The sequence below is a fragment of the Monodelphis domestica genome, chromosome 5, assembly GCF_027887165.1.
Source record: "Monodelphis domestica isolate mMonDom1 chromosome 5, mMonDom1.pri, whole genome shotgun sequence".
In the NCBI taxonomy this organism is placed as follows: Eukaryota; Metazoa; Chordata; class Mammalia; order Didelphimorphia; family Didelphidae; genus Monodelphis; species Monodelphis domestica.
This window is the reverse complement of record NC_077231.1, coordinates 91,999,115-92,071,203: the sequence shown is the minus strand read 5'-3', so window position 1 is coordinate 92,071,203 and position 72,089 is coordinate 91,999,115. Positions and strand designations below refer to the sequence as shown.

The following is a 72,089-nucleotide window of genomic DNA, read 5'->3' as shown; positions in this document are numbered from 1 at the left end:
GAGACTCTTCCCTGGTTTCCTTCAAGATTCAATTCAAGCACTATTTTCTGGAGGAGGTCTGTCCCAGCCTCCCCAGTTTCTCGTGCCTTCCTTTAGAAGGGTTCCCTTTCTTCTCCTCGGCATAGATTCTGCATGTGTTTCTCTATTCACGTGAATGCACGTTCCTTGAGGGCCGGTGCCAGTGTGTCCCCTTTTCTTCTCTTTTCTTTGTTGGCATCTTCCAGTGCTTAGCGCAGTGCCTGCCTGGCACAGAGCAGTCCATGCTTAATCAATGCTTCCTGGTTGATTGGAGTTTGATTATCACGAAGACATCAGTCAAAAAACCCATTCATTTTCCAACACTCTCTTCCCCATCCACCCTTCACCTCTAACTACTTTTCTCCATCATTCTCATAACAGGAGAAATGCGTGAGTCCTGGGGAAACGAAGTGGTGTTACGCCATTTCAAAGGGGTCCATGGGCAACAGAACTCAAATCTGGCCTGGAGGAACTGCCTAGTACTATACAGCAGAAAAAATACGGCACAATGTAAATATTTGCAAGGCAAGGAAAATGCTGCAAGATGGAATGGCCAAGCTGTAGATGTGGACAGTTTAATGCCAAGGAAACTTTCTTCAAGCATGAAAAGCAAATAGAGTGATTGAAGACAGTGTCAGAGCTGCACAGAAGGAAGGGTGTCTGCTCACTGAAGGATAAAATGTGGGGGAGCTTGGTAGCACAGTCGATAGAGTGCCAGGCTTGGAGACAGGGGGGCCTGGGTTCTGATCTGGCCTCAGACATTTCCTAACTGTGTGACCCTGGCTAAGTCACTGAACCCTAATTGCCTAGTTCTTACCACTCTTCTGCCTTAGAATCAGAATTTAGTAAATGACAATAATATAATAAAATAAAATGTGATTTGGCTTATTATTCAAGTGAATCTCTGCTTCACAATGTAACCCATCCATCCTGCTTCATCCTGTGTGACTTTCCTCTATGTTCTTCCAAAGTTTGTCATCCAACTTGCTAGAGGACTTCCTTGCTTTCTCCTGACCCCTAGAGCACTCCGATTGTCCACCTTTCACCTTCCACTCTTTTTTGTTTTTTTTTAAACCCTTACCTTCCATCTTGGAATCAATCTGTGTATTGGTTCCAAGGCAGAAGAGCAGTAAGGGCTAGGCAATGGGGGTCAAGTGACTTGCCCAGGGTCACACAGCTAGGAATTGTCTGAGGCTAGATTGAAACTCAGGACCTCTCTTCTCTAAGTCTGGTTCTCAATCCACTGAGCTACCCAGCTGCCCCCTCACCTTCCACTCTTGCCACATCACCAGTCCAACTTCTTTTCCTTCCATATAATTCCTCAATGGCATTTCTTCCTTCTCTTCCCCTTCTGAGATGATAAATTTCAGCATTCTTAAACCCACCTTTTTTCCACCTCTCATTGCCCTTCTGTGCAGCAATCATCTTTTTTTTTAAACCAATTACACGTGACAACAAGCTTCCACTCCAGTTTTCCTAAGTTATATGATGGAATTTATCTCCATCCCTCCCTTCCTCCTCTTCCCCTTCCCGGTGCTAGAAGGCGGTTTGCTCTGGGCGCTCCATGTATTACCATTTCCATGTTGTTTATTTTTAAGTGAGTGATCTTATACACAGATTAACAGTTGGAAGATTGTCTGCTTTCATCGTGCAGTGATCATCTTCAGTCCTTTGGAGGCAGCCATGTCTGATCATCCATAGCATCCAAGTAAAATGTTAGCCCGAAGAAGGGGATGCTTTGGGAGAGAATGGGAAGAGATTTCCTGAAAGAAATCCAGCCTCTTCTCCTCTGGGCCCAACGTGGCCATTGGTCCTGTTTATTTAGAGATCTGGGTTCATTGTGAGCAAGCTTTATATCATCTTTTTTCTTTTCAAGGAAATAATGAGCCCCTTCCAGGGACTTGAGCTGCCAAACTAGGATTTAGGAGGACTAAATCAGGCTGTGTCCCTTCCTCTACTGTCCTAGGCTGTGGGAGCAGCAGGAGTCACTTTGCTTCTCTCTCTCCCCTTCTCAGCTCAGTTTCTTCTCAGGGTCCCAGTCTACGATGAGAGTCAAGTCTTGAGACTGACAATGGCAGAGGCGACGAATGGATGAACAAACAAGCACTTAAGTGTCTGGTCTTTAAGTGCTAGGTATATTCCCAGTCCTAAAGGAGTCTATATTTTGATAGGGGGACAAGAGGAGTGGCCAGGGAAGGGGATTTTCATTAGAAAATGGAGAGAGAATGGTGAGATGCTGCTTGAGTCCAGCAATAGGGCAGGTGAGTGTCTGGGTTCAGTCTCCCTGGGCCCCCCAAAAAGGAGTTGTGTCTATGTTGTCTTCCCCAAGAGAATGTGCCCTCCTTGAGGGCAGGACAATATTTTTGTCTTTCCTTATATCCCCAGCACTCAGCACAGTGCCTGGCACATGGTAACCCCTTAATACATGCCTGTTGACTGACCCAGGGGAAAACATATTTGGGGGCACAGACCAGGCTTGTTTTGCTTATTTCTTACAAAGGTCTTATTTTCCCTTTTTGCTTTAATGGAAAGGAGGAAAGGTGAGAAAGAGAAAGAGTTTGGGGTTTGGTTTTTTTGATAATTAATATTAGGGGCCCAGGAAGCCTCCGTCTCTAATCTTGGGGCACAGATCCCCATTGCCAAAGCTCTCCAGTGTATTCTGTGCTTTGGGCAGTTTATAACCCGGCTGGCACACACGACTTTCTTAGGGACACGTTCAGCACAGAGGCATACTGGGGGATGCCAACAACTAGGAGCCCCTAGATACCCCCAAGAGCTATGTTGCCCAGCCCACACACAATCAGTTCTGCCATATCCCCCTGGGCCAGCCTTTGGGGCTTTGATCCCTCCCTCTCTCCCAGCAGCCTCAGCATGAGAGCTTGTGGGTCCTCAGGGATATTGACAACAGCTGTGCTGATGATATCACTCTTGCCCCATAATGCCTAAATCTATAAACAAACAGGGCTAACCCACAACCTGAGCTCAGAGTTGAACAGAAGAAGGGAAACAGGCTTGATTCCTTTGGGGAAATTTCTGAGCTCCTTTACTGTCCCCAAGTTTCTCATGGAAGCAAAAGCCCACTTTAAATTTTTATTTATTTATTCATTCATTCATTCATGTAATTTTTATTTAATTTTATTTGTTTAAACCCTTACCTTCTGTCTTAGAATCAATACTGTGTGTTGGTTCTAAAGCAGAAGAGCAGTGAGGGCTAGGCAGTGGAGGTTAGGTGACTTTCCCAGGGTCACACAGCTAGGAAATGTCTGAGGTCAGATTTGAACCCAGTACTTCCCATCTCTGGACCTGGATTTCAATCCACTGAGCTACCCAGATGCCCCCTCATTTGTTTATTTTAAACCCTTACCTTCCATCTTGGAATCAATACTGTGTATTGGTTCCAAGGCAGAAGAGTGGTAAGGGCTGGGCAATGGGGGTCAAGTGACTTGCCCAGGGTTGAATCTAGGATCTCTCATCTCCAGGCTTCACTCTTAATTCATTGAGCCATTTAACTGACCCCATCTTATACCCTTATTACTCTTTCTTCTAAATCACCGTTCAGAAGGCACAGTGAATAGAGTGCTGGACTTTGAGTAAGGAAGACCTGAAGATTGAGTTCCAATCTGCCTCACACATTACTAGCTGGGTGTCCCTGGGCAACTCACTTAACCTCTATCTCAGTTTCCCCATCTGTAAAATGGGGATGATAATAGCACCTACCTCCAGGATTTGTTATGAAGATCCAATGAGATAATATTGGTAAAAGGTCTTTGTAGGCCTTCAAGTGCCATAGAAATGCTCATGGTTATTATTATATCAATCAACAAATATTTGTTGACCTTGGTCAAGTCATTTAATAATGCCCTTCATTTACAAAATGAAGGGGTTGGACTAGTTGGCCCCAAAGGTCTCTTCCATCTCTAAATCCTTGATCCTTTGGTCCTATGAACCTCTCCATGCCTTCATTTCCTTGTCTGTAAAAGGGAAAGGTTGGACTCCAAGATCCCTTCTAGCTCTAATTTTGTGCTTGTATGAACTTCAGCCTCTTCTGGTCCTTCTCATCTGGCCCTTCCCCTTTGACAGAGGGAGAAATGGGCCCCTTAGAGGACTCACCACAGGGTAGAAATGGACCAGCATCCCTCAGAGCCTCTTCCTCTGAAATTCCCAAATCTGATGAGGGCTGTGGGGAAAGAGCAGGGCTCCTCTGCTCTGGGCAATGGGCAGCCAAATCCACCAACCAGGCAACTAAGCCAGAACTTAATTCAGATTAGCTGCAAAAGATCGAATCCCCCCTCAATTTCCTAGATGGCCCCCAATAGAACAACACCATGACCACACACACATACAAGTGCCACTGGAAGAGAGAAAAAAGTCCATAACAAGTCAATCATTGGATCGCATACACCACATCAGCGGTAAGGCAATTGCATTTCTAATCATTTTGCTGTCTCCTAATTTTACCATGAGAAATGCATTTCAATGACTTTAATGCGCAAAATTGTTGCAGCGTGAAGGGAGCCAGGGAGCCAGGGTGCATTCATAATGGAACTGATCACCACCAATAAATCATTATACTGAAACACATTAGTGATCCGAGAAGCGCCACTTTCTGAGAGCCTGTTTCTTTGCCAAGAGATTGTGTTATTGCACGGCTTATTAACCAGTGACATCACTTACCAAAGAAGCTGCAAACTGAGGGAGGAACCCCTACAGATGATTAAGAATCTGTTATTTCCTCCAGCACTGAGATCAAGGGCAGCTTCACTTCGTGCTAGATAGAGGTGGGCCCCAGGGTTAAGATGACTTGGTTTCCCCCTTCTGTTTTGCTTATATTTTGCCTTTCCAGTCTTGGGCTGTCTCCCTCTCCCTCTCTCTTCTCCCTCTATCTCCCTCCCTCTCCCCTTCTCTTCCCCTATCTCTGCTTCTCTCTCCCTCCGTTTCTCCTTCCTCTCCCTCCCCTCTTCCCATCTCTGTTCTTCTCTCCATCTCTTTTTTCCCTCCTTCTCTGTCCTTCCCCATTTCTTTCCCATTGCCTTTCCTCTCTCCCTTCTCCCCTATCCCTTCCCCTCTTTCCTTCCCTCCCCCATCTTTGTATCTCTTACCCATCTCTGTAAATCTCCCCTTCCCTCTCTCCCTTCTCTTCCTCTTCTTCCTCCCCTTTCCTTCTCTTTTTCTCTTTCCCTTCCATTCTTTCTCCTTCCCTCTCTTTCATTTCTCTTCCTCCTTTCCCCTCCCCAATCTGTTTCTCTATTTCTGTCTTTGCTTCCTCCCTTCCATCTCTCTTTCTCTGTCTCTATGCCTCTGTCTCTCTCTGTCTCTCTGTCTCTGTCTGTCTCTCTCTGTGTGTGTCTCTGTCTGTCTGTCTCTGTCTGTCTGTCTCTCTCTCTCACACACACACACACATACACACACCTACTCACTACTGCTATTCTGGAATTCCTTGGACTAATGCCTCAGGGCCAACAGAACTAAAACTGAAAATAGTAACTGATTACAGACTCATAAATCCAAAGCTAAAAGGGACCATTGAGGCCAACCAGGCCAAACTCTCATTTACAGATGAGGAAGCTGAGGCCCAAACTTGAATGATCTTCCTGACTGTTAAGCTGTATATTGCTTCATTTCCCTCCTAGATGCCCAAGCTGTCTACTCAAAGCCAAGTGCTCCTGTCAAAGGCTTGTTCTGGTTGAAGTCAGACCAGATCCAGAGACTGGAAGAGGAACTTTTCAGAGGAGTAGATAAAGGGGGATTATCACACTAACCAAGCCAGAGACCTAGAGTGCCCCAGGTCTGCTGAGGCTGGCCCCAGTGTCCTTCTCCATGTATCTAGGGGAAGGAGAAGATCAAAGGGTGTTTGTTTGTTTGTTTGTTTGTTTTTGTTTTTGTTTTTTTTATCAGAGATGGGGATAGGGAGCTAAACTCCCAAAGTATGGCCTACGGGAGGAGAAAACACTGAACTTAGGCCCATGGGAGCTCAGTTCAAATCCTGCCTCAGCCACTCATATGAAATTGGGCATGTCATTTAACCATAGGACTTCAGTTTCCCCACCTATTAAATGAAAGAAAGAGGAGTAAATGATACCTTCCAGTTCTTTCAGCCCTAGACCTATGATTTTGAATCTGAGGAAAATCCCAACAGTTTGGCAATTCATGTCTCTGCTCCATTGGCAATGTGGTACAAATGGCTCTTGAGTCTGAATCCTGGGTTCAAATCTAGCCTTTGCCATTTAGCACTTGTGTGACCTGGGCAAGTCACTTAACCATCATGGGCCTCAGTTTTCTCATATGTTAAGTGAAGAAATAGATTTATAGTCTTAAGGAGCTTCCTAGATCACTGCCTGGTTAAATGACTTACCCATGGTCACATAGCTTAAAATTATTAGAGACAGAATTTGAATCCATGTCATTCTGATTCTAACGCCAGCTATATACTACATCACAGTTTAAAATGTATGTATATAAATATATATATATATATATATATATATATATATATTTATTAACCCTTACTTTCTGCCTTAAAATCAATACTGGGCATTGGTTCTAAGACAGAAGAGTGGTAAGGGCTAAGCAGTGGGGGATAAGTGACTTGTCCACAGTCACACAGCTGGGAAGTGTCTGAGGCCAGATTTGACTCTCAATCCACTGACCTACCCAGCTGCTCCTACCTGTTATTAATATTAACTGAAGTCTGCTTCTATGTGACTTCCATAGATTGCTTCTGTTCTGTCCTTGGAGACCAAGGAGAAAACAAACGTAATCCCTTTTCATAAAAGTTTTAGAACTGCAGATGTCAATACATCAAAGAGTGTGGAAGGTCCCCCCACCAACATCATCTGCCTAGAACATATGGATGCATAATGTTGTCTAAAGATCAGAGAGGTGAATTAACTTGCTCAGGGTCACACAGCTAGTAAAACTTAGAGGTAGGATTTGAACCCAAGGTTTTTTACTCTAAATCCATCATTCTATCTTTTATGCCTCACTTCTACATTTGGAGTTAGAGATGAGCATTCAAATTACCCAAAATTTATTCTACCCATGATAATGCTACATATCCTGAGAGGCACCGGAAAAACTGACATGTTAAAATATTTAAGGAATTGAAATGAGTTGATTTTAGCATAAATAGTTACACAACAAATTTTTTGGTATTTTAAAAATATTTTGTTTTTTCCTCAATTACATGAAAAAAAGTTTTAATTTATTTTAAAGTTTGAGCCAAATTCTTCTTCTCCCTCCATATCCTCCCTTCTCTGAGATGGCAAGCAATCTGATATAGATTTAATATGAACAATAATGTAAAACATTTTTCCATATTTGTCATTTATATTCAACACATTTCATTGCTTGCATCGATGTTCAATTTTAAGTCTTTAATGAAATATTCACTAAAAACAACAACAAAAGATAGGACACACTCTCTGACCTCCAGGAACTTAGTCTGGGAAGACAGACAAAAAGCAAAACAAAACATTTGGGTAATAAATTAAGGAGAGGCTGCAGCCAGTGCCAGCACTTAAAAATGCAAATTATAGTCGCTGTTGGTTCATCATCTGGAAAGGGCTGTGGCTATGACTCAGGACAAAATGACAAGGCCTGAATTTGAGTCAGGAGAATTCTTTAAGTGTCTTCTCAGACACTTAAAAACTACACGAACTTGAAAAAGTCACTTCCTTGAGCCCTAGTTTTCTCGTCTGCAAAAGGTGAGGGTTGCACTAGATGATTTCCAATGCCTCTGCTAGCTTTCATCATCTATGAACTTATGCTTTACACTCTTACCTTTTAAGTGGAAGAAAAATAAATGTTAGTACACCGGTGAGGAAAGGGGAAATGATCCTTTTTGTTTTATAAAAAATTGAAGTGACTTTTCTGAGGTTAACAAGAATTAAAAATCCAAAGCTAATGTGAGGTGGCTTATCTAGTAAGTACTCAATTTAACAGATCTGTATTAAGTGACTACTTAAATGCAAGGTATTTGGGCAGCTATGTGATGCATTAGATAGAGTGCTGGGTCTGGAGTTAGGAGGTCTCACTTTCAGAATTCAATATAGCTTCAGACACTTACTGGTTAGGCAACCCTGGGCAAGTCACTTCACCCTGTTTGCCTCAGTTTCCTCATCTGTAAAATGAGCTGGAAAAGGAAATGGCAAACCACTTCAATATCTTTGCCAAGAAAACCCCAAATGGGGACAGGAAGAAGTATACACAACTAAAACAATTGAACAGCAACAATACAGGTGCTGTTTCCTTGCTCTGGGACAACTCCCAACCCAGTGTTCTAGACCACTCCTGCTGATCTCTGAAGTTGTCTTAGAATGGAAAAATGTTTTTCTCTAACCTTTTATTGGCTTTATTGCTCCAAAATTTGATTTGAGAAGTATTTGGAGGGGCATATTGGGAGGGTTTAATTGGGTAGTTGCTTCTAATCCACTATCTTGGCTCCTCATCTCATTACATTCACAGACCATTATTTGTTCAGCCATTACTCAATTGATGAGTACCAATTCTTCACCATCACAAAAAGAGATGCTATAAATATTTTCATACCCACAAGTCTTTTTTCTCTCTTTTTTTCATCAGAGCCAGGATTCAAACCCAGGTCTCCTTGGATCCAAGTTTACCATGCTTTCCTGTACACAGCTCTACTTTCTTGGTGGCTAGTTAGCAAGTTGAAGATTTTAGATCAGTGGGGATCTACCACTTTCCAAGGCAATCCATTCCATTTGATGAAAGCTCTCATTTTTAGGAAGTTTGTCCTTACATGGAATCCAAACCAGTCTACCTCCAACATGCTCTTAATTCTGCCCTCTAAGGCTAGGCAGAACAAGGTCAAATTTTGCCTATCCAATAGTCCTTGAAACACTTGAAGACCCCAATCATGCCCCCTTCCCTCAACCACCATCACCAAGTCTTCTCCTGGATGAACATTCCAATTCCTCTTCAAGCAGAGCTCAGTCCCCAAATTTCCCATCATTACCCTTCTGGCCCTGGTTTAGCTCATCAATGTCCTCTTAAAACATGGTACCATTGTACATGGCAACAGACCAAGTGTGATCAATACAAAGATTCAAGACAATTCTGAAGGATTCATGGTGAAGAATGCTCTCCACCTCCAGAGAAAGAACTGAGGGAGTCTGAATGCAGATTGAAGCAGACTGGTTTTCCCTATCTTTTTTTTCCATAGTTTTCATTTTGCTTTTTTTATTTATTTGGAGGAGGGTTTTTTCTTTTCTTTTTTGTCTTTTCTTTCACTTTATATCTAATATGGACATATGTTTGGCATGATTGCACATATATAACCTATATCCAATTGCTTGTCTTCTCAAAGAGGGGGAAGGGGAAGAATTTGGAACTCAAAGTTTTCAAAATTAAATGTTAAAAATTGTTTTTACCTGTAAGTGAAAAAATAAAATAAACGAGTAATGATGAATAAAATGAGGGATCCAAATTGGAGCACAGGGCTACAGAAAAAGGGACAATCAGGCAGAAATGGCCATCATCTTCTGAACACTGGGCTCCTCGTGCCAACACCAGCTTTTTGGGCCACTACTTCCCTGTTAATGAGCCCCCAGAGGCAAAGATATGACTTTAGAGCCAGGATCCTTCATAAAGTTTGTAAATAAGGATGGAATTGTGTGTGTGTGTGTGTTCAAGGAACCCACCTTGGGTTTCCGTGTCCCTGAAACACAGATGACCCCTTGGACAGGGAATGTTTTCATGCTGCACCTTATCCCATGCCAGAGAAGAAGGCTTTGATTTTCATAATCATAGCTTTCCTCTGAGGATCTGAGAAATATTGTCTGATAGCAAGAAAGAAAAGTTGATGGATAGATACTCTTGCTAAGGTAGGAAAAGTAGAAAGGGAGAGCCATTTTGCAGTCTCTTGACTTAGTTTCAGGAAGGTCACACAGAGTTTCAGGTAGAGTTTTTTTCTCTAATTCTTGGGCATAGGGGAATGGAAAGTACACTAGACACGAAGCTAGAAATAACTGGATTCCGATTCCATCTCTGATACTCTGCTACCTATAATACCTTGGACAAATCATTCACCTCCCTAGGACTCAATTTCCCCACTTGTAAAATGAGAGGATTAGACTACATGGTCTCTGAGGTCTCAGAGAAGAAGTGTCGAACTCATAGTTGCAATTTACAAAACTCCCTAGTGCACCCTGAACCAGATTAAAATGTAACTGGGAAATGTTTAACAAAATAAATAAAAATAACAATGCAACATAATATTAATTCAAGGTTTTCTAAGTCAATATGCAGCCAAAGAGGTGGTCCAGAGGCTAGGATGCTGGTAGGAAGTCAAGAAGACTCATCTTCCTGAGTTCAAATCCAGCCTCACTAGCTACATGACCCTGTTTGCCTCAGTTTCCCCATCTGTCAAATGAGCTGGAAAAGAAAATGGCAAACCACTCCAGTATCTCTGCCAAGAAAATCCCAAACAGTTATGAAGAATTAATGCATTTAACCTCTCCCTGCCTCGGATTCCTCCTCTGCAAAATGAGGGGGTGCAATCAGATATTCTTGGAGGTCTTTCCTACCTCTCAAACTTATGATCCTATGTATCTTGAGTCAGATTAAATAACTGTAGGTAGTATTTCATGTCCCTGTGCCTCAGTTTTCTTTTATAAAATGAAGGCACTGAACTAGATGGCCCCTGAGGTCCCTTCTAGTAATAGCTATGATACCATCCCTTTCTGGGCCTCAGTTTCTCCTCATATACAAAAGGAGGAGGTAGAACTAGATGACCTCTGAGGCCTCTGCTGGTTCTAAATCTTTGTCTCTTTGGCCTCAGTCTCCTATAACCTGTCAGGAGCCTCTTCCAGCTCTGACGTCCCATGATTTATAGCTGTTTGTGGAAAATGTTATCTTGAATTGACATTAATGGACTTCTGCCTGGAATATCCTGGGTAACCCAAATACCTCCTGGATTAGAAGGAGACTCAAAGGATATGTCTTGATTTTTCCAGTCCGTTGGCCTTTTTAACATGGTAAACTTGTTAAGAGGCACAGCTGGTTTAGGCTGCAATGGAAAGATGTGTAATGGCTTTGGAGGACTGCTGGCTATGCCCAATTACAACCTGCATGTGAGAGGGGGTGTCGACGATATCATCCAGGCATTTATGACTACAGAAGGGGATGGGCTGCCCGATCACGGAAAAATCATCCCAGCCCACATTCTGAGCTGGGCTCCGGTCTGCAAAACTCTTTCCTCCCAGGAACTTGAACCCTGGGAGTAGACAAAGGACCATTCCAGGTGCCTGGTTCATTAGTATTCCACAAAAGAGCTCCTTCATGGAGCCAAGACCTACAGGAATAGGAGGATTAGAAAGGGATTTCTCCTCTGAAGAGGGCATTTCTCATTGTACTTCTCTTGCCATTCATTCATTTATTCAATAAGCATTTATTAAGCCCTTAGGATGTGTGGGGGCAGCTAGGCGGTCCAGGGGATAGAACACCTGGACTGAGGAAAACAGTCACCCAGTCACACAGCCAATAAGTATCTGTGGCTGGACTTGAACGTAGGAAGAAGAGTCTTCCTGACTCCAGGTCCAACACTCAGCCCACTGCGCCACCTGTTTCATGGACTGGGAGCTCAAGGGTGTCTTTAACAGAAATAGAGATGTTAGAAAGGGGGCCTGGGATAGCCAGGTTTGAGTAAGTCATTTTACCTCTCTCTGCCTCAGTTTTCATAGAGAGAGCTGGACTTCATGGCCTCAGACGGAGATCGCTCCCAGCTCTGAATCGATGAGGAGTAAGTAGCCAAGAGACTATGAGCACTAAAACTCATTTATGTTGCGGTGACTAGTGATATTGTGGATAGAATGTTGGACCTGGAATTGGGAAGATCTGAGTTACAATCCAGCCAGCAAATACTTACTACCTGTGTGCCCTTGGGCAGGTCCCTTAACCTCCATCTGCCTCAATGTCCCCAGTTCAACATTCTCAAAATGAGAATAAAAATAATAGTTCTTTGTGGAGTGTTAAAGGGATCAACTGTGAGAATATGCATAAAGCAATTTATAAATCGGAAGACACTACATAAATGCCACCAAGGATTAAAATGATCTCGTTCAAATAAACAACAGGATTAAAAATGAGAAAGGAACCAGGTAAGTCACTCCAGAGCCTCTATTCTTTCTTTTCAAACCCGTGCCCCTTTGGGAGCTGCTCATCCCCCTTTAGTGTCCACTTGCCACCCAACTCTCCCCTAGGACTAGTGGACAGCGGTCCCGTCCTGCCAGACTGTCCCACCTAATCACTGTCCGAGGGAGCCTGAGGACAGACCTCAAACACTTAGCTGCCTCTTCTCCTTGGTATGCCTTCCCTGAGCACAGACATTTCTAGCCTTGAAAGGAACCACGGGAGCTGGAGCAGTCAGGTGCTCCTGGGTTTTCTGGACTGAGCCGGCTGACCTTTGGTTGCCACTCTCTGAAGCTACTAAAAGGACAACAATATTTCCACTGACCAGAGAATGCGTCCAAGTCAAGTCCTAGCTTTGCTGGGAGATATGGCTCTTGTTGTTGTTGTTGTTTGCTTTTTAATTTGATTTAGTCAATTTAGAACATTATTCCTTGGTTACAAGAATCATATACTTTCCCTCCCTCCCCGCACCCCTTCCTTCAGCCGACGCACAATTCCACTGGGTTTTACCTGTGTACTTGACCAGAGCCATTTTCCATGTTGTTGATGTTTGCACTAGGATGATGGTTTAGAGTCTCCATCCCCAACCACGGGAGATACGGCTCTTAAAAGAGAATGGTCTAGACAGAATGGAAGCGAGATAAAGATGAAAGGCCTGCTCACTGGGTCTCCTGTTGGATACTAGGAGCATCTCCATCGGGGGAGAGCATAATAGCAAGCATGAGTTACAGTTGCGTAAGTTGGTCTTTGTTAAAGGCATGTTTATTTGTCTTTGTTTTAAACATTTCTTTTGTAGTGGAGGAAATAGCTGTCCTATAGCTGATTGACTTTGTACATCAAGGAAATTTCCAGAAGAACAGTAATGATCATTTTTGGGAAGACCCTAGATGGGAGCCATGCCTAATCATTCAGCTACTTTTTCCAGGAGGCCTGGGGTCAAAGTATAAAAAATAGGTACAGTGGGTAGGGGAGAAAGAGACAGACAGAGAGACAGAGAGAGAGACAGAGAGAGAGACAGAGAGAGACAGAGTATCAGAGACAGACAGACAGAGACAGAGACAGAGACAGAGACAGACAGATAGATAGAGACAGAGAGACAGAGAGAGGCAGAGACAGAGACAGACAGAGAGAAAGAGAGAGGCAGAGATAGAGACAGAGGGAGAGAAACAGACAGAGACAGAGTATCAGAGACAGACAGACAGAGACAGAGAGAGGCAGAGAGAGAGACAGAGAGAGACAGAGTATCAGAGACAGACAGACAGAGATAGAGACAGAGACAGACAGATAGATAGAGACAGAGAGACAGAGAGAGGCAGAGACAGAGACAGACAGAGAGAAAGAGAGAGGCAGAGATAGAGACAGAGGGAGAGAAACAGACAGAGACAGAGTATCAGAGACAGACAGACAGAGACAGAGAGAGGCAGAGAGAGAGACAGAGAGAGACAGAGTATCAGAGACAGACAGACAGAGATAGAGACAGAGACAGACAGATAGATAGAGACAGAGAGACAGAGAGAGGCAGAGACAGAGACAGACAGAGAGAAAGAGAGAGGCAGAGATAGAGACAGAGGGAGAGAAACAGACAGAGACAGAGTATCAGAGACAGACAGACAGAGACAGAGACAGACAGACAGAGAGACAGAGAGAGGCAGAGACAGAGGCAGACAGAGAGAGAGAGAGGCAGAGACAGAGAGTCAGAGAGAGACAGACAGACAGAGAGACAGAGAGAGGCAGAGATAGAGACAGAGAGAGAAAAACAGAGACAGAGAGAGACAGAGACAGAGACAGACAGAGAGACAGAGAGACAGAGAGAGGTAGAGACAGAGGCAGACAGAGAGAGACAGACAGAGAGAGTCAGAGACAGATAGACAGACAGACAGAAAGAAAGAAAGACAGAGAAAGAGAGAGACAGTATCAGAGAGACAGACAGACAGAGACAGAGTCATAGACAGAGACAGAGACAGACAGACAGATAGATAGAGACAGAGACAGAGATAGAGAGGGAACAACTTAATATATCTCTTTCAAGGCCAGACTCTCTTGGTCAGAACCTGCTCCTTGTGAGCCCAGAGTTTGGGTGAAAGCGTTCTCCAATCCCGCCTCTAGGCCAATGGATCCTAGTCATACTTTCTTCTCTCCACCGGTTCCCCTGCTTCTCTAAATTCCTTTAAGGTTGTCAGTAGAGTCACATCCCACAATGGATTCAGCAGTTTCCTGACTGGCAGCCATGCATCTTGTGGTCAGTGTGTTGCTGCCACTCCTGCAGCCATTCTTTCCGTCATGCTCTGACCGAGATCTCTCGCCTCTCCCTCGGAATCCCTGGTTTCTTTCAAGATTCAGCTCGTGATACTTTCTACGTAAAGATTTTCTTAACCCTCCTGATGTCTAGTGCTTCCCCCTCCTCAATTACCTTGTATCTATTTTGTATAATTCAATTTGTTGGCATTTATGAATGTGCCAGGCATTGTGCTAAACACTGGGAGTACAGAGAAAGGCAAAAGCATGGGCTCTTCTCTCAAGAAGTTCACGATCTAATTAATGGGGGAGACGATATGCAATGAACCATGTTCAAATTCCTCCTCCAAATTGACTAGGTGGGTGACTCTGGAAAAATCACTTAACCTCAGTTTCTTCAACTGTAAAATGGGGAGAGTAACAGCACTGACCTTCAGGATGAGGATCAACTATACCCTTGTTGAGTGCCTGGCACACTGTTGGCACAATAAAGTTATTCCTTTCCCCCTCCCCAGGTACACACAAGAGGTACATATAGATACAGAGAGATAGATAGGAAACCAGAGGGAATCTCAGAGGGCCTGGGAAAGGCTTCCTACAGACGAATCGGAGCTGAGCTGGAGACGCCAAGAGGTAGAGTTGAGGAGAATGAGCATTCTAGGCATGGGGCCAGCCAGAGAAGAGACATGAGTCCATACGTCTATATCTATGGACATGTTGTTTCCCCCCAAACAATGGGAGCCCCTTGAGGACAAATCTGATTTCATTCTTCGTCTTTGTGGTTCAGCAAACACCAGCTACTTAATAAATGACCATCAACTAGCTGGTTAGATATTACGAAGCATTTTATATACAATTATATATAACATACGGTTATATACCCACTATATATATGTATATATATATTATATACCCACTATAAATATTCTAGAACCCCAATATAATGAGTATTCCACACATCCAGAATTCTACTTCATGAACAGTGCTGCAGGGAAGAGGCAAAATCCTGCTCGAACCCACGTCTTCTGCCTTCTCACGCTTGACTTGTGCCGATTATTGGTGAAACGCTTGCTAATATTTCTTCCCGTGGGTTCGGGTGCTGAATCGACTATGGATCCTTCTCCTTCAGTGGAAGACGCGGAGACCCCCATTTCTAATTGCTCAGGCGTCCACTTCCAGGATGAGTTCTCTGTAAAAGAAATCAAGCGAAGGAGCCGGAGAGGAAAGTGATGGTGAGGGGGCGAGGGAGTGAGGGAAAAGACACTGCTACAAACTGAAGCAGCTAAGGGGATGGGAGTCCCAGTGGCCAGGGCAGAGGAGGCTGGGGCGACAGGCTGACAGCGTGGGTGGTGAGGGAGCTCCAGGCATAGGGGACTCTACGAGAGAATGCACAAAGGTAGGAGATGGAATACCAAGCAGAGGGAGCAGTTGGCAGACCAGTTTAGATAGGACAGAGAAATGCTTCATTTTCCTGGGCCCTGGTGGCTATGTAGACACATTTTTTAAACCTTCATGTTTATCTTAGAACCAATATTGTGTATTGGCTCCATGGTAGATGAGCGGTAAGGGCTAGGTAATGGAGATTAAGTGACTTGTCCAGGGTCACCCAGCTGGGAAGTATCTGAGGCCAGACTTGAACTCAGGAGCTCCCATCTCTAGGCCTGGCTCTCAATCCACTAAGCCACCCAGCTGCCCCCAAAAGACACTTTTTAAAAAAAAAATATTTAATTAATTTGGAATATTTTTCCACGGTTACAAGATTCACATTCTTTCCCTCCCCTCCCCCATCCCTTCCTGTAATCAACACACAATTCCACTGGGTTTTACATGTGTCATTGATCCAGACTTATTTCCAAATTATTAATATTTGCACTAGGGTGATTGTTTAGATTCTACATCCCCAGTCACATCCCCATCAACCCATGTGATCAGGCAGTTGTTTTTCTTCTGTGTTTCTGCTCCCACAGTTCTTCCTCTGGATGTGGAGAGCATCTTTCTTATAAGTCCCTCCGAATTGTCCTGGATCATTGCATTGCTACTACTAGAGAAGTCCATTACATTTGATTGTACCACAATGTGTCAGTCTCTGTACAATGTTCTCCTGGTTCTGCTCCTCTCGCTCTGCATCACTTCCTGGAGGTCGTTCCAGTTCACATGGAATCCCTCCAGTTCATTATTCCTTTTTGCACAATAGTATTCCATCACCAACATATACCACAATTTGTTCAGCCATTCCCTAATTGAAGGGCATCCCCTCGTTTTCCAATTTTTTGCCACCACAAAGAGTTCACCTATGAATATTTTGGTACAAGTAAAAGACACATTTTAAAGTGATCGATGCATGCAATTAGTCAACTTGTCTAATGGATGATACAGTGAAAGCGAGTACAACTGGCCAATAAATTGGGCAATGATAATGTAGACACTTGATAGAAGCAATCAGATAGTCAGGCTCTGGGGAGAGGAAGCTTCATTGTGATCTTGGGCCTAAACAGGTTCTTGTAGGACAAAAACTCCCATGTCAGAATTGATAGACAGGAGGCTAAGATTCATAGATTTAGAGCTGGAGAAGACCTCAGAGGTCATATATCTAGTCCAGTATTGTCGAACCTTTTCCATTTGGAGAGCCCAGAGGGCAAATTCCAGCTGTCTGTGAGCCCCACTATCACCACCACCCAGATGGGAGAGAGCAAAGGGAGGAAATGCTTGCTTTGGGCAGCTGGACAGAGGAACAGAGCATGCAAAGAATGTCCTCGGGTGCTAGGAAGAGGGGGAATAGAACAGCTCCCTGAGTACTGGCTGGGCACGTGTGCCAATACTTTGCCAATACTGATTTAGTCTAATCCCTTCATTTTAAAGATGAGGAAACTGAGACCCAGAGAGATTTATAGTGTCCCAGAGATAGTCAATCAATAAATATTTATTAAGTGCCTACTATGTGCCAGGAGCATTACTAAGTGCTAGAGAAACAAAGGCAAAAAATAGCCCTTGCTCTCAAGGAGTTCATATTCTAATGGAGAAGACAACATGGAAGCAGAATAAATTAGAAACAGTCCACCAAAGAATGGCACTAGCATTGAAGGGGATTAAGAAAGACTTCTTAGAGAAGGTGGAATTTTAACTGGAACTTGAAGGAGCCAGGAGGCAAAGATGAAGAGGGAGAGCACCAAAGGCATGGGGGAACAGCCAGAGCAGAGAGAGGTCTTGTTGGAAGAGCAGCCAGGAGACTATTGCGATTCAATGCATTGAAGAATATATGGGGAGTGACAACATTTGTACAACCCAGTGGAATTGCTTGTTAGTTCTGGGAGGAGGGAGGGAAGAAGAGAGGGAAGAGAAAGAAAATGAATCATGGAAACATGGACAAATATCTTTTTTTAATTTAAATTTAATTTATTTTTTAATTGAAAAATTCTATTTAATTAATCAATTTAGACCATCTGCCATGGCTACATGAGGACAAATATCTTTAAATAAATTAATTAAATTTAAAAAGTAATATATGGGGGAAAGAAGAGGAGGGGTAAAATGTAAGAAGACTGGAAAGGTGAGAGGGGAAGAACACACTGGAGGACACAATCCTGGAGGATCACGAGGCTTGGAAAGAGCCCCCATCTCTCTTCCAGTCCAACCTGTACCTGAAAAGGGAGCCCTACCATCATCTCCCCAAGAAATGGTTGCCCAGGGTTGGCATGAAGAGATAGGTCAAGGAGAATCCTTGAACAATCTGTTTTGCTTTTACTCAGCATTAATTATTGTGAAGTTTCTCCTGACCTCAAGTCAAAATTGGCATTTTTTCAGTGTTCACCCAGCACTCCTATTTCTGTTCTCTGGGGTCAAGTAGAACAAAGCTAAACCACCCTTCAGGTTCTCAAAGACATCACTTCCCCAGACCCAGCCTCCCCAGTTCGTTCAGCTTATCTTCCCATGGTACAACCTTGAGGCTTTTCACCATCTTCCTTGTACTCCAGCATGACTAAGGCAATTAGGTTGCTCAGTGGTTAGAGCACACCACCTGGAGTCAGGAAGAACTGAGTGTAAATTTGGCCTCAGACACGTATTAGCTGAGTGACTGGGCAAATCACTTAACCTTTGTCTGCCTCAGTTTCCTCCATTCAAAAGTGGAGATCATAATAGTATCAAGTTAGCAAGTTGCTAATATGTATAAATTTTATTAACATTGTTGTAAGTATATATAATGATTATATTATGGTTTATTATAATTAGATTAGAATAGTTATATAAATATATTTTAAATAATTGTGTATATATTAACTATAGAAATATATTTTAAACTCTATAAGTAGATTATATCATTAATATAGTAGTAATAATTCTGTATTGTATTATATATTCATTGTTATTGAATTGTTTCAGTCATGTCTGACTTTTCAAGAGCCCATTGGGGGCTTTCTTAGCAAAGCTAATGGAACAGTTTGTCATTGCCTTCTCGAGCTTATTTGACAGATGAGGAAACTGAGGCCAACAGAGCTCAGTAACTTGCCCAGGGTCACACAGCAAAAAGCATCTGAAGCCAGATATGAACTCGGGAAAATGAGCCTTCCTGACTCCAGGTCTGGCACTCTATCCACTGTCCTGCCTGTATCACATATCAGTGTAATATTAATTATATTATTACTAATGTAATATCCTGCCGTTCCGCAGGGCTAGCACTCAGGAACTCAGTTTCTCCAAAAGCTGGTGGGGTTTGAGGCAAATAGACTCAGCCCTTGGTTTGCAGGTGAAAATCAGGCTGACGGTTTACGACGAACATCCTCTCTGGAGGCAGGGAGGATTCTGAACAGAAGGGTTCTCTGAGAGTCTCCGGAGGCAGCCCAACAAAGGTGTTTATAGGAGCCGGTGGCCCAGCCAGCTGCTTCTCTGGGCAGCCTCTCTTCCTGCTGGCTGCTGCTGGAGACCTGCCATTCCTGTTATTCCCCACTTAGCCCTCTAAAGCACCCTGCCTGTGCCTAGGAGGACGGTGAGGTCCTCGTCAAGCTAATCACTTAATGGTCAATGACGTTGGAAGGGTTCGAACAAGAGGTGGTTGACTGGATCTTAACTCGCCTCTGGGACCTCAGGGAAGTCTCTTCCTCTCTGGATCTCGATTTCCTAAGCTACGAACTGAAGATGGAATCGATGGCCTTTGAGGCCCTTTATTAGATCTATGATTGTGGGATTCTTTGCCCAAAGAGAAGGCACAAAGAAAGAACAGAAAGGGCACTTGCTCTGGAGTCAGAGGTCCTTGATTCAAGTCTTCCTTTTGACTCTCCTTCTCTGAGGGGTCTTCCTAGTACTCAATTGCCTCATGTGTAAAATGAACGCATTTGCTCCACTTCAATTTTTTTTTCATTCAAAGATGTTTCATTTTCTCAATTATACATAATAACAATTTTCATCATCTCTTCCGAAATGATAAGATCCAAACTGTCTCCCTTTCCTCCCTCCTCTTAGAAATGGTAAGCAATTTGATCTGAGTTATACATATATCATCATATTTGCTGCACTTTTTTAAGGAAGGGGATAAAATTAGTGCTTAAATTTTTTTTAATGGGGGGGGACTAGACCCATATTTTCAGCCTTTGCACAGCCTGTGCCCCATGCCTCTGCAATGCTCCCTTTCCTAACTTGTGCCTTTCATTTTTTAATTATTTCTTTTGGCTTGAAAAACTTTAATTAATTTAGAATATTTTTCCATGGTTACATGACTAATTTGTGCCTTTTAGCATCACGTACAAGGCCTATTCTGATTATCCCACTCTTTAAAAAAAAAAAAGGAAAGCCAATGTCTTCCCTCCCTGCAAATTGCTTTGCATCTACTTATTTGCAGGTGTGCTGTTTCTCCCCAATAGAAGGGCGGCTCCTTGTGGGCAGAGACTGTTGGAAATTTATCCATATCCTCAGCACCTGGGACAGCGCTTGGCACCTAACAATGAATAAGTAAAAACTTAGTGAACAAAGGAAAGAGCAGACTTTTCTTCTTGTGTTAGGGGGAAAGGCCCCACTAATCATCCTAGGACCTCCTTTGCTTGGTCAGTTTTCTCTTTACCCAGGATCCCTTGTGGATATCCTTGTGGGCCCATGGTTTCTCCTCAAGGGGCATCTTTGAATCCAGTGGTCCAAATCCATTGTCTACCCACTTTTTTAAAATCTCTTTAGCCAGTTTATTTCCTCTTTAGGCTATCAGGACACAAAAATTCGGAATTAATCTCGTTTAACCCCTTTATTTTATGTTTGAGGAAAACAACCCAAAGAGGTAGCCTGACTTGGACTTCGGGTCCAAGGTCACAACTGGTTCAGTGGCAGAGATGGGGCTGGAAAAAACCCTAGCGTTTCCCACCCTTCCCCTATTCAGGGGCTCTTTGCATCAAGGAACTCTGCTGACACTTGCCAAAGATCAGAATCAGAGGTGAGTTGGAAAGAGGGCTCCGAGACCAGCAGATCCAATCTCTAGAGATAGGTTGAATCAGTGAAGTATCGATCAAGTGCCTACTATGTGCCAGGCACTGTACTATGTTCTGGGTCCGAGCCTGAGAGGAGGGAGAGATCTCAGGGCTATCTAGTCTGCCACAGTCCCGAATGAGAATCCCCTCTATAATATACGCAACAGGTAGTCATCCAGTCTTTGCCTGAAAATATCTATGGAGATTCCTTAAAAAAAAAAAATCTCTTTCTAGGATGGCTTTCTGGGAAGAGGAGAGGAAAGGATTCATTGGAAATGTAGGTGTTTTCTTCTTTTTGATATAATCTAATTTAAAAAAATATTTTCCCATGTGTACATGATTCATGTTTTCCTCCTCTCTTCCCTCTCTCCTCCTGGAGTGGACAAGCAATTCCACATGGATCATTTCCCCGGCATTTTAAAGATAAGGAAACTTGGTGAATTCATAGCAAGGTCTAGAGATGGGAGGGCCTGGGTTCAAATCTGGCCTTAGACATGTCCTAGCTGTGTGACCCCTTGGGCAAGTCATTGAACTGCCATTGTCCAGCCTTTACCACTCTTCTGTCTTGGAACTAATACTTAGTACAGATTCTAAGACAGAAGATAGAGGTTTAAAAATAAAAATGAGGAAACTGAGGCCCCCAAAAGATTAAGTGACTTGCCCATAGGTGCCAGAATAAACGACAGAATTTGGGTTAACTCCTCCAATGAGGACACTAAAGGACACAAACACACATAACAGATGAATATAAATATCATTTAATAGTTCACATTGTCCATTTTTTTTCTCGAAATGCTTATCAACAAAAAAACCCCAAAACAAAAATTAGTTTGACAAGGGGCCCAAATGGGGAGAGACCTGGGGAGACCAACTCTGCCGATTCAATGCCTTCTTTTCCCAGGGGTCTAGACACACAAAACATTCTTTTTTTCAACTAGGAACAGAAAATGGGAGCATGATTAAGTTCAAAGCCCAATGACCTCCATGTTGTCCATCTCTCCTTTCAAATTCCAGAGACAGGAAGATTTAGAGAAAACACAGCAGAAATGCTGCTTTCAGATTCTGTCTTGGGAACCTTTCTGTTTTTCTACCCAGGGACCCTAGGGTGAGAGACCCTAGACTGAGTGCAGAGAGGCAGATGAACGGAGACTCTATTGTGTAAAGACCACACAAAGGAGGGAGTTTCCTGAGGTTCCCTGGATGGGGATTTTGAAACAAATACTCAATATACCAGCTGAGATGAATTCCAAGTTACAGGGGAGGAAATGGGCATAGAGCTATATAGAGATGTTGGCACATACATGAAGACCCATTTCACAGTCCAGTGTCCACTTCCCATTAAACTTCTCCGATGAGACAGGCACCCCCAACACAATCCTGTCTCCCAAAAACAATTATACTACACTGGAGATCCAAGAGAAAACAATTCTAAACAAGATTCTACCTGGTACTGTCCACGTCCCCCTTTTCTCACCCCAAAACAAGGGAGCTAACACCAGTTGGTGTTTATGAAATACAAAAATCCTTCAGATCCGTCTATGGGTTAAAAAATAATTAAATAATTTACGCTACGAACAATACCTTTTAAAAAAAGTGGGAGAGAGGAAATCAAAAGAGTGGGGAGAAAGGGGTCTGCTCCCCCCAGAAAAATGAGTTGGGAGGGTTTTAGGTTTTCATTCCCAATCCAAAATGACTCCTCCTCACCTTGCCCAAAAGGATTAAGGAATACATCAACATGAGAGTCAGAATTTTTTCTTCCTATCATTAGCTTCAGAGGGCCCATGAGAGAGTCGGAATTTTTTCTTCCTATCATTAGCTTCAGAGGGCCCAGGTAGATACTGTGATTATTCCTGGAAGATCGCTGAATTAAAGGCAAATCTAAAAGCTGGGCTGCCCTGGGGCTGGGTGAAGGAACGGTGGTCCCACTCTCCAGGCCAGGGGCTCAGCTCAGCTTCTTCAAGAGGACTTGGGCCATCAGCAGCACCACCTTACAAAAGGATGAAAGCTGTTTGGAGGAAGAGGAGGAGGAGGAGAGAGGACCAGAGATGACAGACGGGCCCTCAACTGGATAAAGAAACTGGACAAAGCAGAAGCTGACGGTCATCTGGATTCTTAGATGGCACAAGGAGCGAGCTGCCTGGTCTCCTCTTCCAGGGGCCTGTCTATGTGGATGGAAGTCTGCATGTGCACAGCAAAGGGAGAAAGGGCCATTGGGACGCTCCTAGATGACCCGTCTATGTAGATAATGGATCTAAGCTTCAAAAGCAAGCGCTAGCTATCGGAGGGGCCTCCGACTCTGGGCTTGCCAGAGACCTCCACAGAGAGGGCATTCTTCATTGAAAACAAACGAAAACAAAAGTCTGGATAAAACGGAGGCCGGCGGTTCTTTCGGTCACCACCCACCACGGGATATGGGCTTCAGGCAGCGACTTCATGAACGCATCTCACCGATGCACCGCGAGCCATCGGTTTCAAGGGCAGCGATCATCCCAGTGCTCCACTAACTGCCTCCTCCGGGTACCACGATGTACGGTCCCAACGCGCGAGCATCCTCTCCCTGCTGGTGTTGGGAGGGACATGGAGGGGCTCGCGATGGGCGTTCTTCAGGCTCTTCTCTACTTGAGAAAATCAGAGAACGAGCCAGAGAACGAGGAGTCCGGAGTCGAGAGAGGCAGCAGCAGCGACACTGGGGCTTAACCTCAGCACCCTGCCTGGAGGATGCTTCCCCCGGAGCGCTTAGTCACAGACAGAGTCGTGAACACCTGCAAGGAAAGAGGCACATTTTTAGGAATTCTGGAGCAAGGGAGGTGCTTCAAGCAGGAATCAAGGGGGAGCTGATGTGTCCAAAGGAGGGTGTAAATAGGACAGGGAAGGGCCTAGAGACCAGCCAAAGGCACTGGGGGAGTAAGAACTCAGTACACAGCAATGTAAAGAAAAACAGAAAGAGGGGGTTGGGCTGATTCTTTGTTCTTGATTTTTTTGTCTTTTTAAACCTCACCTTCTGTCTTGGAATTAACACTGTGTACTGGTTCCAAGGCAGAAGAGTGATAAGGGCTCGGCAGTGGAGGTCAAGTGACTTGCCCAGGGCCATCCAGTCAGGAAGTGGGCTGATTAAATATCAGTGACTCATCCTAGTCTTTGAGAATAGCTGAAATAAATTTTGGTCCTCTTAGGAGAAAGGGGGTGAAGGTGGGGATGTGGGCAGAACAACTGTACAGAATGCTGCTTGCTGGCAGATGGGTCTGATTGTATGGATTGGTTTTGCTAACATTTTTTCATCCATATGAGTGAGGGTTAAGGTTCAACTGGGGAGGTAAAGTAGAAAATGACTACAAAAACAGAAAGATTCAAATGATTTTTTTCAAATAGAAAAATGTGGTATTCTTAGTATGGATTATCTTGAACCTCTTGGTTTTTTGTGGATTCCCCACTCCTCCCCAGGCCCTGTCCTCTAATGACAATCCAGGGAAGTCTACGGACACCTTCTCAGGATCATGTTTCTAAATGAATAAAATACGTAGCATTACAAAGGAAATCAATTATATTGTGATACATTTTTTTAAATGTCTTTTAAGATCATGGATCTCAGGTTAAGAACCTATTGGAGTGGAATTGCTTGTCAGCTATGGGAGGAGGGAGTGAGGAGGGAGTGAGGAGTGACCGTGAATCATGTAACCATGGAAAAATATTTTATCATCTTAAATTTTATTCATTCATTCATTTAAAAATGCTTTTCCATGGTTACATGATGCATGTTCTTTCCCTTCCCTCTTCCCTTTCCCCTCCCAAAGCTGACAAGCAATTCCACTGGGTTTTACAGATATCACTGTTCAAAATCCATTTCCATATTATTACTAATTTGCAGTAGAGCAATCAATTAAAGTCAATATCCCCCATCATGTCCCCATTGACCATGTGATCAAGCAGTTGTTTTTCTTCTGTGTTTCTACTCCCACAGTTCTTCCTCTGAATGTGGATAGTGTTCTTTCTCATAGATCCCTCTGGGTTGTTCATGATCACTGCATTGCCACTAATGAAGAAGTCTATTACATTCAATTGTGCCACAATGTATCAGTCTCTGTGTACATTGTTCTCCTGGTTCTGCCCCTCTCACTTGGCATCACTTCCTGGAGGTTTTTCCAGTTCACATGGAATCCCTCCAGTTCATTATTCATAGAAAAATATTTTTAAATAAATTTCTTAAAAAAGAACATATTGGGGAGGACAGTTGGGTGGCTCAGTGGATTAAGAGCAAGTCCCAGAGACAAGAGGTCTTGGGTTCAAATGTGAATTCAAATGTTTCTTAGCTGTGTGGCCCTGAGCAAATCACTTAACCCCCATTGCCTGGCCCTTATCACTCTCCTGCCTTGGAACCAGTATATAGAATTGATTTTAAGATGAAAGGTAAGGGTTTGGGGGGGGGGGGGGGGGCGGGGGGAAGAGTTCTGATACATTTGGTTCCTACTTTGTGCAGAAAAGAACATGGTGCCTAGGATAGGCCTAGCCAGCCTCTAGGCTCCGTTCTGGCTCTACACATATGGTCCTATAACACCCATTGTTCCCAGTCCATATTTTGCCTTCATGTTTTAGAGCACAGTTTCCTCTGCCCAGAGTAACACACCTCCTACCTTGGCAGGCAGCCAAGTTACCCTCTGAGGCTCAGTTGAAATTCCAAGTGAAATGTATATGGGGATAAGAGCACCCACCTGCCCAGGACGATGTGAGGACCAAATGGGGAAGTATTTATAAAGCCCTTAGCATAGTGCAGGGCATACAGGAGGTACTCAGCAAATATTTGTTCCCTTCATCTAGGAAATAAGAAGGTTCCTTGAAGGGAGGGGATGTAGTTTCCTCAAGGCTGGGATCACAGATTCAGAGCTGGAAGGGCCTCTAAGGGCATCTGGTCCAACTCTCATTTTACAGATGAGGAAAGTGAAGTGAGCAGAGTAGAATTGGCTCGCCTGAGGTGGATCCAGGGCTCCCCAATCCCCAATCCAATGCCTGTTACTGTGTTTGCTGCTCAATTAATATTTGTTGAACGAAAGAAAAGCTGAGGTCCTAGTGTTGATGCACGGGCTGGCTTTTAACACCCAGCACAGGAAAATGTTATAGGAAATCAAAGCCACTTTAGCTTACGCTGTTCAAAGCTACAGTAATTAGCTGGTCTCAAAGTCACTTTTGAGAGAAAAGGAAGAACCAAGAACTGAGGGCCTAGCAGCATAGTTCAACCTCTCTACCGCACAGGGCAGCTGGGACAAAAATAATTCATAAATCTGAAATCATGGCCACTCCGGTGAATACATTAAAAGACATTCAACAGAGATGTCTTACAGTATAATCGAGTTCCCCAAACTCAACATGCAATCAGGACACAGTGGAGAGAGCTCTGGTTGCGGTGTTGGAGGACCCACAATTCAGATTCTGGCTCTTTTCTAATTGTGGCTAAATCTCAATTACCTCCTCTATAAAATAAGAACATAAGACGAGGGTAGTCTCTGAAGATGCTGCCAGCTCCAAAATACTGTGATTTGGCTATTTGCTACCAATCTGTAAAGTTAGCAGCCTGTCCAGGGGGCTACTTGGTTAAGTTCTCTCAGGCCATTCAGGACAGGCACCTCTAGCTAAGAACACTTCATTCTAAACCCAGGAAAGGAAGTGGGGAGGAGAAAAAAGGGGGCACTGCAAATCACTTGATCCTTTTTATTTTTGAAAGACCTCTTCTACTAAAGAAGATGAAAACCAATAAGGCATGTTGCCAACCTTAATTAAATCTAAATAAAAGCTTTGATGGGACGGGCGCCTGCCCAGACAGCTCGAATTTACATACAGCTGCATCCGTAGAAACAGGATATTAAATCAACATGAGTCCCTCCTCCATCCCAGAAGGCTCCATACCTGTGAAAGCCCATGGAGGCTGCCAACCTCCTCCCCTGCCCCCAGCCTCAGACTAGTCTTTCCTTTCCCTCAGATGACACCAAATGCAAACAAACGGCAGAGGAAGAAGCGGAAGGGGAACAATCTTTTGAAGCTGAGTTCCAAAAATGTATCTCTCCAAAGAGCTCTCCAAAAGAACTTTCCTCCTCCCTCCACCCCCAAACAAACATGATTAGCTGAAATTACCAGGCTGAATTAGAGCTAATCAGGCCCCTATTCATCTCCCAACACTCAAAAGTCCAGAATAAATTATTAGTCCTCTGTCTTCACAATGAAGGATGCTAATGGGGCTGATGGAGTCCCAGGTGTGAAGACAGCCACTCCAATCTTCCTGAGAAGCCCCTCACACCAAAGGAGAGCTTCCTCCTCCAGCCCTCTCTTGGAGCAGGTAGTGTCTGAAAGCTGTTCTGCCCTGAACTCAGGCTCTGGAAGGAGTACCTAGCCAGAGACTGTCTCAAGCTGCCCCAATCACCCTAAAGAATGAGCAAGGCAAGACTCAAAGTTGGGTACTTGTTAAAGAGGCATATGGATGCTGAATGAACCTCACACCTAGCAGATTGGCTAACATGACAGCAAAGGAAAGTAATGAATGCTGGAGGGGATGTGGCAAAGTCTGGACATTAATTCATTGCTGGTGGAGTTGTGAACTGATTCAACCATTCTGGAGGGCAATTTGGAACTATGCCCAAAGGACGACAAAAGAATATCTACCCTTTGATCCAGCCATAGCACTGCTGGGTCTGTACCCCAAAGAGATAATAAGGAAAAAGACTTGTACAAGAATATTCATAGCTGCGCTCTTTGTGGTGGCCAAAAATTGGAAAATGAGGGGATGCCCATCAATTGGGGAATGGCTGAACAAAGTGTGGTATCTGTTGGTGATGGAATACTATCAAAGGAATAATAAAGTGGAGGAGTTCCATGGAGACTGGAACAACCTCCAGGAAGTGATGCAGAGCGAGAGGAGCAGAACCAGGAGAATATTGTACACAAAGACTGATACACTGTGGTACAATCGAAGGTAATGGACTTCTCTACTAGTAGCAATGCAATGACCCAGGACAATTCTGAGGGACTTATGGGAAAGCAAGAACCACATCGACAGAAAGAACGATGGGAGTAGAAATGCAAAAGAAGAACATATGACATCACTTATCACATATACATATGGGGATGTGATTTGGGGTTTAGACTATTACAAAAATCACTCTATAGCAAAAATGAATAATATGGAAATAGGTATCAAGTGATAACATTTGTACAATCCAGTGGAATGGCTTGTCAGCTCTGGGAGGGGGGAGGGAAGAGGGGAAGGAGATAAAATGGATCATGGAAACATGGAAAAATATTTTTAAATTAAAATAAAAAAATAAAAGGCATGTGGTCAACTTAGTCTAATCCCAATAACTAGACACCCACAAATTGGTGGTTTAATGCCAACTCTGATCATCTGATCTTTCAAATCATGTTGGCCAAAGCTTACTTAAATACCTCCAGCCCAAGAGGTAGGTAAGATAGCTAGATGAGAGCTCAAATCTTGGCTAGGGATATCTTTCTGGGTATGGATGAACAAAAAGTTATTTATCAAATGCTTATTATGTGGGGCAGCTAGGTGGTTCAGTGGAGAGAGTTCCAGGTCCAGAGTTAAACACAAGGACCTGGGTTCAAATCTGTCCCCAGACACTTTCTAGCCATGTGACCCTGGGCAAGCTACTTAACCCCAATTGCCTAGTCCTTGCCACTCTTCTATCTTATAACTGCTACCAAGAGAGAAAGTATAAGTTAAAAAAGAAAAAAAAACTTTTCTTATGTGCTAAGCCCTGTGATAAATGCTAGGGAAAAAAAAACCAGAAAGCTACATTGTCCTTACTTTCAAAGAGCTCACACTCTAAGGAGAAAACAACTCATAAAAGAAGTTGATTTGAAGGAAAACTGGCCATCCTGAGAGTAAAGTTATGGAGTTGCTGGCAAGGTCAGAGATCCTTGGGGTAAGCCTTGACCACCATTTCCACAGAGCATCCAAATTGGAGAGACTTCCACAGTCTACCTTTTATTCTATCTGAAACTTTGATTGGGAGATGCTAAATTCCAGAAAAGTGATCAAGAATAAGATGCCAGAGCTCCACAAAGCAGAACCTCTCTGGCAGCATTTTCCATTATAATAAGACTGCCCAACTGAGGCTTGGGAGAATGACTGCTAAGTCAATAAGAAAGGTTTTGAGAAAGCAGCATTCTCCTAGCCATTCCTATAGACACCTACCTCTGCACACACAGGGTGGATTCCTATTGTGCTGTCCAGCTGATTTTTGGTTAATCCGCACTTGAGGGCTGCAGCAAAGCCCTGGGTGACTTCACCTGCATTTGGTCCCAGGACATGGAAACCCACAACACGTTCCTAAAAGGATAAAGAGAATACAGGGATTAAGGGCTTTGATTTCTCCGCTGTAGTTTGGTCAAAGTCTCCCCAGTTAATTCTGAAAATCTGTTCTAAGACATGGGCTAGGAGAAAGGAGTGAAGAAAAAAAGGGAGGAAGGAGAGAGGGGAGGAAAGAGAAATTAGAGAAAGAATCAAGAAAGGGAGAGAAAGGAAGGAAGGAAAAAAGGAAGGGAGGGACAAAAGGGAGGATGGAAGGAAGGAAGGAAGGAAGGAAGGAAGAAAGGAAGGAAGGAAGTTAGGAAGGAAGGAAGTAAGGAAGGAAGGAAGAAAGGAAGGAAGGAAGGAAGGAAGGAAGGAAGGAAGGAAGGAAGGAAGGAAGGAAGGAAGGAAGGAAGGAAGGAAGGAAGGAAGGAAGGAAGGAAGGAAGGAAGGAAGGAAGGAAGGAAGGAAGGAAGGAAGGAAGGGAAGGAAAGGAAGGAAGGAAAAAAGGGAGGGAGGGAGGGAGGAAGGGAAGAACTTGGTCTCAAAGAGAGTGGCCTGCACAAGGGTAGGTTAAGTGATATGTCCAAGATTACACAGCCACTCTATGTTCAGAGAGAACACTAGGGCACAAGGATGACTCCAAGGTGGCTCCATCCATTATATCTCATTGCTTTTCTTTTTTATTTTATTTTAACTAACATTTTCCCCTAGAGTAAAGATGAGAAAAACAAGGCTTAAATCCTCTGAGTGACTTGTGTGAGATCATATGCTGGGAATCAAACCAAAGTTTCCAGATTAAAAATATGGTGGACTTTCTCATCTATCATGGCTGCCATTTGCCAGGGTATGGGGGAAGAATCAAGGCTGCAAGATTCACCCAGTACTCAAGCTGGGAAGGATTTCAGGAAGCATGCATCAAACTAAACCCAATTAGCAGGAAGATAAATGTGCTACAAAGGGGTACAATGCATCCCCAAAGAAAAAAATCGAAAGGATTTAGGGGCCATCCATTTTTTCTGACATATTTGAGCTCTTCCTCCCTGCCAGCAGAATGGATAACTATAAGTGAACACCATTCAAAAGAAAAAAAATGCTTAAGTACTATCTACCAAGGACATGGAGAATGGACAAAGTCAATGAGCAGCAACTGGTTTACTTAAAATTAAGTACAATCAATAAATAATTAGGAAGTGCCTACAATGTGCCAGGTACTGTGCTAAGCACTGGAGGTACAAAGAGACAAAAGACAGTCCCTGACCTATAAGGAGATTAAAGTTGAATGGGGAAGACAACATGCAAAAAATATATACAAAACAAACCACATCTAGGATAAATAAGAAAAAATTAACAGAGGAAGGCACCAGAATTAAGAGGGGTTGGGAAGTGAAAGAGATTAAAAAAAAAACAGAACTAATAACTTTTTAAAAGAATCTGTTATCTGACTAAACTTGCTTCTAGGGGAATTCTAAGCAACAAATTTAATTTTGTTGGGCAGCTCATATGTTGTAAGAGCTCTTGGGAAACTAAACAAGTCTCCCATGCTTTCCTACCAAAGAACCTAGAAGACATGTTTCCTATAACTCTGGGTGTCATGGAATACAAGCCATCAATAGGTCATGGTTTTTATCTGAGAAGAAGCAACTTCCCTTCATGTTTCAGTGAAGTGTTTGGTAGTCGGAGGGCCTAGGTTCAAATTCCAGCCTTGCTAGTTACTACCTGCATGACTGTGGGCAAGTCACTACACCACTCTTGGCCTCAGGTTCTTCATCTGTATAATGAGGGATGAAGAGTACAAACTGGTCTGAATTATCTTTAGGGTCCCTTTCATCTTAAAAGTCTATGATTCTGGTCCCAACACTAAGATATTATGATACTCTGAAAGCCACTACATTCATTCTCTCTCCTTCTCTCTTCCTCTGTGTCTCTCTCACCAAGTGTCTCCTATCTTCCTGTCTCTGTCTCTTCCCCTCCTCTGTCTCTCTCCCTAAGTGTCTCCTTCTCTCTTCCTCCATTTGTCTCTCTTCTCCTCTGTCTCTCTATTCCCCTCCTCTGTCTCTCTCCCTAAGGGTCTCCCTCTCTCTTCCTGTCTTTCTCTCTCTTCTTCTCCTTTGTCTCTCTCTTCCCCTCCTCTGTCTCTCTCTTCCCCTCCTCTGTCTCTCTCTTCCCCTCCTCTGTCTCTCTCTCTAAGTGTCTCCCTCTCTCTTCCTCTGACTCTCTCTCTGTCTCTCTCTTCCCCTCCTCTGTCTCTCTCCCTAAGTGTCTCCTTCTCTCTTCCTGTCTGTCTCTCTCTTCCCCTCCTCTGTCTCTCTCCCTAAGTGTCTCCCTCTCTCTTCCTCTGACTCTCTCTCTGTCTCTCTCTTCCCCTCCTCTGTCTCTCTCCCTAAGTGTCTCCCTCTCTCTTCCTCTGACTCTCTCTCTGTCTCTCTCTTCCCCTCCTCTGTCTCTCTCCCTAAGTGTCTCCTTCTCTCTTCCTGTCTGTCTCTCTCTTCCCCTCCTCTGTCTCTCTCCCTAAGTGTCTCCCTCTCTCTTCCTGTCTCTCTCTTCCTCTGACTCTCTCCCTAAGTGTCTCCCTCTAACTCTCTCTTCCCCTCCTCTGTCTTCCTCCCTAAGTGTCTCCCTCTCTCTTCTTGTCTCTCTCTTCCCCTTCTCTATCTCTCACCCCACTTCTCTGTCTGTTTCTCTCTGGCAGGTATTGAGGTTAAGCACGCTGGTCACACAGGTAGTAGGAAAAGTAGGATTTGATGCCAAATCTTTATTCTACAGAGCACCAGGTCTAGTCATCGTCCTGAGTTCAAATCCAGCCTCAGACACATCCTAGTTGCATTCAGCTCTCATCCCCTTTCCCATCCAACAGTGCTCCCACCCTAGACCTTTCTTGACTAGACTGAACGTTCCTAGTCCCGATTGTGAAACAGAGTGGAGAACAGAGGGCACCCGGAGCCACACTTCACGTGCCAAAGGAAGGCATCGACGCGACAACGAAAGGGAGGGCACGTTCGGATCTGCTGAGGGCACGATGGCACTTACGTTGTCTCTGACGTGGCAGATGACTTTGGCATAGCATTTATTGTTATCTCTCGATGGGATGGTCCATTCCAGGGGCCAAAAGTAGCTGTGGTAGACCTGAGAGGCAAACAGACCCTGTCAAACGGATCCCAGCTACAGATACGGAACAACGTGCTTTGTGACACGACAACGGCGGCACGGGATGGGGCACTCTACAATCTGGGCTGGCCGCAGCTTGCCTTTAAGAACAAGAGTCGCGTGACAGTGACCTCACAGCCAGCGTCTGGCAGGCATCATCATCATTCCCTTAAATAACGATTCCTTTTTTTTAGGTCAAGCTTCACACTCAGGCCTTTCACCACCCTGGAGCTCAAGGTCTTTCAAGGAAAAGGAAAGGGAAGGCCACGGGATGAATCATCATCACCTCACATTTTAAAAATGCTTGTCATCTCTTAGGAACGACAAGGGGAGAAAGGGCAGGCCCTGCTTCGCTCGGTGGTGTGGGGGCTTCCAAAAGATATGTCTTGGTTTATGGAATTCTCCATGAGCATTAGCTTTTTGTAATATTTTACTTATAATACATATAATTTATTTATAATAATATGTATATATAAAATTATATGTATCAAGGCCTAAAAAAGGGAAAGGAAAAAAAGACAACCTTTGTAACGTTGCGTAAACTTTAAGACGGGGCGCCAGAAGAACAACTGTTTGGCCGACGCTGCCGAGGCGTGGGTTTTGGAGGATAAATTCTAGTCATTTTCAAAATGCACGGCGTCAGAGCCAAAGGAGGCCCTTGCAGAAAAAGCGGGTGGGGAGGGAGGCGGGGAATCGATAACCGTCGCATCAAAGGGATGCCAGGAGGGGTTTAAGCCCTCTGCCCACAGGGCCCACGGACCCACTCTAAATCTTGACGCTTTCTTCAAAGGGTTTGTAGTACGGTGACGGGTTGGTGTTAGCATTTCAGGTTCAAGACTCAGAGTCTAGGGAGTGGGGTCGGGAAGCCAGGGACAGCCCAGCTTTCTCCAAGTCCTAGAGAAGTTTGGCCAGCTCTGGACTACGCAGGAGAAACCAGGAGACAAGCGTTGGCCCTCCAACTCAACCATCTTATTGTACAAAGGAAGAAATGCCGAGGAGGGAACGTGATTTGGGGATCCAGACGTCCTGCGGGAAGGGCCTCGGAGGTCGAGCAGGGCGCCCCCTCCTCCCCCCAATTTTGACATATAAGAAAACCATGGCTGGAAGGGAAATCTGCCCAAGATCCCATGCAGGTCCAATCCAAGCCCACATCGAAATCCAGCACCATTTGGTCTGCAATGAGGGAGAAGCGGGTGGGGAGGAAGACCCGTACCTCTATATTTTCTTCTCCAAACTTCTCAACAGCGCGCTCTTCAGAGAGGCCGCAAGCCCCGTACTCCAGGGGGGTAAACACAGTGGTGGGGACGTTGTCGTAGTCGCACTGTTTATGAAGAAAGGACGACAACAAATCGCTCAAATTAATGATCATGGCGAGCGCTGACTTAAGTACTTAAAGGTTTGCAAAGTCTGACTCACTAGGTACAAAGGAATAAAATCCAGAAAGTCTATGAACTGTAAGATTAAAAATGAATATCCAAGATACTCCCAAGTATTATATTTAATTAGATTGATTAATGATAATTCGAAGCAAAAAGGAAAATAAAAGGCTAGAGAAAACGAGAGCCAACTATCTACAAATCCGCCAGCATGCAAGAAAGGGATGCTGGGAGTTGTCGTTCAGAGGCACAAAATTTTCTGTTTATACAAAACCAAAATCTTGGGTCTTACTGAACTTTAGAGTAAAACTCACAGCCAACTGGCCTGCCTTAGGGAAGTGCCTCTATGAAAGAGGCAGCCCAGAATCTGGTCTACTCCAAGTCCTAAGTGAGAGCGCTCCCACCCACACCTTGTGGCCAGCAAAAGGATTCGGCCCCTCCGGGAAGGCCGGACAAATTCCAACCAGCCGGCCACTGGCACAGACACAAGCTGGCGTCTTTGTCTCTACCAGCTCCACCCAAGGAATGAGGGAAGAGTCCAGGGGAAGAGTTTGGGGCGCAGAAGAAAGCCACGAGGAAACTCCCACCAAAGATCGGGGGGATTAATATGATGGGAAAAAATCATCCTCTATCTCCCTGCAGCTTCGATTTTGTCAAAGATAAATGATGGTACTGGGTGGTTCAGGAGACGCTCAGAACTCAGTATTTCACCCATAACACAATGGACAGAGAGCCGACCTCAGAGCCAGGGTGATCTGGGTTCGAGGCTTGCTGTGTAAAGGGGGCAGAAGAAGAAGAAATGGAAAGAATGGAGTTCTGAACTGCTAGGAATTCAAAATGCAATTAGGACTAGGGGGTGTGTGTATTTAGAGTCTAAGATCATACAATTCAGCTGAATTAATTAAGAAAGGCAGGGCTTGAACCCAGTTCTCTTCCTCCAAACCCAGGGTTCTAGGCATTGGATTTCTGGAACAAAGGATTTGGAGTGCGGAGGGACCCGAATGCTCATTTGTTGCAATCTCCTAATCATACAGGGAGGAAATCGAGATGGGAGGGAGCAAAGACTTAGAGGGATTAGATGACTTGACCAAGGTCACAAAGCAGTAGCCAGGCAGGGAACCAAACCAAGGTTTACAGTGGGTGACTCGAGCCCCAACTGTAGCGCTCTCATGCACCATCTCTCTCTCTCTCTCTCTCATGTTCCCCCCCCCCCTCTCTCTCTCTCTCTCTCTCATGTTCCCCCCCCCCCTCTCTCTCTCTCTCTCTCATGTTCCCCCCCCCCCCTCTCTCTCTCTCTCTCTCATGTTCCCTCTCTCTCTCTCTCTCTCTCCCTCTCTCTCTCTCTCTCTCATGTTCTCTCTCTCTCTCTCTCATGTTCTCTCTCTCTCTCTCTCTCTCTCTCTCTCTCTCTCTTTCTCTCTCTCTCATGTTCCCTCTCTCTCTCATGTTCTCTCTCTCTCTCTCATGTTCTCTCTCTCTCTCTCATGTTCTCTCTCTCTCTCATGTTCTCTCTCTCTCATGTTCTCTCTCTCTCTCTCTCTCTCTCTCTCTCTCTCGTTCTCTCTCTCTCTCTCTCATGTTCCCTCTCTCTCTCTCTCATGTTCTCTCTCTCTCATGTTCTCTCTCTCTCATGTTCTCTCTCTCTCATGTTCTCTCTCTCTCTCTCTCATGTTCTCTCTCTCTCATGTTCTCTCTCTCTCATGTTCTCTCTCTCTCTCTCTCTCTCTCTCATGTTCTCTCTCTCTCTCTCTCATGTTCCCTCTCTCTCTCTCTCTCTCTCTCTCATGTTCTCTCTCTCTCTCTCTCATGTTCCCTCTCTCTCTCTCTCCCTCTCTCTCTCTCTCTCTCTTCAGTGCATCTAACAGCTCAAGCCTGAGTTAAGACCCTCCTTGCTTATCTTGAGTCCTCACACCCTCCCGAATGCCCTTTCTTGCTCATCACCTACTCATTAAAAAAAAAAAAACAGCACTGAACAAAGGACAGAAATCATTAAAGCCAGAAAGCTGTGTGGCTTAGTCGAAACCATCATCTGGAGCAACAATTTCCCAGGAAAGTCGAGAGATAAGCCTGTGGCTGTATTATGAAACTATCTGATTATCTGAATCAAGTTCATTCCGATTCTGCTTTCCCCATTTATGTGCATTCAACTAGGGTTGGTTTTAATAGATGAAATTGCAAATCAAAACTGCCTTTGGATTCCAACGGATAGAAACTAGCTATTATCCTCTCAGAGTACTGGCATTCCTCTTTGAGGTTTCTGATACCTACCAAAGGAGAAAGGAAAGCCAGAGTGAATTCCATGCAAGACACAATCAATATATTCCAATGGAAGAGCAAAGGAGAGTTTCAAGAAGCTATATGCGTTATTAACATCATCTCCTGGATCACCAAGTCCTTTTACGGCCTATTTAGAGCCCATAAAAGGACTTAGAAAATTACATGCAAATTGGAGATAATGAAACTGATGTAATGCAGCTATTATGAAGATTTATGTGGAAAGCAGTAGTGCTGAGGCTTAGTTAACTGAATTGAGTTCATCTTATTGTTCCTGCAGTCTCAAGAAGGAAAAAATCCAACAACATTGGATAGTAGATAAAACTGCAAATGTAGAGCATCTGTAATTCTGTCCAGCCCTGAAGGCAATTCAAACAACCCTAGGATCCCCAAGGCCAGAAAAGAAAAGCAAGATCTGGAAAGGTGCCCCACCGAAGCGGAAAGCCACCTGATTTGGGGAAAACAGAACCCTGGTAGAGGACGGCCAAACAGTTACCTTTATAGTGGAACCAGCATAAAGTCGCCGTGCCAACAGTCGGCCCGCCTGGATTGCGACTGGCGTCAGTTCCAGTTTGTCTTCTAAGACATCCCCAATGGCGTAAATGTAAGGTACGTTGGTTTGTTCCTCATCGTTGACGGGTATTTTCCCTGTCCTACAAATTTGATAGAAGAGAAAGAAAGAACAGCAAAAGAGAAGGAAAAAATGAAGAGAAAAAGAGAAAAAGAATGAAGACCGAAAGCAATGAAATCACAAAACATTTCCACTAAATCTGAGAGAGTAAAATTTTGCTGAGGGAAACTGTAACCTCAGCAAGTTACGTGACGTCAGGGGATGCCGGGTCATTTTAGGGTCCTGGTTCTTGATCCAGAAGGGTCCTCGGGGGTCACAGAGTCCAGTCCCCGGAGGACAAAGCCAAGACCCAAAGATCAGTGACTTGTCCAAGAAGGGGGAGGATGGAAGAGGAAAAAGGGAAAACAAGCCCAAAGCCTCCTTCTCTTGCATAAGATGGTGATGAGAAGAAAGATAACGGCACACCCTTTTCAGAGTAATTTATAACTGCTATACCTGGAGATGCTAAAATGGTACCACCTAACCCAGGCTCTGAGAAAAACTGGTCCCACATCCAGCCCCGGCGCAGCCCCAGCCCTCTGACTCAGTGGATCAACGACTCGAAAGACGCAGGTGATCTCCGAGTGCCAATACTCGAAGCAGCTACATTATCACAGTGCTGCCCAGGTTACTCAGCAAACAGAAGCCGCGCTGACCTTTCCTGAACAGGTTTTAGTCTTATTTTTACTGGGCTCCAGGGAGCTGCCATCCCAAAGGGCCACGGGGGCTCTCGAAGACAAAAGCTCGCTCTGAAGCCTGGCAGGATGGGTCACCGCTCCACGAGAAAGCAGTCGTTAGCCCGGCCTACAGAGAAGTTCTTTCTTACTTTTCATTGATCTTCACCCCGACGGTTTCCAAGCCGATTTTTCTCGTGCACGAATCTCGTCCTATGGCCAGCAGCACCTGATATGAAATTTTGCATTTGTTAACTATCCATTCAAAACAAACAATTTATTAATCTGTGTGCCATACACATGCTAAGCACTGAGGATGCACAGAAAAAGACAACTCGGGGCGGACAGATGGGTCAGTGGATAGAGAGTCAAGCCCGGAGATGGGAGGTCCTGGGTTCAAATCTGGCCTCAGACACTTCCCAGGTGTATGTCTCTGGGCATGTCACTCAACCCCAATTGCCTAGCCCTTACTACTCTTGTGCCTTGGAACCAATACACAGTATTGACTCCAAGATAGAAAGGTTTGAAAAAAATTTTTAAAAAGAAAAGAAAAAAAACACAAATGGTCTCTTACCCTGAGTCTATAGGAGGAATAACACATACAACTATTAACATTTAAGATATATAATAATTAGCTTAATTATTTTAATATATTATTAATATATATAATATACATAATATATTATAATATATATTAATTTAAAAAACCAGTAAGCTATAATTATATATTAAGATATATAATAATTAGCTTAATTAAGATATATAATAATTTACATACAGCTTTAAGGTTTGCAAAGCATTTTATAAATTTCATTTCATCATCTCCACCTCAGGAGGTTGGTACTATTGTTATCTCCATTTTATGGATGAGGAAACTGAGGCAGAGAGAAGCTGAATGACACACAGCTGGCGTGTCTGAGTAAACGGGAGGTAGCCTCAGAGGGGAAGGCATCAGGAGTTGGGGGGTCTGACAAAAGAATCCCACAGCAGGTTCCCTGGCAGCTTCTTAAAGGAAGCCAGGGCTAAGAGACCCAGGAGAGGAGGAAGAGAGGAGCAACTGCGAGGAAAGGGCTGGCACGGGCTCTTGGGGGTGTTCCTCCCCCTCCAGTCAGTGGACACCCCCTGGCAGTTGGTGAGGTCTATCAACCTTTAAGTGCGTTAAAAAAAATACAAGGGGGCAGCTGGGTAGCTCAGCGGATGGAGAGCCGGGCCCAGAGATGGGAGGTCCTGGGTTCTAATCTGGCCCCAGACCCTTCCCAGCTGGGTGAGCCTGGGCGTCCCTGGCCGCCCGCTGCAAACAGCAGACACGGACACAGCTCGTGGGCCGACTCACCGTATTGTACTCGCCCTCGATGGTCTCCTTGCCGTCGGTGGACTGAGCCACCACCCTCAGGGTGCCCGGCGTGCCTTCCTTGATCTGCTCGATCTAAAGTGATAATAAACAAAGGGCAGGCTCAGAGTCACGGGTGCAGGCGCCACCCACTTGGAGGCTCAGAGAACGTCGTCGCTGTGTTACCAACCAGGAAGAGGACGTTCATTCAGAGGTGAATAACAGGTTTCTGTGTTAGATCCTGCCAGCAGCAGCAGCACGTTACAGACAAGGAAGCCGAGGCTTAGGAGGGGCAACAGAATGCACTTGGGCCCCTAGCTGGGATTTGAACCCGAATCGTCCCGACTCAACGGAGTACTTCTAAGATCATAAACTTAGGCTGCAGGAGCGGTAGAGGCCACGGGATCCAACGTCTTTATTTACAGACGGGGAAATGAAGATCCTATTTAAAAGTTTCCACCTGTACCTCCCACATGGCTCCTTCTGCCAACATGGTATGCTCAGGAGATAGACCACGTAGGCGGAATTTTCACATTTTAAACCTTATGTACGGCATAATGGCTTTGCTCGTGTCTATGCACCTAAACCAACACTCTTCAAAACTGAATGAATGGGGGGCAGCTGGGTAGCTCAATGCATTGAGAGCCGGGCCTAGAGACGGGAGGTCCTGGGTTCAAATCTGGCCTCAGATCTTTCCCAGCCCCCAATGGAATAGGCAGAATCACAGAACTAAAGCAGGTAGGGACCTTAGAGATGGAATCCAAATCTTTTGTTTTACAGATTGAGGAAACTGAGGTCCGGGGAGATGACAGGATCAAAGATTTAGAGCCAAAGGGACCACAGAGGTCATCATACTCAAATTCCGTATTTTTTTTTAGGTGCTAGAATCTTTTTTTTAATTTGGTCCATTTCAAACATGATTCCTTGGTTACAAAAACCATATTCTATTCCTCCCTCCCCTCCCCCTGTCAAATTCCATATTATACAATTCCTGATGACAGACTCTTTTTAAATATGAGTCCTTAACCATTGGGGCGTCCCAGGTCCCTTTGGCAGTCTGGTGAAACCTCTAATTGAAAAAAACACTATTTCAGTTAGAAGGGAAAATCAAGATGCAATTTTTTTCTGCATTCAAGATCTTAAATGAAAACAGGACCACGCCCCAACTAGCTTCCATTCCCAAAACACAACCCTGCTGGTTTCTCACCATTAGCTGCTCCCAAAGGCGATTTTCTCTGTTTCCCTATCTCAAAGCCTCAAACACATTCTGGGATTAAATAACACCACACTGAAGTGCAGGATTATTCCTGAAGAAGTAACTCTACCACTAAGCCCCAAATTCTGCCAGGCCTTCACCTCTTAGCTGATTATCCCCCAAACTTCTCAATTGGAGACTCTTCCACATGCGTTCAATGACATCACTTCTCAACCAGATCCTCCAGGGCTTGCTAAAAAGGAGACACTTAAAATCTCACCTACTTAATATCTCCTGCAAACTGAGACTCCCGAGACTCTGGCCTGATTGAGGTTTATTTGGTCTTTTCGTGGAGTAGGGATAGGGAGAAGAAAAATATTCAAAGGAATCACCAAGTCAAAGGAAAAGCTTTTAGATCATGCCAGAGAAGAGCACTACTGTATAGGATCTCAAGTCCTTTTCAGATGGCTTCTTTCATTTGATCTTTACTTGGTTTAATTCTGCCGGCATTGCCTCCATCACGTCATGTTCTTTTTGATTAGTCATGTTCAATTTTTTTTTTAACCCTTACTTTCCCCCTTCCACAATACTGTGGAGTGATTCCAGGGCAGAAGCAGTAAGGGCTAGGCAACGGGGGTGAAGTGACTTATTGGGGATCACACAGCGAGAAAGCGTCTGAGACCAGATTTGAATCCAAGACCGTCTATTACCAGGCTTGGCTCTCAGTCCCCTGAGTCACCCAACTGCACTCAATCCCATGAATTTTTTGCAACGGAGACTTTCTCCAACTTGGGAGATTTTATTTTGGAAAAAATCCAACCTGTTTGGCTCCATTCCCCCATGCAACATGAATTTGATGAGAATTTCCACAACCCTGGGCAGAAACTGGCTGTTCTAAACATATTTTTTTTAAAAAGTTTGCAGGAGTAAAAATCCAGCCTAAATTCTGAGTAATAACAAAAAGAGACGATGGTTTTCAGGAAGGCAGCAGCTAATTCTCTCTGAGAATGTACCAGAGGAAAGAAGCCCACACTTGCCTTGGCATTTATTTCAGTCTGAGTTAGGAGATGAGATTTATAGATAAAAAAAAAGGGGAGGAACCTCAGAAGTCACCTACTTAGAGGGTTTGCCAGAAGGAGCCTCAAGAGGCTATTAAATCTAACCTTTTTATTTTACAGAGGAAACTGAGGCCTAGGAGTAGTGAAGTGACTTGTCAAGGGTCCACAGTTTGTAAGCACCAGAGCCTCCTGACTGATTAGCTAGGTGGCTCAGTGAACACAGCTTGGGTCTGGAGACAGGAGATGTGAGTTCAATACCTGTATGTCCCTGGACATGTCGGTCCCTACCCTATGTCTGCCACAGTTTTGCCAACTGTAAAAGGAGGATAACAGCACCTATCTCACACCTATCCATCCATCCTTCCTTCCTTCCTTCCTTCCTTCCTTCCTTCCTTCCTTCCTTCCTTCCTTCCTTTTCCTTCTTTCCCCTCTCTTCTTCTATCCTTCCTTTCCTTTTTCTCTTCCTTCCTTCTCTTCCTACCTCTTCTTCTCTCCTTCCTTTCTTCCTCCATCTTTTCCTCTTCTCTTTTCTTACTTCTATTTCTACCTTCCTCTTCCTTCTTTCCTCTCTTCTTCCTTTCCTTCCTCCTCCTCTCCTTTTCTTCCTCCTTCCTCTCTCCTTCTTTCCTCTTTTCCTCACTTCCATTTTCCTCCTTTCCTTCCAACCCAGTGCTGAACATCCTGAAAAGGAGACTTCAAAAAGAAAGGAAAAGAAGCCCAGATCGCCGGCAGAGCAAGAAGTTAATCACACAGGAAGGGAGCTGGAATTGGAACAAGGTGAACTGAGTTTGCAGCAGTCTCCCCACCAGGAAGGGAAGGAAGCTTCAGGCCCAGAGAGGGCCAGCCCTACGGAAGGATGTCTGCGGTCTTTCAATCCACCCTGCTTCCACCGCCTTGGCACAGACCCAGAATCATAAAGGAAACAAACACGCATCCCTTACCTTGATAGGCACAAACTTCTTTATGAATTTGATGCCGTGATCTTCCATGTGTTCCCCAATTTTGTTAGCCATATCTTGGTCAAACCCTCTCAAGAGAATGGATCGAACCATCACGGTGACATCCAAACCAATGCCTGCCAGAAACCCAGCACACTCCAGGGCCACGTAGGAAGCACCAACCACCAGGGTCTTTCCCGGGCAGTAAGACAAGGAGAAGAGGTCGTCACTGGAAACGAATTAGAAAAAGAAAGAGAGTTTTAGACCCATCAAGGGATGACTGAAGGATGCTTGATTTTGCTCAGGCCTGAGCAATGCTTAGTTATCAATCATCCACTTGCTAATTTCACAGGACAGCTTTAGTAAATGCAATCCTAAGTTTTCTGTGCACCCCCCATGACTCCATCACAGTCAGGTGGTGAGCGATCAAAACACAAACAAAATTGTCATTTAAATTGTATATATAAACTATAGCTATTAGGGAAAAATCTGATATTTTTAGAATTTAAAAAACAACATCCTATAGCCAAAGAAAATGCAAACAACCCAGCACGTTTATTTTGGATCGTCCATATCACTTTTCCACTACGTCAAGTATCTCTCATTTCATTCACATGGAAACTTCCCAGGTTCCACCAAAGCAGATTGTCTCCCATCACAAACAATAACATTAGTCATAACCAAGAGTTATACAATGTTTTAGGGTTTGCAAAGTGCTTCCTAAATAGGAACTTCCCATTTGAATCCATTGAGGACTTTGATCCCAGAATCATAACTCTGGACCTGGAAGGGATCTTCAGAGCCACCTGGGTGAAGCCCATCATTTTACAGATGTGGATGTTCTGGCCCAGAAAGGTTAATTTCCGAATATCCTATAACTGGCAGAGGCAGAAGCGGAAGGGAAGTCCTTACAAAGAAAGGATCTGGGCCTGGAGCTGCAGCCAGAGCACTCGACCTCCGCTTGGATGTCTGAGACAAGGCAGAGGGAGTCATTTTCCAGCGGACCCTGACTTGGAGAACCTTGGGCAGCCACATCCTCCATAGGCAAGAACCTCTCATTCTTATAACACAAAGCTGGTTTAAATTAAGTTTTGCTGACTCCCAAAGAGGCCATAAAAGGGCAAACAGTTACAGAGGCCCCACTACATAGAAAGTTTAAATTTTTTCAATGGGTTCATTGATTTTTTTATTTTTTTTTTATTAAAACCCTTACCTTCGATCTTGGAGTCAATACTGTGTATTGGCTCCAAGGCAGAAGAGAGGTAACAATTAGGCAATGGGGATCAAGTGACTTGCCCAGGGTCACACAGCTGGGAAGTGTCTGAGACCAGATTTGAACCTAGGACCTCCCGTCTCTAGGCCCATCTCTCCATCCACTGAGCCACCCAGCTGCCCCAGTTTTGCTGATTTTTGCTGTTTCTTTTCTCTTTTCTCCGTCAAGAGAATTCAGTTATACTTTGAAAGCAAACAAGTCTAATCAGTGCAATAATGACTGATCATTATTCCAGAGGACCAACGATAAAGAATGCTACCCACTTCCTACTCCAAGCAAAGGCCAAGACCTCCTTGGGAACACAGCCAAGGAGAGAATTTCTTTTGGGTGACTAAGTGTATTTGTGACAAGGGTTTTCTTTTTCTTTTTAATTTAGGGGAAAGGAGGAAGAAATGAATTTCTGTTCATTTAAAAAACTAAATTAAAATTTAATGTTATTATTATTTTAAGACTGGACCTCCCTATCTCACCCAGGTTTGGCTATGCAATGGCCACTCATGGGCCTGATCCCTAAGGTGATTGGGGGCCAGAAGCTTTGACTGCTCCATTTGCCTCTGCTTGGGCAATGGTGGTCTGTCTCTACTCCAGGGGATCACCGTATCGATGCTGGACTTAGTAGGGATACACAATTGATTTAAGTCCTACCAGAGCTCAGAGCTCCTAAGCTCAAGAGACCCTTTCCCTAGTCATAATAATGGTAGAAGTAGTAATAAATAACAATTACTAAATATAATATATAAAATATATATATAACAATTATATTATATATAATAAATAAATATTTAATTAAAAAATAGCCATTAATGCTAATGATATCAATGAGAATAAATAGCTAACCTTGATAGAATACCTAGTATGTGCCAGCACTTTACAATAATTGGTTCACTTGATTACTATAAATGGCAGAGATTACAGACATGTACCACCACATTCAGCAAAAAAAAAAAAAATAATAATAATGCTATAAAGAATGCCTTGGGACTGGGTGGTAGCTCAGTGAACTGAGAGCCAGGTCTAGAGGTACGTTCAATCTGACCTTAGATTAGACACTTCCTTGCTGTGTGACCCTAGGCAAGTCACTTAACCCCCATAACTTTACTGCTCTATTGCCTTGGGACCAATACACAATATTAATTCTAAAATGATAGGTGAGGGTTTAAAAAATGGCTCTTAGGAGGAGGGAGGGTACATAGGGGAAAAAGGAGAAATCTATGCAAAAATAAAGGATGATCATTTTTTTAAATCTGTTTTAAAGGCCTGAAATGGGAGGAAAAAAAAAGGCTTCCTCAAAATATAATGCTTTTTTAATTTAACCTTTACTTTCTGCCCTAATATTAATTCTAAGACAGAAGAGCAGTAAGGGCTAGGCCATTAGGGTTAAATAACTTGCCCAGGGTCACATAGCTAGAAAGTATCTGAGACCAGATTTGAATTCAAGTCCTCCCAGTTCCCAGTCTGGTGCTCTATCTACTGTTCTACCTTATCTGTCCCCAGGTATTTGCCTTTACTGCAAAACCTAAAGCATGTGTCTCAAATACCTTTAGAAAATATTTTCAGTAAAACATGTGTAACCCAGTGGAATGGCTTGTCAGCTCTGGGAGGGGAGAGGGAAGAGAAGAGGGAGAGAACATGAATCACATAACCATGGAAAAAATCTTCGTCCCAAGAGGAATTAAATTATGTGAATTAAATAATTATTAATGTGAATATATATTTGAAATTATTAATTAAATTATGTTATTAAATTATGTGAAGATATATAATTAAATAATGTGTGTGTATGTATGTATGTATGTATGTATGTGTATATATATCTCCCCCCCAGGGCACCAGGATGCTAGTGCCTCACAATGAAAACCCTCAGTAGCTTGCAAATGGCTAGTAGTATTCTCAGTATAAGAGAGCCCACAGAGCGCCATTATCAATAGCACGTGTGGTCCTGATTCTTTATTTCAACACTATCCTTACAATGAAGATCAGGCCCTGGACGATAAGGAAGAAGGGAATGCCTATGGCCGTTAGAGTAGAATTATGGGGAAGGTGGATGGTGGAGCTTGAAAGCTGTTCAAACACGCCAGGTCATGATTAAATGGAAAGGGTCAGAAGCCAAGAAAGCCAAAGGGAGGAGGGCTCCCCCCGGCCCATCTCACCTGCTGATGCAGTACTCTTTGTCTCCCGGGATGCCCGGGTAACGCGGCCTTTCTCCGGTGGCAATGAGGAACCTCTCCGCCGTATAGAACTTTTCTTTGCCCTTGTTATTGGTGGCCTACGGAGAAATCAACCGCTTAAAGATGGCGCCCAAGGAAACTCACGAGAGAGCTGCCATGAGTCAGTGTGCAGCACTTTTTTTAATCTTTCTTTGTATCCCCCTCCCGGTGATTAATTCGTGCTTAGCCCTTAGTAGGTGCTTCATAAATGCTATTAAGCGGAGTTAACAAAATGAGTTATTCGGTGATCCCCAGAGCATCCTTCCCGCAGATGAATAAAGGCAGCCCCCAACCCCTGCTGGCCAGCCTGCGCTTACCTTAATCTTGTGGGGGCCCACGAATTCCCCATAAGCATTCTCGTAGGTGACCCTGTTCTCCCGTAAGGCCACTCGGTAGCCCCAGTTCAGGGAGCCAATGTAATTCTGGACCGCTTCGGTCATGCTTTCCCAATTGTGCTTGACTGTGGGGGGAACAAGGCAGAGGGCGATCAGGCCAGGGAATCTGGGGTCCAGCCCCCCCCAGCCAGGGCGGTCCCCCCAGTTCTGCCTGCCTGTCTCTCCCCATCTCTCCCTCTCGTGCACACAGGGATTACATTTGCAATGCTGGATCCCGGCACACAGGACAGCCCTTGCTGGTACTCCATCTCTCCATCCACCGGCAGGATGGGTCTAGTGGAGGCCCACTGCAAAGCCCTCCCAAATACAGAGTTCTGAGATGAAGGAACATGCACGGGGGCTGCTCGAGGCAGACTAAGAATTACAAGGGGAAATCTTTGGGCAATTGGCAAAGACTCCCTCTGCTGCAGAGGGATCAGTTTCACCCAATTCATATGCAAAAGCTAGAAAAGGCTTAAAGATCCTGATTTTAAATGCTGTAAATTTGAATCTTTATTTAGGAAAAAACGCTGCTTCTATTGAGAAGGGGAAATGTGTAGGTGGAGGGCGGAGGGGTGTTATGGGATGAACTGAAGGACAGAAGACTGTATGGGAAGAAGGGGCAGCTGGGCCCACAAGATGGGAGGTCCTGGGTTCAAATCTAGCTTCAGACACTTCCTAGTTGGGTGACCCTGGACAAGTCACTTGACCCCCATTGCCCAGTCCTTTCTGCTCTCTTGCCTTGGAACTAATACACAGCATTGATTCTAAGATGGAGGGTGAGGGTTTAAAAAAAAAGAAAAAAAAGACTGCAGATAAGATTTAAAGTCTCTGTAATATGCTCCATTGTCCGTCTGTCTGTCTGTCACACACAAAATGGTGGAAGGCAGCAAACGCTAGTGACAAGAGTGGGCTCCAGGAAAGCAGCCCCTCTGGGAAATCCTCATTGTATAAAAAATAAAAATTGTTAACATGAAAAAAAAATGCTTGTAAAAGAGTTTTCAGGGATCAGACACCCATCCTAGGCTGGAAGGGACTTCACCAGTTGATCTGGTCCATCGCCTTCATTTTACAGATTAGGAAACTGAGGCCCAGGGGGACGTGATTGATTTGGGGCTGGAAGACACCTCACAGGTCAGAACAGGGCAGGGAGTGATGCAGTGGGAGTCCCAACCCCCACGGGGGTAAAAAAGACCCAAGTTCAAACCCAGCCTCAGATGCTTACTAGCGGTGTGGCTCTGGGCAAATCACTAACCCTGTTTTGCCAAGAAAGCCCTAAATGCGATCATAAAGAGTTGGACCCAACTGAAATGAATGATGGCTGGAGACTTCATGATCAGCCCTCCAACCCGAGCCACCTTTTTATTTCAGGTTTTACACCCATACAACATGGATCAGAACAACTCAAAGAAATGCAATTAAGTCTCCATGTGCACAGTCTTTTTTTTTTAACCCTTCCCTTCTGTCCTAGACTCCATTCTAAGACAAGAGCGGTAAGGACTAGGCAATGGGGGTTAAGTGACTTACCCAGGGTCACACCTAGCACTGTCTGAGGCCATAGACTGCATTTAACTACTTTGTATGAATTCTCTTTATGTGTATCCCATGTGGGACTATTTGGGCTTTTTTTTTTAATCCAGAGGCATTTAAAAGATGTTTAATCCATCCTTTCCCAGAAAGCCAGGGGCCAATGAAGCAGTGCTCAGCCTGGGAACATTTTTCAGATGTGCAGGGAATTTAAAGCTCTCATCAAATAAGGCTGAATGGAAACTGGAGTCTTAGATCACCAGGTGGCCCAATAAACGGTTTACTGGCTGTGTCTGTTCTGTCTGACACCTAGACTTGAGGGTGGGGGACACACACATAGACGGGTACGTGGAACTTGGGAGTTTGAGTCCATCAGGATTCCTCCTACCTTCATCCTTTTTTAAGCCTCTCATTTCTAGAAAGCCACTAGGCAGTGAGTCTGAGGGCCTCCCTTAGCCTCTTTACAAGACAGCACTCAAGTCAGATCTCACAGTGGACAGGAATCAGCTAGGTGCCTCTGCAGAGAGTGTCAAAGACTCCTCTTCGCGAGTTCAAGTCTGGTCTCAGACACTTCCTAGCTGTGGGACTCTGGGCAAGTCACTTCACCCTGTTTGCCTCAGTTTCCTCATTTGCCAAATGAGTTGGAGAAGGAAATGGCCAACCAGCCCAGGATCTCTGCCAAGAAAATCCCCCATGGGGTCACGAACAGTTGGACACGACCAACAACAAACAACCGAACCATCCACGGTGGGAAATGGGGATGGGGAAAATATCTGCCCCTAGTCCTCCCAGCCACCAAAAAAGTCAATGATGAACATTACTTCAAGAAAGCTCGAAGGCCATGTATATTAATACAACACAATAAAACTGGGAGCCTCTATTTGCAAATGCCCCCAAATATTTTAGATTGGAAGCTTCTCCAGCTCTCAAATATAATACAATTCTACTCCCTGCACAGTGATTTCAAAAGTTATATATCCCTAAACTTCTTGAAATATAGACAGGGGAGGAAGAAGAGGAGATAAGAGAAGAAAAAAGGGAAGTGAGAGGAAGAGGAGAGAGGGAGAAAGACAGAGAGAAGGAGGAAGAGAGAGAGAGGGGGAGAGGAAGAGAGGAAGGGAGAGAGGGGAGAGAGAGAGAGAGAGAGAGAGAGAGAGAGAGAGAGAGAGAGAGAGAGAGAGAGAGAGACAGAGAGACAGAGAGAGAGAGAGAGAGAGAGAGAGAGAGAGAGAGAGAATGCTAGAAAAATCACCTTGGTGTGGATCATTCACCAAGTGATTAACAATGGCCAGGGCATCCATCCTAAGATAAACAGCAACCACAAAGAGCACAAGTAGATTTTATCTCTTTACCTTCTTCTGAGAGTTGCCATCCATACTTGCGAGAGTCTTGCAAGGCCTGCCCCAACAGGGCTGCCTGGTGCATGAGTTTCTTAGGTATGCAGCCGACATTCACACATGTCCCTCCAAGACCTGCAACGATGTTTTAAAAATAAATACTTTTAGCACAGCAGATAGTCCGAATCATGCCCAACAAAGTCGACAGCAACTATCATTACAATTCTAATCCACAGATTTTTAGGAATGTTGATGGTCATCATGGTTTCATTTCAATTCACCTATAAACTGATTTTTTTCTTTTTTTTTTAATTAAGTATATTTACTTACTTAGTTTACAATATTTTTCCATGGTTCCATAATTCATGTTAAAAACTGATTTATTGGATGTGACAAAGTAAATAAATTAAATTAGTTCATCCATTCAATAGGCGTAAAAAAAAGAGCCTGCCATGTGCCAGGCAGTGACCTAAACCCTGACGATACTCAGATAAAAATGAAAGTCCCTGCCCACAAGGAGTTTACATTCTATTGGACTTATATTTTTATATCATTATAGATATATGCTCTCTTTAACTATATTTGTGATCATTTTTAAGGCTTAAAGGAAGTTACAAGGTCAATGCCTTGTATAGGAATATAGGAAGTGTGCTCCTGTGGGCAGGGGTGGTCTTGTTTTGGATCTATTGTTCAAGAATTTTTTTCTTTTTTTAACCAGATCTGTGATTTCTTCACTCCCAGTTCATAATCTCCCTCAACCTATGTAGACTGGCACCTGCTCTGCAACTTATAGCGATGACTAGATGCCTAGAACTTGGGAGGGAGTTAATCTGTGTTTAGTTGAATGATCCATCTTTTTCTCTTCCTAATCTTTAGGCATTTCTCTGATGCTGTTTACCTGCCCACCTCCGGTTGCCCACCCTTGTCTTTCAGAAAGGGAAACAAGCACTGAGAAAAGAAATGGAGGAAATTTGTCCTCATGCATTCAAGTCATAATGGGTCCATGAAGACCTAGAACAATTCATCTGCCTTAGTTCTGCCCAAGAGGTTAAAAAAAAAAGTACAAATCATAGAATTCTGGAATGAGAAAAGAAAGGATCTCAGACCATCTAATGTAATTCCTTCATTTTACAGGAGGCAACTGATTATTCAAAGGAGGGAACTGATTGGTCCAAAGTCACATAGGTAATAAGCAAGCAGACAGCTAAGTAGCCCAGAGGAATGAGAGCCAGGCCTAGGGAAGAGAGTTCCTGGGTTCAAATCTGACTCTTCCTAGCTGTGTGACCCTGGGCAAATCACTTTGTCTTGGAACTAATACTTTGTATTGAACCTAAAAGGTAATCTTTCTTTAAAAAATTACTTAATGCAAACATCAACAACATGAAAATAGGTTCTGATCAAGGACACAAGTAAAACCCAGGGGAATTGTGCTACAGGAAGAGGTAGAGGGAGAGAAGGGAGGGAAAGAATATGATTCTTGTAACTAAGGAATAAGGTTCTTAAATTGACTAAATAAAATAAAAAATAAAAAATGACCTAATCACTTAATTAATTAATGTAGGATATTTTTCCATGGTTAAATGATTTATGTTCTTTCCCTCTCCTCCTTCCTCCTCCCTCCCAGAGCCAATGAACAATTCTAATGGGTTATACATGCATCGTTGTTCAAAACCTATTTCCATATTATTACTATTTGCAATAGACAGAAGGTAATTTTAATTAAGTTCATTTATTTAATTAATTTAGAATATTTTCCCACGGTTACATGATTCATGTTCTTCCCCTCTCCACCCCCATAGCCAACACGCAATTCAACTGGGTTTTACATGTGTCATCATTGATCAAGACCTATTTCCATATATTAATATTTGCACTAGGGTGATTGTTTAGAGTCTACATCCCCAATCATATCCCCACCGAACCATGTGATCAAGCAGAAGGTAATTAAAAAATAATAATAATGCTAATAAGCAAACAGAGATGGAAAGTGTGACCCTCTCAGCCACTTTCAGAAAAAATAAAAAATCTTCCTAAGAAGGAAAAAGTCTCGCCTAGACATCATGCCCCTCATTAACCCGGGGGTTAAGTAAACCAGGGTGGGATCCAAGAGGCCAACAGAAGGAGCTGCCCTCGGGGAGGCAAATCATTTAGATCCCCCACATTTGCAATTATAGAGGCATGAAAAGTGGAATTGGCTTCTTCCCCATGTAAGTGTGGTTCATAATTAAAGATATAAAGCCCCTCTCTGCCAGAGCAGGCTGAAAGCTAATTAAGCAAGTCTATTTCCCCATCAAGAATGAAATGTGTTATGATTCAACGTCTATTCTGTGAGTTGGGGGGGTCCAAGAAAGCCCACTGGCCAGGGCTACCACCCCATTCCTAAACGCTGCCTCCTTTGCATCTAATTGCACCAGAAAGAAGCCGGGAGCAGTTACTGGCCCCATCCCCACCACTCACCTGCTGCATAACCCTGGGCAGGGCACTTAATCCCTCGTAGTCTTAGGTGGTGCTAAGAACATGCCTACAGTTTTGAAAAGCCTTCAACCAACGTAATCTCATTTGATCCTTATAATAAACTTTTAAGGCAGGGTAGGGCGAGAAAAAACATCCATGTGTTTATGGAGGAAATTGCTAAGTTTAGAGAGCCTTCAATTCTGCCTATCTTTTAAGGGCTATGTTTTATTACTATTATTACTGGGTTATATTTTTTCATTTTATTATTTTATTTCACATCAGTTATTTCCATAAATACCCCATACAACAACCTAACAAACTTTTCCTTGTAACAACAAAAAAAAAAAGAATTGTTTTTTTTAACCCTTACCTTCCATCTTAGAATCTATACAGTGTATTGGTTCCAAGGCAGAAGAGCAGTATGGGGCAGGCAGTGGGAGGTCAAGGGACTTGCCCAGGGTCACCTAGCTAGGAAGTGTCTGAGGCCAGATTTGAACCCAGGTTCTCCAGACTCCAGGTCTGGCTCTTTATCCACTGTCCTACCTAGCTTCCCCTGTGTGTACTAATGTTTTTTTTTTTTCCAAACGCCTTTACCTTCTATCTTGGAACCAATACTAAGCATTGGTTCTAAAATTCCCACAGGGCCCAGCGGCTCAAGGTTAATTTGGTGTGGGAGACAGACGCCAGAGACCTAAGCTTCCTTTTTATCAAAAATAAATCTTCAAGTTAACTCAGATCATGGCTGGTAAGCTAAAATCAAAGTTAGAGGTCACTGGGTTCAACCATATCATTTGACAGCTAAGGAAATGAAGGCACGAAGAGATTTAGTCCCAAATCATAGGACAGCCCTGGAAAGAACCGGAACTTGAGCCCAATTCCTTCAACTGCAAATCTGGGGTTCCTTAAGATATGCAGAACATCCCATTGAACATATTAGTATACAAAGTGACCCTGATTAAAAAAAATAGTCTCTTCGTTACCTCTTTGCATTACCATTCTTTTGTTCTTAAACCCACACCTCCCATGGCAGAATCAATAATGTATATTGGTTCCCAGGGGTAAAGGCTGGGCAAAGGGAGTTAAGTGACTCGCCCAAGGTCACACGGAGAGGAAGCAACTGAGGCCAGACTGGAAGCAGGACCTCTCTCCGGTCTCTAGACCTGACTCTCTCCACTGAGCTGCTCTAAGGAAGGCTCCAAGAAAGGGCAAAAATGGGAGCATGCTCAAAGTGCAACATTGCCAGGGCATCTCCCTCCTTCTGAGGGAAAGGGAGAGGACATGGGGCAGGGGGCACAACGGCACCTACGCAGCCAAACATTGCTGGTTTGCTTTCACCTGCTTTTCTCTGTGAGAGAAACCCTCTCCCAAAGAACTCAAGCTGAAAAATGTTATCCCGCCCCGGAGAGAGAGAGGAGATGAATTCTGAGTGCAAACGAAAGTCTGATTTTCTCACTTTCTATATTTTCTTGCCCTTTTTTTTGGCAACACGGCTACTATGGAAATATATTCTGCATGATTTCAAACGTAAAACTGATATTGTCTTGCTTGCCTTCTTTCTTAGTGGATTGGGGGGGGGGGGGCGCCTGGGGGAGGGAGAGAATTTGGAAATCAAAAAAAATGGTTTTAAAAAGATATTTTTTAAAGAAACATTCAAAACAACTACATAACATATACACTATTTGGGGATCTATTTATTTACAAAGATACGTGCAAATAGTGAGGCTTTACTCCAGTGGTTGGTACTACTGTATCGCTAGGTATACAGATGCACAGCTACCTATCCCTAGATGGGGCAGCGGACTTTGAATGAGTTCCAATCCAGCTTCCGAAATTCATTAGCTATGTGGCCCTGGGCAAGTCACTTACTCCTGTGTGGGCCTCTGTTTTCTCTGTCACAAAATGAGCTGGAGAAGGAAATGACCAACAGCTCTAAGATCTGCTTTGCCAAGAAAAGCCCAAAGTGGGTCACAGAGGGGCCGACACCACTGAAACATGCCTAGAGGTGGTAGCAATGCTTCGCTAGCAACCTCAAAAGAAACGCCTCTGTTGGACTGAGGTGGGGGCAGAGGGATAGCCAGGCGGACCACCAACTAGAAACAAAAAGGCATGAGTCAAACTTTTTTTGTGAAGCCAAAGAGAGTAAATGACCGCTCTGAGGAGAACGCCGGCGGGGAAGCCATGGCACCACGGTGACCCTGGCACCGAGAACCAGATGAGAGAAGGAGGCTCATCCGGGCTTCTGCCTTTATAACTGTGGAAGGAGGGGAGACTTGAAGCAAGATGGCGGGGACCTCACGCACACCGTGGGTAAGCCACGTTGCCCCAGAGGCTCGACCTGCAATCGCAGGCCCGTTGGTGGCAATACGTCCATTTCTTGATATTCCAAGCCAGCCGTGATTAATAAGTGGAATGCCCATGGCAAACTCCAACCCAATTCGCCTCGCAGAGTCTGGCTCACTTCGTGAATGAATTTCATAAGTAAATGACTTCATAACTGCAAAAACAAAAGTTCCCACAAATACAAATTCAGAAAAACTTACCCCATCGGTTTCCCAGGGGAGTCGGAGTGACAAAATCCAACACCAGGATTTTCTTGCCATATCTGGCTGCCTCCTGGGGAAAAAAATTTAATCCATTTAATGTCCAAAGCTGAGCCTGGAAAGTGTCTTGTAGCTAAAGAGCCATGTTGCTTTTCCATTAACCAGTAACGCCTGGAGCAGGACCAGTTACTAATCCCAGCAAGGCTTTCTAGGCCAAGGCCATTCCCCTAACTGGGATGAAAATGAAAAAAGCCTACCGAAGACACTCGGGGCAGTCTTAACGTGCCACGGCGTTTCACCCCAAGAAATCACGGCCGAAGTTGGACATCTTGGACGCAACATTTCATAATTGAGCAGTAACAGGAAAAGGTCAGGCCATTTCCAAGTGACCAAGAACAAGAGAGATGCTCCCTTCCGAGAGCCCGTGTTTCTGCGGGGTCTTTAGAAAGTGACTAGAAAGGGAATTGACCACATCTGGCAAATAAGCCCTTACTGCATTTAGTGAAGGCTGAATGGCAGAGATTTTTCTTAGGAAACTGTCAAGCAGCATCTTTCATGTAAAGAGTATTTTTTAAGTGTGTTCAGTCCTATCGAGAGTCCTCAAGCCACAGAATCATTGATTAGAGCCAGGACAGACTTCTGAGTCCAACCTCCTCATTTTACCAGCTATGAGACAGAGCCCAGGAAAGGAATGACTTGCCCAAGGTCACACCAGCAACGGGCATCAAAGGTTAGATTTGAATCCAGGTCTCTGACCGTTTTCCTAATGAACCTCAAGAATTCGATGTGTTTCTCAACAGATCTCTTTTCCCATGTAACCTTTACATCCATGTTAGGAAAAATACACGAGGGGCAGCTTGGCAACACAGAGAAAGGAGAGGGGGCTGGCTTTGAAATCAGGAACGTCTAACTCACCATGTTTGTGTGACCCTAGACAAGTCACTTAACTTGACTGACTAACCGACTTTATAAAAATGTAAAGTTACAAGTGAAACAATGATGTGCTCTGAATCGGTGGGGAGGCTTTTGGGGGAGGAATTTCCCTATTAAAACACACACACACACACACACACACACACACACACACACACACACACGAAGAAAGAATTATTTTCTAAACTACTTGACTATCTTCTGAAAAACTTTTGGAAAGATACAAGTGAAGCAACCTTTCTGGGTCTATTTCTTAAAAAGAAAACAGAAAGGGGCAGTTAGGAGACTCAGTGGATAGAGAGCCAGGCCAGGCAATGAATGGTCCTGGGTTCAAATCTGAACTCAGGCACTTCCTAGCTGTGTGACCCTGGGAAAGGCACTTATAGCGTTCACTGCCCAGCCCTTACCGTTCTTCTGCCTTAGAACCAATACATAGTATTGATTCTAAGATGGTTAAGTAAGGGTTTAAAAAAAATAGAAAACAGATTTAAGGTTGAACAGCAAAATAGATTGTGTTCTTCCTGGTGCAAACATCAACAACATGGAAATAGGCTCTGATCAAGGACATGTGTAAACCCAGTGGAATGGCAAGTGGGCTACAGGAGGGGAGGGAAGGAAATAATGTGATTATTGTAACCAAGGAAAAATGTTCTAAATTAACTAAATAAAATTAAAAACAAGCAAGCCAAAAAAGATTGTGTTCTTTCTTTGATTTAGAAGAGTCCGTATCTTAAACAATGAAAAACCTATTATCTGCAAAGGGCACCTGGGGATGCGGATAGGAAATACAGAAAAATGCTCAAAAGCAGTCTTAATGTGCAATGCAGTTTCACTCTAGGAAACGATTGCCTCATGAGGTATACCATCGTCTAATGGCTTGACTTAAAAGGTGTCTTGGGGAAAAACTACGATAACATAAAAAACAAAAGACATCAATAAAGTTATTTTTTAAAAGGCATCTGTCTAATTTTATATTAACTATACACACATATATATATTTATTGACATATATACATATATATTTATTTATCGGCATATACATATATACATATATATATATTGGCCCAAATGCCTGAGTTACCAGTGTCAGGCTAATTTCATTCATGAGTTTTATAAGCAAGTGCTTAAGAAATAAGTTTCATTCATTCATTTTTACATTTGTTTGCCCAACATTCCAACCCAGTGCTTGGTTTATAAAAGGTGCTTAATAAGTGCTTTTCATTCATGTGTTTATTTTTGTCTCTACGTTTGGCTTTAAAAAAAAAAGGTGATTAAACAAGCACTTTTCACTTACGAATTCATTTTTTATCCTTGTATGTCTAAACCAGTCCCTAGCTTATGGCAGGTAATGAAAAAGTGTTTTTCATTCACTCATTCATTTCTGTCTCTGTGTTCTCAGGACCGTATCTGGCTTACAGATGGTCCCTCATTCATTCATTTTTGACCCTGCATGTCCAACACAACGTTGGGCTTACAGAAGGTGCTTAAATACTTTTTGTTCTTCACTTACCAATTCATTTTTGCCTTTGTAGGTCTAAAGTAGCCCAAAGCTTATGGCAGATACCTAAAAAGTGTTTTTCATTCATTCATTTTTGCTTCTGTATATCCAGAACAGTACTTGACTTTTGGAAGGTACTTAATGAGTACTTTTCATTCATTCATTCATTCATTCATTCATTCACGCCTTTGTGTACCTGGCACAGTGGTACCTGGCTTTTCATTCATTCTTGTCCTTGTATCCCCAGCACAGACTCATATAGAGTAGACACTTGACAAATATTTGTCAAATTTAACCCTGACCTAAAGCCAAACTCTGGTGCTGGCAGGATAATGAGCACCTCAATCTTAACTGTAAAGAAGGGGAGAATTGGGGGGCGGCTTCTTGGCTTCATTTTAATCCTCCTTCCCTGATGACCGCCTCATTGGCTTCTGGCAGATGTTAACAGCAGATGGTCCAAGACTGTAAGCCGCAAGCCCTCCCTCAAAAGCAGAAGCACAAGCTTCCTTTGGGCCCTTGGATGGAAGGCCAGCGTGGCCACATTCATCTTGTCCCTCTCAGTCCTGGGTCCCAGATTCCCTTCCAAACTCTACTCAATTATCTCATTTTCCTTCTCCATCCCCTCATGGGAGACTTACAGGATCACAGCTGTTGGAAATAAATTGCCTGGAGCCTCAGCGGCTCCAGCGGGGAGACTCCGAGGGGAAAGACTCTAATGAACGAGTTAGAGGACGGCGTGGCCTTGGGAAGGGTTCTCTCTCCGCTCCCACGAGGAAGCACGCCCTTCTTCACCTCCACCTCTTGGAACACGACCCTTACTAGGGGCTTAATCAATGGATCCCCCAGCTGCTAGCGCCTGCCCTGCCTAGCTACCTTATATTAATATATTCTGTTTGCTATATATTCACCTATTCGTATATTATATTAGTTCTATGTTCTGTTAGGTGTAAATTCAGATATGTTCTATTAATATACTATCATTATATTATAGTATAATATATTCATATATAATAATCATTATTTATTTCTTTTTAAATATTTATTTTCAATATATTATAACATAATATAATATGTATTATATATTTTATTATTTGATATTAATATAATACACATTATATTATATATTAATAATAAATATGTCATAGTATATTATATAATAATATATAATTAATATCAACCTAGACTCACATACACTCAAGAGAGAACAGAACCGTCGTGAAGGCAGGGGACTATCTTATTTTATTTTTGTGTCCCCGGCCTCAGCACATGCCTGCAAAATGTTGAGCACTTAATAAGGCAGAGAGGTGACAGACTGTGTCGGGGGCTTGGTTTGGGAGTCAGGAAGACCCAGGTTCAAATTCCTGGGCAAGTCACTCAGACTCTCTCAACCTCTATATCTGTTGTTCAACCATTTTTAGCTGTGTCCATCTCCTCGTGAATCCATTTGGGGTTTTCTGGGCAAAGATATTGGAATGATTTGCCAGGTCCTTCTCTGGCTCATTTGACAGGTGAGGAAACCGAGGCAAACAGGGTTAAGTGACTTGCCCAGGGTCATTGCAGCTAGTAAGTGTCCGAGGCTGGATTTGAACTCGGGAAGAGGAGTCTTCCTGATTTGATGCCCAAGCAAGTGCTTCATCCACCGTACCCCTTAGCTGCCCTCAGTCCATTCATCAGGAAAACGTGGATAAGAATAGCATTTCCTTCCCCAAGAACAGGATGAGATCATCTCAGGGAGTAGACCAGCTCCAGAATTGGAAATATTGTGAATGGATGGATAGTTCAGTTACAAAGCTGGAGATGTCTCCCTTTCTGGTCCCCCATATTTAACTATCCATTTGTGGGAAAGCTTTATTTTTATGGCTAGAGCCTGCCTCAGTTTCCTCCTAAAACAGGAAGTGAACAGACTAGAAGGCATGGAGCTCTAAATCTGCAGTCCTGTGATCTTGGGCACGTTTTTGTTTTTATTTTAAAAGTCTGGGTCCCAGATACTGCCCAGCTGTGTGACCCTGGGTGAGTCCCTTCACCCCCATTGCCTAGCCCTTGGAGCCGATGCTCAGCACGGACTCTAAGAAGGTGAGGGTTTAAAAATATTCTGTCTTCATCTGTATAACGGTTTCTGGGGCAACCACACGAGGTAGTGGATAGAGTGCTGGGCCGTGTGACCCTGGATAAGTCATGAAACCGTTTGCCTGGGGCTCCTCATCTGTAAGCTGAACTGGAGAAGGAGATGACCAACCACCCCAGGATCTTCGCCGAGGACACCCCGAACGGCCAGGGCCCCCGAGAGTGGGGCACTTAATGGCCTCGAAGCCTCCCAATAACGCACTGACGAGCAGATGAAGGAAGGCCCTCAAAGGCACGTACCTTGGCCGCGGCGAGGCCTCCGGAGCCTCCTCCGATGATGATCAGGTCATAGTCGTAGGCCTCGGGGGGCTCCTCTGACCCATTCATTCTTGATCGATGTCGAGGCGGGACTTTCTTAGTGGCCTGAAGGAAAGCGCAAGGGAGAGACGTTTCAGCGCAAGGCACACTGCGCCAGAGCCTCCCGGACGGCCGCCCACTGACTGAAAGTAGACTGGTCAGAGCTCCGCTACTTCCGTGACCCTCCCTGGAGAGGCAGAACTGCGCGGCGGGCAGATGGGGGGTCAAGAAGACCCGAGTGCAAGTCCTGCCCCCAACCCATAAGGCTGTGTCAGGAAGTGGCTCAATCTCGGGCCTAGTTTGATCCCCTCTTTTAACCCACATTAGAACCCCCCGAGGCAGTAGAGTTGTAGAGTGGATGTCAAAAAGGAAAGTGGAGAAGAACGTATAGAAGACAGGGAACAGATTTCAGAATATGCAGCCAAGTCAAAGAACAGAACAGAATTGTATTTATCACGGAGGTCATTCCCAAAAAAGACAGTGAAAAATGGACTTCTCTTCCCTCTTTGCCAAGGGGGGGTCCTAGGCGGTAGCTGGCTGGCTCAGTGGTTGGAGAGAGAGGGGACAATCTAGGTTCCAATCTGGCCTCAGACACTTCCTTGCTGTGTGACCCTGGACGAGTCACTTACAGCCCCCATTGTCCTGCCCTTACCCCTCTTTTACCTTGGAACCGGTGCACGGTTAAAAAAAGGGCACTAATGTGGGGAAAAGGGGAACCACTGGAAACTGACATGGATGAGGAAAAAATAACTTCACTAAAGTTTACATAAAAGTTTACATTTACATAAAAAAAAAACCAAAATAGGTTAGGTCTCTGGAAATATCACAATGGCAGGCGATGATTTCTTCCTGGCGCCTTTTTACCTTATTAGGCTGTTTAAAAAAAAAAAAAACCAACCCTGCCTTTGCTCTGAGTGCATTCAAGGTAAAAACCTTCTTGGGGCCGAGATGAGCCAAGAAGGGCCCGAGGCAGGAGAATGAAGGTGGGCTGCCAAGCACCACGATTTCACCATCCAAAGATTTCCAAAGACTATGGTTAGGATTCGCTTTACGGTGAAGCAAAAAAAAAAAAAAAGCTGAACTAGGGACGTCAAACATTGGCTTTTAACCTTCCCTGTGGGAGAAGGTTGTAAGACAGAGGCTGCTCCAAAGAGGCGATTTCCTTTTGCTTCTCTGCCCCTGGAACTCTCTGTATTCCATTTAGGATGGGCAAATCCATATTCGTTGCACATTAAGGTTTCCAGTCCTCAAGAATGACCATTTTAATTAAAGGGGGAGCTAAGAACTCACTGCTTAATTCTCTGTGTTTGGCCCCATTTCATCGTAGCTGGTGCGGAGGACTTTGGGGAGCCATCTCATTGAAGAGTCTACCCTTTATAACTCTGGGGGAAGGGGTAGGTACTGGATGGGGTAGAATTCCATCAGGATTTCTTTATTAGAAAGGAAAATAGTGTATTGTCATGAGAAATGTGGTGATTTTACGGTGGATTCGGAGACAGAGGGCCTGGATTTGAATCATGACTTGTATAATTGAAAATCTGTTACCCTAAAAAAGAACTACATTTCCCAGAAGCCCACTCACTTCCTGTCATTACATACTTCCTGTAGAAAGGGGATATTAGGGGGGGATGTGAGCGGTCCCACCTCTACTTCCAGCCTCGAGCTTGGTGGTGGTAAGGTGGGTGTTTGAACTGACTGATCAGCCATGGGCATGTGATCTTTATTTTGTATCTTCTTTATTCCTTGATTTCTAATGATCATTAATAAATCTCTTAAAATAGATTTTTAGGAGAGATTTAATTTTTACACTCTGTTCGACCTCACTAGCCTCAGTATCCTCTTCTGTAAAATGAGGAGGTCAAATGAGATCACTCCCAAAAATCCCTTCTTGTATCATGTTTATAATCTGATGGATCCCCTGGAGAAGGAAATGGCAAACCACTCCAGAATCCTTGCCCAGAAAGCCCCATGGATAGCCACGGTCTAGAGGGGCGCAAAGAATTGGGTATGACTGAACAACAATCTGATGGAAAGGGACAAGAGGGGCTGCGGCCAAGGAGGAAAGGAGTTTTGAGAACCTAGAAAGGAAAGTGCCTCAACTTACCGGGTCAGGCTGAATGTGTGTCCTGCTACCAGACGGAGAGGGTGGCAGGCAGGAATGGGGGTCAGGAGGAGGAGGGTTGGGTGTGGGCAGTAGCAGGGGGGCAGCCCGAGGATGAGGGACTGCCCTGAGGCGGCGCCTCGGTCCCCTTCTTGAGGGCATCGGTGGGGGCTGTTCAGGGGATAATGTGAAAACACAGGGGACACAGCAGGACTCGCACCAGACACAGGAGAACCTGACGGGCGTAAAGTCAAAGGTGGGGGAGTACAGCCAATATCCAAATGGCATTATGACGGATACGCCGCCTTCCACACAAGGCACTGTGGGAGGAAAAGAGACTTCGGTAACAAGGGCTAGCCGCAAGGGAGGCAGTGAGGACACAGGAGAGGCCCGCCTCAGCGCCTCCTCCCCGGCGCCGTTTGTGCATCTGTGAAAGCACAGAGCAGGACTAAGCTTCGGGCTCAGGTCCAGGGGCCGTGTGCTCATCTGTAAAATGAGAGGCGTGGGGAGACGAGTTCGAGATTCGCGGAAACTCTCGTCTCGTCGGGAGGCCCAGGGGAGAGCCGAGCTTAGAACAGCAAGTCGGCCTGTCTCATTCCCCCCATTTAAATGGGCTCCGTGAACGCGAAGGAGAAACGAGTCTTCAGATACCCAATTCCGGACGAGCAGAAGCTCTCCTGCGGCTGGCAACCCCCCCACGCTCATCCCCGCCCCATCCGGCCCCTTCCTTGCCACCCCCGGACGAGGCCAGATTTTAAGCAGGACCACAGCCAGAACCCCAGTCATTCCGGCCCGGCAAGCGTGTGAGATTGAACCCTCCCCTGAAGAGGACCACGGGGCCCTCGCTGGCGAAGGGCCTCATCATGCCGGCTGCTCCTCTGGGAAGCCCAAGGCCAGACCAAAGTTTAATAGCATGAAAAACAGAGGAGAGCAGAAAAGAACGGGACCATCGGGGCGGAGCAGAGGGAGGGCGAGCGCAAACGCTCCCCAGATCGGGCCGTGGATTCTCTTCTTTCTCTTTTATCTCCTTAGCAGTCTTGGCATACAGTAGGCACTTCATCATGCTTGTTAGGGAGCCGCTAGGGAGCCCTGTGGATAGAGCTCTAGGACTCGAGTTCAAATGTGACCTCAGACACCTCCCAGCTGTGTGACCCTGGGCAAGTCATTTAACCTCTGCAACTTACTGTTCTTCTACCTTAGAATTGCTACAAAGGGGGCAGCTGGGTGGCTCAGTGGATGGAGAGCCAGGCCTAGAGATGGGAGGTCCTGGGTTCAAATCTGGCCTCAGACACTTCCCAGCTGTGTGACCCTGGGCAAGTCACTTGACCCCCATTGCCTAGCCCTTACCACTCTTCTGCCTTGGAGCCAATACACAGGATTGACGTATTGACTCCAAAATGGAAGGTGGGGGTTTAAAAAAAGGAATTGCTACAAAGACAGAAGGAAAGGGTTTCTGTGAATAAAATACAACAGAACACGGATCACACAAATGTGTGCCTATGTCATAGGCAGCCACAGGGATCCCGACGCATGGTGTGATGGCCCCGGCTTCTATTGGAGTTTGACACTCGGGAAGTTGTTGAGCTGCTTGTTTTTCAGTGGTCCCCGACCGCTGGTGACCCCATTTAGGATTTTCTTGGCAGAGACACTGGAGGGCTTTGCCATATTCTTTTCTAGCTCATTTTATAGATGAGGAAACAAACAAGCAGGGCGAAGTGACTAGCCCAGGGCCACACAGCCTCACATGGGTGGATGGGGATGTGGACGATCACCCCAGTGCAAATATAATTAATAGGGAAATAGGTCTGGATCAGTGGCACAAGGGTCACACGGCCCGTAAGTGTCTGACGCCGGATTTGAACCCAAGAAGATGAATCTTCCTGATTCCAAGTGCGGCCCGCTATCCTCTGTACCACCCAGCTGTTCCAATTCAGGAAGTCCTGCCTACACAAGGTACACGAGGGTGGCAATCTACCTTGGTGAAAGAAGCTTCCAGACCAGCATCACGCAGGAGGCTATACCAGCTGGCATCAAAGAAATCCTTGCTCGATGGATTGACTGTGAGGCTTCATCCTCAGGAACCAGGAGCTGATGCATTGGCTTGACGAATAAAACTCTTCTCCGCCCATGCAAAACGTTCTCGTCATGCCCGACTCAAGTCAGACCTATGGAAATCCCTCTGTTTCCAGGTCGCGTTCCCTTCTACCACCTGGGACCACCCCTTCCATCCCCTGCATCCAGGACAGAAAAAGGAGCCTCATGGAAAGAGGTGGCTGTTTAAGCAAAGCTCGCCGCTTCGCTTGCTCTCTAGGCTTTCATTTCGGCTTAGGATCATCTCTAGGCTGTCTCTGATTCCTGTTCCAGCACTTGAATGCCAAGATGGGTGGAAATTCAAACAAAACTGAGCAAGAAACTTTTGCTTTTTAAAACCAGACGGTACATCATCATCGGACCAAAACACGATCGTCCTTCCTTCTTGGTCTTTTCTTTTTTCTTTTTTTTTAAGCCCTTACCTTCCATCTTAGAATCAATACTGTGTATTGGCTCCAAGGCAGAAAGGCAGTAAGGGCTGGGCAATGGGGGTCAAGTGACTTGCCCAGGGTCACACAGCTAAGAAGTATCTGAGGTCATATTTGACCCCAGGACCTCCCATCTCTGGGCCTGGCTCTCCATCCACTGAGCTACCCAGCTGCCCCCATGACCTTTTCTTAAAAATTTCCTTTTTTCTTTTTAATCACAAACTTGACAAACATCGTCAAATATGAACATTGACCCATTTAAAGAAGAGAAGGAGGGATGACTATGATCCTGAAGAGCTTGGATCTATTAATTCATTTTTTTTACATTATTTTATTGTGAATTTTATAAAACCAAATAAAACAAGCATTTCCATATACAAAGAGAGAGGATGCATAAATGAAATGCAAATCTCATATGTTTAGCTTACTTTTCTTCACACCTAGTCAATTCCATCCACGAATAAGTATCAATTTTAAGAGAGAAAAGCGGCAAGGGCTCATTTGACAGATGAGGAAACTGAGGCAAACATTGTGAAGTTGCCCAGGGTCACATCACTAGGAAATGTCCGAGGACACATTTGAACCCAGGACCTCCTGACTCCAAGCCTACTGCTTTATCTACGGAGCCACCTAGCTGCCGCTGAGTGTGTCTTTTATTTAAAAGTTTCTCATTTAATGTAGAAGCTCTAATAATTCTCTGTGGGGGTCTAGACCCCTTCTGGACTTCCTTCTTCCCCCTTCCGTGAGATTTTTGTTACAAGATTCATTGTTGCTCTTTTCAAATACTATTTTCAATCACGGCTCCTTCCCATCACGGATCCCCCAGAATTCCCCACCGCCACTAACAAAAGATCTCTTCCTTGAACTATGCCCAGGCTCACTCTCGAACCCTCCCTGCCTTACCACATACACATTTCCCACCCCACCCCCCAAACAACCAACTTCTGCTTCCCAGATGAGTTATCCTCTCTTCCGGGTTCCAGGCAAAACCCCGGCACTAAATCTATGCAAACTGCTGCTACTTCCTCTTGGGTAACCTAATTTAACCAGGCTTCCACCTCTGCATTCCCATCAGAAGTCTTAATCATCCCAGGGAATGACTGCCCCAGAACTGGGTTCAAAAGCCTCCAAGTGCTTCTATTCTCTTCCCAAAAAATTAGGGCACTGCTTCCTCCATCGCCCACTTTCAAATGCTGACCAAACAGTGCAGAGCGCCTACTAGGTGTAAGGCAGCACGGGAAGCACCATTTAGCCTCCCCTTCCAGAGCTCAATTTCAAAGGAATCCAAAGGGCGCTTTAGAGAAAAGCACCATATAAGGACCAAGGATGCCCAGAGGAAAATGTAGTCCGGGGGGCCGCCAGCTTGGCTCTGGCCTAGGGTACCTCCCAGCAGTGTGACCTGGGCAAGTCACTTACCCCCCTGTCTTAAAGAGCTCTCCCTAGGGCAGAAAGGGATTTTAAAAACCTGATCTAGTCTGAGGCTTTAAGAGACTTTAAACACAAAGGAACACGTAACTAGAAGATGGAAAGCACTTCAGCTTTCGTTAGGGGACAGGAGTTCAAATCCTTTATCTGCTACAGGCTGCCCTGTCATTTGTAGAAGATGATTCGACTTCCCTGCACATGGGATTATTTTATCTGTACGGACAGAGACACGGAACCCCATGACTTACGTGGTCTCAGTCGGCTGTTTTTTTTAAACCCTTACCGTCTGTCTTAGAGTCAATATTAAGTATAGATCTTAAGACAAAAGAGCAGTAAGGGCTAGGCAACGGGGGTCAAGTGACTTGCCCAGGGTCACCCAGCTAGGGAGAGCTCAGGTCCTTACAAATCCAGGTCTGGCACTCTGTCCCTTCTTTAGTTTCTGTTAGAAGGCAAGCTCCCTGAAGTCAGGCATGGCTTCATTTTTTTTCATTGCTCATAGCTCAAACTAGTGCAAGCTTTAATAAATGTTGCCAGAATGAGTCAACCCCATGGCCCATTTGCTGTCGGTGTCCCGCTGCCCTATATTTCCTTGAACCTGCCTCACCCTATAAGGCTACATCTCTCAGCTTCCTCTTCTGTAAAATGAGAGGGTTAAGTGGGATGGACTCTGAGGCACCTTCCCATCTCTAAATTTAGGAGCCTCTGTATTCAAGGTCCTGGGTTCAAATTCTGGCTCTAGCTACAACGACTCACGGCCTGCCTTAGGAAAGTTATTCCACCTTTGTAGGTCTCCAGTTCCACAAATGTAAAATGCAGGGGGGTGGACTAGGTGGCCTCTGAGGTCCCTTCCAATTTTAGAGCAATACAAACCAAGAAAGTCACCAACAAGCATTTCTTAAGTTCCTTCTCTACAACAGGTATGGAGTCAAGAAAGTGCTGGAGATGGAAACATAAAAAACACATTCCCCTACCTTTGAGCTGAAATGAACAAGTTATGTGTGTAAGGCAAATACGGGTGACAAAGTAAATCAAGCACTGGGCTTAGAGTCAGGAAAACTCCTCTTCCTGAGTTCAAATCTCACCTCAGATGCTTCCTAGCTGTGTCACCCTGGACAAGTCACTTCATGATGTTTGCCTCAGTTTCCTCATCTGTCAAATGAGCTGGAGAAGGAAATGGTGAACCACTCCAGTATCCTTGCCAAGAAAATGCTAAATGGGGGTCACAAAGAGTCAGACAAGGCTAGAACAGCTAAAAAACAACATAGAGAGGGAAGATAATCTCATAGAGAAGGCCCTGGGGGACAGAATGGGGAAGGGGCAAGGCGAGACCAAGAAGGCCTCTAACAGAAGGAACATTTATCTCTCAGCTCCACATTAAAAAGACAAAATTGTATTTCCTGGATCCACAAATTACCTAATCCAAATGCCAATATTAAAGGTTTAGAAATTAAAGGTAAAGAATGGGCCCTCTGAAATCCTCAAAGTCCAACCCCCCCCCATTTTACAGATGAAGAAACTGAGGTCCAGAGATAGGAAGCTGCCTTGCCCAAGATCACATCTAGACTCGGCTCTTTTATCACTGCTTGCCAATGAGAATAATAGCTTGTTATTCACATAGATGTAAGCAAGATGATCCTTGTGAAAGGAAAAAAGTTCCCCTCCTGGTCTTAGACAGTCACCCCAGGAATTAGGGCTCCAGTCCTTTCCGAGGGAGGAGGCTCCCGGGGGAAATGCTCACCAGCACCTGGCCCAATTAGGCCATCATTTCCACCCACAACCAGTCATTCGTCTTTTCCAAGCAGCCATGGGCAGGCAGAGCTATTTGGAAAGAGAAAACCTGCAGCCAAGAACAGAGCTTTGGCTGTTATGTTAATCCCTGCAGTAACACGCCTCAGCCCTTCCCGATCCCCCCAAGCAAGAAGAAGGAGCCCCAGGGGCTCAGAGCAAACGAGGGCTCCACAGGTGTGGAAGGCAGGCGACAGATGTTGACATAAACTAAATACCACGCAGCGGTGCCTGGCCTCGGGAAGCCTCAGGAGCAGGCTGCCTGACTCAAAGACCGCCAGGGGGTTGATCAAATAAAGAAGAGCCGCCCCACAAAGAAAACCCGACCGAGGCACAGAGCTGGGCGAACACAGGCCACCGCAACAAAGGCTGAGCCGTCCTTCCTGCCAGAGAGGCGAACATTCACCAGCTTCCTGGAACGGAGCCCGAAATCTCTAGAAAGAATGAGGTTCAACTCAAGGAAGACCGGGGTGACACATGGGTAAAGTCACCCACCGCGGTGGCACGTGTGCAATTCCAGATCACCAGCTTCTTCTGGTGTCCTTGTCTCTGCAAAATCAGTGCTAGGCACACGAGGGGCATTTAAATGCTTCATTCATTCATTCATTCATTCATTTTAAAACCTTTACCTTCTATCTTAAAATCAATTCTAAAGCAAAAGAGTGCTAAGGAGTAAGCAATCAGAATTAAGTGATTTGTCCAAGGTCACACAGCTAGCAAGGGTCTGGGGCCATATTTGAACTCAGTCCTCCCAACTCCAAGCCTGATGCTCTATCCACTGTGCTACCTAAGCTCTCCATGTGTGTGCTGATGTCTTCTTTTTTTAACCCTTACCTTTCATCTTAGAATCAATACTATGTGCTGTTCCAAGGCAGAGGAACAGTAAGAGTTAGGCAATGGGGGTTAAGTGACTTGCCCAGGGTCACCCATCCAGAAAGCATCAGAAGCCACATTTGAACCCAGGATCTCCCAGCTCTAGGTCTGACTCAGTTCACTGAGCCACCCAGCTGCCCCAAGAAAGAAATACTTATTGATTGATTTTAGACTACTTAGCCCAAAGGGTTGTTCTGGAAAGGTAACTTTCTAAACACTAAAATGCTACCCAACTGGCCATCAGACTAAGGAGCTGCTCATTTCAGAGGAGGCTTAGTTTTGCTTGGTTGTCTCTTTTTTCCTTCTTTGTTTCAAGAGATGGATCTCTGGAGAGGGAGATGAAAGCAGTATAAAATTGACAGCACTACATTTATAGCCTATGTTCTATCTAATTACTTGCCTTCTCAGGGATGGAGAGGGGAAGGAAAGAGAATTTGGAACTCAAAAAAAAAATTTTAATGAATTTTAAAAATTATTCGTACATGAAATTGAGGGAATTTTTTTTAGTAAGGAAATGATGGTGATAGAAAAACAAACCAAAATAAAATACACAAAGGAAAATGTGCCATAACTTTAAAGGTTGCTCTGCAGAGTTATTACTATGACTGTTTCCTGACTAATTCTCAACGGAAACACCTGTGCATGGAAGATCTCAAATGGGGCCCCAAAAAAGGACCATAGAAAAACCCCTTCAGGCAAGGGATCCTAACCTGGGAGTCCGTGAACTTTTAAAAATATATCTTATTAATTATAATTTAATATGTTTTCTTTTATTACTAGATGTTTTATTTCATGCCTAAAATATGAATCTGAAAAGGGGGCTTATTAGCTTCAGCAAAATGACTATCCAAGGGCTTCAGGGCACAACACAAGGTTAAGAAGCTTTGATTTCAATTCAGCAGTAGTAGGTAAACTGAGGCTCAGAGCAATGTGTCTGAGATTACATGGCTGTTAAGAGTCCAAGGAACAAGACAGCTAGGCAGTACAATGGATAGAATGCCAAGCCTGGAGTGGGGAACACTTGGGATCAAGTCTGGTCTAAAACACTTAGTAGCTGTGTGACCCTAAACAAGTCATTTAATCCTATCTGCCTCAGTTTCTTCACCTGTAAAACAAGCTAGAGAGGCAACTAGGTCACACAGTGGACAAAATGCCAGGCCTGGAGTCAGGAGAATCTGGTTCAGATTGGGCTAAATGATTGGGCATTGCCCAATCTCATTGCCTAACCCTTGCTACTCATGCCTTAGAGCTGATACTAAAACAGAAGGTAAGAGTTTTAAAAATACATAAATAAGATGAGCTGAAGAAGGCAGTGGCAAATCATTCTAGTATCCTTGCCAAGAACCCCAAAAGGGGTTTTCTAACAATTTCTTGCTTCTAAATCCAATGCTCTACTTTTTTATCAGAGTTTTTTTTTTTTGGGGGGGGGGGTATTGGGGGTTGGAAAAAAGTTTGCCAAACTTCTTTTTCCTCCCTTTTTTATTCATGATTACAATGGCCAGCTCACTAGGTAGGGCCAAGGGAAGGAAATTTAGGGTGTTCAAAAGACTTGGCACAGCTTTAAGACTTTTCAGATACTCTGTATTTGGAAATGAAAGCAACATTAAAAAGAAAAAGAGCAATATTTTTAATAGCCACGACTCCTTAGTTAAAAGATGAAGAAGGCTCAGAATTTAAGAATACCTCAATGGTTCAATGGATAGAGTAAGCCTGGCCTGCAGTTGGAAAGGACCTAGATTCAAATGTGGCCTCAAGACATTTCCCAGCGGTGTGACCCTGGGCAAGTCGCCATCACTTGTGTACTTTCTTATATATACTAGGATATCTTTAGAAAATGGTATCATTACTTGCTACTTCATGCACAAAATACTTAAAATGACTCAAGTAATGATAGCACCTGAGGGCAAAATTCCACAGGCTCTCCTCATGCTTCAGGGAGGGAAAAAAACAAGCCCAACAACAAAACAGCCTTTAAATCTCCCCTAAAGAGTTCTTTCAAGATTCTTGTTCTCTGAAAGACCCACACTTGGCAGTATTTCCCAAACAAGGAGGGTCATTCATCACCACAGGCCAGACAGCCTCAAGTAGTAACAAGCTAGAGCCTTCCCGGGGCTTCCCGCCAGCTTCCAGCCAGCCTGGAATGGATGGGCCCTGGTTAACTATTATCTGCTTCAAATGCATCCGCACGCTGCATGAGCCCGGGCAGGTGTGAGGAAAGGGACGGTGGAGGCACTGTGATAAACCACTATGGCAGAGCAATGAGGCGGGGAGAGAGCCGGGGGTGGACTGGCCAGAAGGAAACACTCCTAGACAGGCCTTGGGTCCCAGGCCCAATGACCACTCAACTCACTAGCCCTGGGACCACCAGAAGCTCACTCTCAGCCTCAAGTTTCCTAGCTCTTAGGAACATTTTTTTGGTTGAACTAGAAAACAACAATAGCAAGGCATTTACTTAGTGTTGTGTTTTTCTTTAACCTTACCTAACATCTTAGAATCAATACCATGTATTGGTTCCAAGGCATAAACAGAATAAGGACTTAGCAATGGGACTTAAGTGAATTTCCCTGGGTCAAACAGCTAGAAAGTATCTAAGGCCAAATTTGAACCCAGGACCTTCCATCTTTAGGCCTGGCTCTCAATCCACTGAGCTACCTAGCTTCCCCTATATAGTGTTTTTAAGATTTAGAAAATACATTATTTGATTTGCTAAAAGACCACAGAAGTCCTTTTCAACTTTCAATCTATTATCCTAAAAAAGAATGCATTAGGTTAAATCAGCATTTTAGCACAAGAAACCCATTACACTGTAAAAAATTGGGGACTCCCAAAAAGTTTGTTTATGTGGTTATCTGTTGATTTTTACCATATTAGAAATTAATAAAGCTTTAGCATTATTATGAAAAGTTATGGGGCAGCTAGGTGGCACAGTGGATAGACCACCAGGCCTGGAGTTGGAAGGATGGGTTCAAATCTCGCCTTGGACAATTCCTAGCTGTGTAACTCTGGGCAAGTCTCCACCCCCAATGCCTAATCCTTGCCCTCCTTCTGACTTAAGAGTTGTCACAAACATAGAAGGTAAAGAGAAAGGAAGAAAGAAAAGAAGGAAAGGAAAGAAGGAAAGGAAGAAAGGAAGAGAGGAAGAGAGGAAGAGAGGGAAGAAGGGAGGGAGGAAAGGAGGGAAGAAGGGAGGGAGGAAAGGAGGGAGGAAGGGAGGAAGGGAGGAAGGGAGGGAGGGAGGAAGGAAGGAAGGAAGGAAGGGAGGAAGGGAGGAAGGGAGGAAGGAAGGAAGGAAGGGAGGAAGGGAGGGAGGGAGGAAGGAAGGAAGGAAGGAAGGAAGGAAGGAAGGAAGGAAGGAAGGAAGGAAGGAAGGAAGGAAGGAAGGAAGGAAGGAAGGAAGGAAGGAAGGAAGGAAGGAAGGAAGGAAGGAAGGAAGGAAGGAAGGAAGGAAGCTTTCAAAGTTTTTACCTTGAAGACCCCCCACCCTCCCCAGTCAGGGAGAAGTCCCTGGATCACCCTTTGTGAACCACTGGTCTGGTTTTCTAGAACCATCTAGAGATGATCTCTAAAAGGTCTTTTCTAATAATTTTTGAATCCAAGATAACTTAGCCAAAAAAAACAAATGAGATTTATCAGTTAATAGCATGGTGCCATGGAAAAGAGGGTTAGATTTGAAGATAGAAGTCCTGATGCACTTCTGCAACTTACTCCTCTGGGCCTCAATTTTCTCATCTATAAAATGAAGGGGTTGGACTAGATGGCCTCTAAGGTGCGGTGCCTTACAGCTCTAGTCTTAAGATCCTATCATTAGTTAAGTCACTCACTGCCTTTCTGAACCTCCTTCCTCATCTGTAAAATGGGTATAATACATTTACTACCTGTGGTTTTAAAAGTGATCACAAGGCTCAGAGATCTTGTATATAAACCTTTTTGTAAACTTTAAAAGCACTAAATATTTGTCATCGTTTTTATTGTGAGCTCCCAGATATTTGGATGACTCAAAATTTTTAGCAATGACTGTAATACTATATATAGCCTAGGAGAGTTCTATGGACCAACTACATTATAAGAGCCTGACAATTCTGACAAGTAAATGAGTCCATGGCAGACAGTAGTGGCCATCTGAGAGACACAATGTAACTTCCTCAGAATCACCCAACTATTGGCTTTGAGGGGGCGAGATTTGAACTCAAAACTTCTCACCCCCAGTTCAGCACTCTCTCACACCAAACTATAGGTAAGGAACACACTAGGAGCTGTAGCTTTAACAGAATGCAAAATTTGTTTCAGAAGCTTTCATTAGGATATCAGTTGCAAACATTTTTCTAAATTGTAAGGAAAACCAAACGTTTATTTTGTTGCCTTAAAATGTTCTCTGTGGTCTACTGCAGTAATATTCATACAGAACTCTTTAGTCCCTCTTGCATTCTGCCCAAACCCCCCCTCGCCCCCCAGTCATCTTCCCCAAAAAGTAGGAGCAACAATTCCAACTCCATGGTAAGCTCACGGAGGGCAGAGATACAGAGTAACCCCTTAAGGAAGTTATGGTCAGAACACATTTTCCCATAGAAACAATATAGCAAATTAGAATTGGGTTCCCAGGTTAGCCCAAGGAAACTCTGTTCAACCTAAGGCACGGCTGAGCCATGTAACAACAGTATTCTTTGGGGAATACCTGTTCCCACACCCACAGTGGCTCCACAGTGGGAAAGTTAATATTTACCCTGCTTAATAACACTCTGCCTGCCTCCCAGGGCTGTTCTGGGGAACAAAATGAGATACCAGGAAAATTACTTTGAAACTATAAAACCACTCTCTAAATGGAGGTTATTGGGGGAGTGGGGAGGAGTTGGGGAAGCTGGGTAGCTCAGTGGATGGAGAGGCAGGCCTGAAGATGGCAGGTCCTGGGTTCAAATGTAGCCTCAGAAACTTCTTGGGCAAGTCACTTCAACCCCATTGCCTAGCCCCTTCCCACTCTTCTACCTTGAAACCAATACACAGTAATGGGTTGTTTTTGTTTTTTAATTCTCTAATTTTTTTTAAACTTACCTTTAATCTTAGAATCAATACTTTGTATTAGTTCCAAG

At 44.4% G+C, this 72,089-nt stretch overlaps 1 protein-coding gene across 1 annotated transcript; it reads right to left on the bottom strand.

Moving 5' to 3' along the window:
- Window positions 1–23,539: 23,539 nt before the first annotated feature.
- Window positions 23,540–58,332, bottom strand: TXNRD1 (thioredoxin reductase 1). Its single transcript, NM_001256357.1, has 13 exons — window positions 58,246–58,332; window positions 53,451–53,523; window positions 48,472–48,591; window positions 45,536–45,678; window positions 45,162–45,277; window positions 41,742–41,967; window positions 38,551–38,643; window positions 37,370–37,446; window positions 36,430–36,586; window positions 33,497–33,604; window positions 32,167–32,262; window positions 29,041–29,175; window positions 23,540–23,608 (listed from the first exon to the last, which is right to left on the bottom strand). Exons 1-13 carry the CDS (start codon window positions 58,330–58,332, stop codon window positions 23,540–23,542), a joined length of 1,500 nt encoding a protein of 499 aa, NP_001243286.1.
- Between the last annotated feature and the right edge of the window lie 13,757 nt (window positions 58,333–72,089).